General features: G+C 44.5%; 2 protein-coding genes across 2 annotated transcripts; both read right to left on the bottom strand.

Annotated features, from left to right (window-relative positions):
• Positions 1-45,229: 45,229 nt before the first annotated feature.
• LOC123124537 (exocyst complex component EXO70B1-like) lies at positions 45,230-47,660 on the bottom strand. Its single transcript, XM_044545129.1, has one exon. The coding sequence runs from the start codon at positions 47,503-47,505 to the stop codon at positions 45,517-45,519; it is 1,989 nt and encodes a 662-aa protein (XP_044401064.1). The 5' UTR covers positions 47,506-47,660; the 3' UTR covers positions 45,230-45,516.
• Positions 47,661-58,978: 11,318 nt separating this feature from the next.
• Positions 58,979-62,026, bottom strand: LOC123120093 (probable mediator of RNA polymerase II transcription subunit 26c). The gene is made up of 9 exons (XM_044540103.1): positions 61,427-62,026; positions 61,252-61,320; positions 61,051-61,133; positions 60,860-60,933; positions 60,723-60,775; positions 60,322-60,364; positions 60,089-60,225; positions 59,520-59,613; positions 58,979-59,379 (listed from the first exon to the last, which is right to left on the bottom strand). Exons 1-9 carry the CDS (start codon positions 61,781-61,783, stop codon positions 59,264-59,266), a joined length of 1,026 nt encoding a protein of 341 aa, XP_044396038.1. The 5' UTR covers positions 61,784-62,026; the 3' UTR covers positions 58,979-59,263.
• Positions 62,027-72,089: the final 10,063 nt, after the last annotated feature.

The following is a 72,089-nucleotide window of genomic DNA, read 5'->3' as shown; positions in this document are numbered from 1 at the left end:
AAAGTATATTGTCATGGATCATCCAACATGTTGAGCTTGCCTTTTTCCCTCATGCTAGCCAAATTCTTTGCACCAAGTAGAGATACTACTTGTGCTTCCAAATAACCTTAAACCCAGTTTTGCCATGAGAGTCCACCATATCTACCTATGGGTTGAGTAAGATCCTTCAAGTAAGTTGTCATCGGTGCAAGCAATAAAAATTGCTCTCTAAATATGCATGATCTATTAGTGTGAAGAAAATAATCTTTATATGATCTTGTGATGTGGAAGAAATAAAAGCGACAGACTGCATAATAAAGGTCCATATCACAAGTGGCAATATAAAGTGACGTTCTTTTGCATTAAGATTTCGTGCATCCAACCATGAAAGCGCATGACAACCTCTGCTTCCCTCTGCGAAGGGCCTATCTTTTACTTTTATCTCTTACCCTTATGCAAGAGTCATGGTGATCTTCACCTTTCCTTTTACATTTTATCCTTTGGCAAGCACCTTGTGTTGGAAAGATCCTGATATATATATATATATATATATATATATATATATCCAATTGGATGTAAGTTAGCATGAAATATTATTGTTGACATTACCCTTGAGGTAAAAGGTTGGGAGGCGAAACTATAAGCCCCTATCTTTCTCTGTGTCCAATTAAAACTCCGTAACCACAAGTATTGCGTGAGTGTTAGCAATTGTGAAAGACTAAATGATAGTTGAGATGTGGACTTGCTGAAAAGCTCTTACATAGACTCTTTCCGATGTTATGATAAATTGCAATTGCTTCAATGACTGAGATTATAGTTTGCTGGTTCTCAATGAAGTTTCTGATTCATACTTGACATTGTGAATAGATTATTACTTGAGCATAAGAAATCATATGACAATATCCATATAGGTTGTTGTTATAAGAATGATCATGATGCCCTCATGTCCGTATTTTATTTTATCGACACTTTTATCTCTAAACATGTGGACATATTTATCGTTATCGGCTTCCGCTTGAGGACAAGCGAGGTCTAAGCTTGGGGGAGTTGATACGTCCATTTTGCATCATGCTTTTATATTGATATTTATCGCATTATGTGCTGTTATTACACGTTATGTCACAATACTTATGCCTATTCTCTCTTATTTTACAAGGTTTACATGAAGAGGGAGAATGCCGACAGCTAGAATTCTGGGCTGGAAAAGGAGAAAATATTAGAGACCTATTCTGCACAACTCCAAAAGTCCTGAAACTCTACGGAAGTCATTTTTGGAAATAATGAAAATACTGAGCAAAGAAAATACCAGAGGGGGCCCACACCCTGGCCACGAGGGTGGGGGGCGCGCCCTACCCCCTGGGCGCGCCCCCCTGCCTCGTGGGCCCCCTGGTGGCCCTCCGGTGCCCATCTTCTGCTATATGAAGTCTTTCGTCTGAGAAAAAAATCATAAGCAAGCTTTCGGGAAGAAACTCCGCCGCCACGAGGCGGAACCTTGGCGGAACCAATCTAGGGCTCCGGCAGAGCTGTTCTGCCGGGGAAACTTCCCTCCGGGAGGGGGAAATCATCGCCATCGTCATCACCAACGCTCCTCTCATCGGGAGGGGGCCAATCTCCATCAACATCTTTACCAGCACCATCTCCTCTCAAACCCTAGTTCATCTCTTGTATCCAATCTTTGTCCAAAAGCCTCAGATTGGTACCTGTAGGTTGCTAGTAGTGTTGATTACTCCTTGTAGTTGATGCTAGTTGGTTTATTTGGTGGAAGATCATATGTTCAGATCCATTATGCATATTAATACCCCTCTGATTATGAACATGAATATGATTTGTGAGTAGTTACGTTTGTTCCTGAGGACATGGGAGAAGTCTTGCTATAAGTAGTCATGTGAATTTGGTATTCGTTCGATATTTTGATGAGATGTATGTTGTCTCTCCTCTAGTGGTGTGATGTGAACGTCGACTACATGACACTTCACCATTATTTGGGCCTAGAGGAAGGCATTGTGAAGTAATAAGTAGATGATGGGTTGCTAGAGTGACAGAAGCTTAAACCCTAGTTTATGCGTTGCTTCGTAAGGGGCTGATTTGGATCCATATGTTTCATGCTATGGTTAGGTTTACCTTAATACTTCTTTTGTAGTTGCGGATGCTTGCAATAGGAGTTAATCATAAGTGGGATGCTTGTCCAAGTAAGGACAGCACCCAAGCACCGGTCCACCCACATATCAAATTATCAAAGTACTGAACGCGAATCATATGAGCGTGATGAAAACTAGCTTGACGATAATTCCCATGTGTCCTCGGGAGCGCTTTTCTCTATATAAGAGTTTGTCCAGGCTTGTCCTTTGCTACAAAAAGGATTGGGCCACCTTGCTGCACTTTATTTACACTTGTTACTTGTTACCCGTTACAAATTACCTTATCACAAAACTATCTGTTACCGATAATTTCAGTGCTTGCAGAGAATACCTTGCTAAAAACCGCTTATCATTTCCTTCTGCTCCTCGTTGGGTTCAACACTCTTACTTATCAAAAGGACTACGATAGATCCCCTATACTTGTGGGCCATCAGAGACTATATCATGCATTAGATCTACTTGGGACCAAATAAATTTGACATGCAAGCTCAAGAACAGGGTCACCTCAGCAGCAAAAATTTGCAATGAATAAAGCACTAGAACAAGAACTAATTGGACCATTGGAGGAGTCACATACCGAAGAACAATCCCCCAAAGCAGTTTTGTGAGTGGAGCTTTGAGCAAGGAGATCGAAAATGGCAGCAAGATGAGCTAGAACTCGTGCTTGAGCTGGTTGGTGATTTTTTTGGGAGGAAGAAGAAGTGTGTGGTGCAAGAATAAGTGGAGGGGGGCCACCAAGGGCCCACGAGGCAGGAGGGCGCGCCCTGGACCCTCGTGGCCAGGTGCTTGCTCCCCTTGTTGTGTTCTCAATGCCAAATATTCTCAAATATTCTAGAAAAACTCATATTTCATTTTCAGGGCATTTGGAGAACTTTTATTTTTGGGGTATTTTTTTATTGCATGGATAATTCAGAAAACAGACAGAAAATACTATTTTGCTTTATTTAATCTAAATAACAGAAAGTAAAATAAGGGTATAGAAGGTTGTGCTTTCCAACTTCATCCATCTCATGCTCATAAAAAAGGAATCCACTAACAAGGTTGATCAAGTCTTGTTAACAAACTCTTTTCGAATAACATGGAACCGGAGAAATTTCGAATAACACTAGGTTACCTCAACGGGGATATGCACATCCCCAACAATAAGAATATCATATTTCTTCTTGACAGTAGGAAGAGGAAATTCAAAACCTCCAATAATAATTGATGGAATTTTTCCAATAGAATTGATACTGTGGACTTGAGGTTGTTTCCTCGGAAAGTGTACCATTTGCTCATTACCATTAACATGAAAAGTGACATTGCCTCTGTTGCAATCAATAACAGCCCCTACAGTATTCAAAAAGGCTCTACCAAGGATAATCGACATACTATCGTCCTCGGGAATATCAAGAATAACAAAGTCCATTAAAATAGTAAAGTTTGCAACCACAACAGGCACATCCTCACAAATACCGACAGGTATCGCAGTTGATTTATCGGCCATTTGCAAAGATATCTCAGTAGGTGTCAAATTATTCAAATCAAGTCTACGATATAAATAGAGAGGCATAACACTAACACCGGCTCCAAGATCACATAAAGCAGTTCTAACATAGTTTCTTTTAATGGAGCATGGTATAGTTGGTACTCTTGGATCTCCAAGTTTCTTTGGTATTCCACCCTTAAAAGTATAATTAGCAAGCATGGTGGAAATTTCAGCTTCCGGTATCTTTATTTTATTAGTAATTTCATATACTTAGCATAAGGATTCATTTTAAGCGTATCAGTCAAACGCATACGCAAGCAGATAGGTCTAATCATTTCAGCAAAGCGCTCAAAATCCTCATCATCCTTTTTCCTGGATGGTTTAGGAGGAAAAGGCCTGGGTTCCTGAACCCATGGTTCTCTTTCATTACCATGTTTCCTAGCAATGAAGTCTCTCTTATCATAACGTTGATTCTTTGATTGTTTGTTATCAAGATCAACAGTGATAACCCACAAGTATAGGGGATCGCAACAGTTTTCGAGGGAAGAGTATTCAACCCAAATATATTGATTCGACACAAGGGGAGCCAAAGAATATTCTCAAGTATTAGCAACTGAGTTGTCAATTCAGCCACACCTGGATAACTTAATATCTGCAGCAAAGTACTTAGTAGCAAAGTAATATGGAAATAACGGTAACGGCAACAAAAGTAACATTTTTGGGTTTTGTAGTGATTGTAACAGTAGCAACGGAAAAGTAAATAAGCGAAGAACAATATATGGAAAGCTCGTAGGCATTGGATCGGTGATGGAGAATTATGCCGGATGCGGTTCATCATGTAACAATCATAACATATGGTGACACAGAACTAGCTCCAATTCATCAATGTAATGTAGGCATGTAATTTCGAATATAGTCATACGTGCTTATGGAAAAGAACTTGCATGACATCTTTTGTCCTACCCTCCCGTGGCAGCGGGGTCCTAATGGAAACTAAGGGATATTAAGGCCTCCTTTTAATAAAGTACCGGAACAAAGCATTAACACATAGTGAATACATGAACTCCTCAAACTATGGTCATCACCTGGAGTGGTCCCGATTACTGTCACTTCGGGGTTGCCGGATCATAACACATAGTAGGTGACTATAGACTTGCAAGATAGGATCAAGAACTCACATATATTCATGAAAACATAATAGGTTCAGATCTGAAATCATGGCACTCGGGCCCTAGTGACAAGCATTAAGCATAACAAAGTCATAGCAACATCAATCTCAAAACATAGTGGATACTAGGGATCAAACCCTAACAAAACTAACTCGATTACATGATAGATCTCATCCAACCCATCACCGTCCAGCAAGCCTATGATGGAATTACTCACGCACGGCGGTGAGCATCATGAAATTGGTGATGAAGGATGGTTGATGATGACGACGGCGACGAATCCCCCTCTTCGGAGCCTCGAACGAACTCCAGATCAGCCCTCCCGAGAGGTTTTAGGGCTTGGCGGCAGCTCCGTATCATAAAACGTGATGAATCCTTCTCTCCGATTTTTCTCTCCCCAAAAGTGAATATATGGAGTTGGAGTTGAGGTCAGTGGAGCGTCAGGGGGGCCACGAGGCAGGGGGGCGCGCCCAGGGGGGCAGGCGCGCCCCTCACCCTCGTGGACAAGGTGTGGGCCCCCTGACTTGGATTTGTCTTCCAGTATTTTTAATATTTTCCAAATAGATGTTCCGTGGAGTTTCAGGTCATTCCGAGAACTTTTGTTTCTGCACATAAATAACACCATGGAAAGTCTGCTGAAAACAGCGTCAGTCCGGGTTAGTTCCATTCAAATCATGCAAGGTAGAGTCCAAAACAAGGGAAAAAGTGTTTGGAAAAGTAGATACGACAGAGACGTATCAACTCCCCCAAGCTTAAACCTTTGCTTGTCCTCAAGCAATTCAGTTGATAAACTGAAAGTGATAAAGAAAAACTTTACAAACTCTGTTTGCTCTTGTTGTTGTAAATATGTAAAGCCAGCATTCATGTTTTTAGCAAAGATTATGACTAACCACATTCACAATAACTCTTAGGTCTCATGTTACTCATGTCAATGGCATAATCAACTAGCGAGCAATAATAATAAATCTCAGATGACAACACTTTCTCAAAACAATCATAATATGATATAATAGGATGGTATCTCGCTAGCCCTTTCTGAGACTGCAAAATATAAATGCAGAGCACCTTTAAAGATCAAGAACTGACTAGACATTGTAATTCATGGTAAAAGAGATCCAGTCATAGTCATACCCAATATAAATTAATGGTAATGGATACAAATGACATCAGCGCTCTCCAGCTGGTGCTCTTTAATAAGAGGGTGATGACTCAACATAAAAGTAAATAGATAGGCCCTTCGTAGAGGGAAGCAGGGATTTGTAGAGGTGCCAGAGCTCGATTTTGAAATAAAGATAAATAATATTTTGAGCGGCATACTTTCATTGTCAACATAACAACCAAGAGATGGCGATATCTTCCATGCTACACACATTATAGGCGGTTCCCAAACAGAATGGTAAAGTTTATACTCCCCCTCCACCAACAAGCATCAATCCATGGCTTGCTCGAAACAACGAGTGCCTCCAACTAGCAACAGCCCCGGGGGAGTTTTGTTTGCAATTATTTTGATTTAGTTTGCATAAAGCATGGGACTGGGCATCCCGGTGACCAGCCATTTTCTCGTGAGTGAGGAGCGGAGTCCACTCCTCTTGAGAATAACCCGCCTAGCATGGAAGATACGGACAACCCTAGTTGATACATGAGCTATTCGAGCATACAAAACAGAATTTCATTTGAAGGTTTAGAGTTTGGCACATACAAATTTACTTGGAACGGCAGGTAGATACCGCATATAGGAAGGTATAGTGGACTCATATGGAATAACTTTGGGGTTTAAGGGATTGGATGCACAAGCAGTATTCCCGCTTAGTACAAGTGAAGGCTAGCAAAAGACTGGGAAGCAACCAACTAGAGAGCGACAACAGTCATGAACATGCATTAAAATTAATAGACATTGAGTACGAGCATGAGTAGGATATAATCCACCATGAACATAAATATCGTGAAGGCTATGTTGATTTGTTTCAACTACATGTGTGAACATGTGCCAAGTCGAGTCACTTAAATCATTCAAAGGAGGATACCACCCCACTATACCACATCACAACCATTTTAATAGCATGTTGGCACGCAAGGTAAACCATTATAACTCATAGCTAATCAAGCATGGCATAAGCAACTATAATCTCTAATTGTCATTGCAAACATGTTTATTCATAATAGGCTGAATTAGGAACGATGAACTAATCATATTTACAAAAACAAGAGAGGTCGAGTTCATACCAGCTTCTCTCATCTCAATCAGTCCATCATATATCGTCATAATTGCCTTTCACTTGCACGACCGAACGATGTGAAAATAATAAGAGTGCACGTGCATTGGACTAAGCTGGAATCTGCGAGCATTCAATAAACAGAAGAAGACAAGGCAATATGGGCTCTTTGTTAAATCAACAATAATGCATATAAGAGCCACTTCAATAATTTAATTATGGTCTTCTCCTATTGACCCACAAAGAAAAGAAAAGAAATAAAACTATTTACACGGGAAAGCTCCCAACAAGCAAACGAAGAACGGGAAATCTTTTTGGGTTTTCTTTTTAATTATTACTACTACAGCAAGAAAGGTAAACTAACTAAAAGCTACACTAATTTTGTTTTTGTTTTTCTTAAGGTTTATTAAACACACAAGAAGAAAGCAAGAAAAAGAAAATAAACTAGCATGGATATTACAGTGAAAGAGTATGAGCACCGACATCTAGCAATGAGTGTGTGAACATAAATGTAATGTCGGTGGGAAATACGTACTCCCCCAAGCTTAGGCTTTTGGCCTAAGTTGGTTTATTGCCATGGATGGCCTGGCGGATATCCATAGTTGTAGTCGGGGTCGTACTGAGATGCAGCAGCTATCCCCTCCTGAGCTGCAGCATGGCGGCGAGCTGCCTCCGCCCTCCTCTCGTACTCATCTGCCTCCTCTTTGGTAATAAAATGTCTTCCTTTTGCCTGATAATCAAAGAAGGCAGGAGCAGGGAGAGTAATACGGACAGCACGACGTCTGTCAAAGATTAAGCGATACCGGAGAGGTGATTCATTCCTCTCGACAAACTGGTGGTGAACCATAGCATTAAAGTCTAGGTAAGCAGGAGGCAACTCAATATCATCCTCACGTATGTCCACACCAAGAAAATTAGCTAAGCGGGTTGCATAAATTCCTCCAAAGAAATCTCCATTAAATCTATTGTGATGCAACCTATGCGCAACAATGGCTCCCAAATTATAAGATTTGTCTCCTAACGCAGCACTCCTAAGAATACTGAGGTCAGGGACACACATATGACATGCTTCATCTTTACCATTTATGCACCTACCTATGAAGAGAGCAAAATAATGTATAGCAGGAAAATGAATGCTCCCTATGGTAGCTTGTGCTATGTCTCTAGATTCCCCCACAGTTATACTAGCAAGAAAATTTCTAAATTCAGATTTGCACTACCCCATTGTGGAAGTTTGCAAGCAGTGGTAAAATCCTCTAAGTCCATAGTATAAGATTTTTCATAGAGATCAAACAGGACAGTTGGAGAATTACGTGGAGATGAAAATTCAAACCTCCTCACAAAGGAACTAGTGAGATAGTGGTACTGGCGGCACTTTTCTTCCTCGAAGCTCACAAGATCAGCGTTACGCAAATATGCGTTAAATTCTTCCTTGATTCCCGCTCGATCCATAAAGTTTTCTGAAGGCCATTCACAAGGCCGCACTGGAGCGTCCCTTGGTGGCTCATCGTTAGCATCACGCATTGCAAGGCTGGGTCCTTGCTTCCTTGAAGAACCACCTTGGAACATTTTCCTAAGCATATTTCTTCCTCTGAAAAATTTCTAAATTTTTTAGTAACTTCAAAATAAAACTGAACCAAGCTCAACAAGATTGATAGCAACTACTCCTACAAGTGCCTAGAGCCTATATCAAGCATTAGAACTACTTGGAACCATATAAATTTGACATGGAAGCTCAAGAACATGGTCACCTAGGCAGCACAAATTTGCAATGAATAAAGCACTAGAATAAAAACTAATTGGACCAATGGAGGAGTCACATACCAAGGGACAATCTCCCCAAGCAGTTTCGTGAGAGGTGCTTTGAGCAAGGAGATCAAAAATCACAGCAAAATGAGCTAGAACTCGTGCTTGAGCTGGATGGTGATTTTTTTGGGAGGAAGAAGAAGTGTGTGGGTGCATGAATGAGTGGAGGGGAGCCACCATGGGCAGGGGCGCGCCCTGTAGGGGTGGGCGCGCCCTGGACCCTCGTGGCCAGGTGCTTGCTCCCCCTGCTGTGTTCTCAGTGCCAGATATTCTCAAATATTCTAGAAAAAATCATATTCCATTTTCAGGGCATTTGGAGAACTTTTATTTTCGGGGTATTTTTATATTGCACGGATAATTCAGAAAACAGACAGAAAAATACTATTTTTGCTTTATTTCAACTAAATAACAGAAAGTAAAGAGAGGGTACAGAAGTTTGTGCTTCTAGTTTCATCCATCTCATGCTCATCAAAAGGAATCCACTAACAAGGTTGATCAAGTCTTGTTAACAAACTCATTCCGAATAACATGGAACCGGAGAAATTTCGAATAACACTATGTTACCTCAACGGGGATATGCACATCCCCAATAATAAGAATATCATATTTCTTCTTAACAGTAGGAAGAGGAAATTCAAAACCTCCAAAAATAATCGATGGAACTCTTCTAATAGAATTTATACTATGAACTTGAGGTTGTTTCCTCAGAAAGTGTACCGTATGCTCATTGCCATTAACATGAAAAGTGACATTGCCTTTGTTGCAATCAATAACAGCCCCTGCAGTATTCAAAAGGGTCTTCCAAGAATAATAGACATACTATCGTCCTCAGGAATATCAAGAATAACAAAGTCCGTTAAAATAGTAACGTTTGCAACCACAACAGGCACATCCTCACAAATACCGACAGGTATAGCAGTTGATTTATCAGCCATTTGCAAAGATATTTCAGTAGGTGTCAACTTATTCAAGTCAAGTCTACAATATAAAGAGAGAGGCATAACACTAACACCGCTCCAAGATCACACAAAGCAGTTTTAACATAGTTTCTTTTAATGGAGCATGGTATAGTTGGTACTCCTGGATCTCCTAGTTTCTTAGGTATTCCACCCTTAAAAGTATAATTAGCAAGCATGGTGGAAATTTCAGCTTCCGGTATCTTTCTCTTATTAGTAACAATTTCTTTCATATACTTAGCATAAGGATTCATTTTGAGCATATCAGTCAATCGCATACGCAAAAAGATAGGTCTAATCATTTCAGCAAAGCGCTCAAAATCCTCATCATCCTTTTTCTTGGATGGTTTGGGAGGAAAAGGCATGGGTTTCTGAACCCATGGTTCTCTTTCTTTACCATGTTTCCTAGCAACAAAGTCTCTCTTATCATAACGTTGATTCTTTGATTGTGGGTTATCAAGATCAACAGCAGGTTCAATTTCTACATCATTATCATTGCTAGGTTGAGCATCATCATGAACATCATCATTAATATTTTCACTAGTTCATGTTCATTACCAGATTGTGTTTCAGCATCAGAAATAGAAATATCATTTGGATTCTCAGGTGGTTCAGCAATAGGTTCACTAGAAGCATGCAAAGTCCTATCATTTTTCTTTTTCTTCTTTTTAGAAGGACTAGGTGCATCTATATTATTTCTCTGAGAATCTTGCTCAATTCTCTTAGGGTGGCCTTCAGGATACAAAGGTTCCTGAGTCATTTTACCAGTTCTAGTAGCCACTCTAACAGCATAATCATTATTCTTACTATTCAATTCATTGAGCAAATCATTTTGAGCTTTAAGTACTTGTTCTACTTGAGTGGTAACCATAGAAGCATGTTTACTAATGAGTTTAAGTTCACCTTTAACTCTAGACATATAATCACCCAAGTGTTCAATCATATAAGCATTTTGTTTTAATTGTCTACCAAAATAAGCATTGAAATCTTCTTGCTTAACCATAAAGTTATCAAACTCATCCAAGCATTGGCTAGCAATTTTAGTAGGAGGGATTTCAGCTTTATCATATCTATAGAGAGAATTTACCTTTACTACCTGTGTCGGGTTAAGACCATGAGTTCTTCAATAGGTATGGATTAGATCATATGTTTCTTCAACAGGCGGTAAATTAAGACCATGTATTTCTTCAATAGGAGGTAAATTCTTAACATCTTCAGCTTTAATACCTTTTTCTTTCATAGATTTCTTTGCCTCTTGCATATCTTCAGGACTGAGAAATAGAACACCTCTTTCTTCGGAGTTGGTTTAGGAATAGGCTCAGGAATTGGCTCAGGAAGTGTCCAATTATTTTCATTTGTCAACATATTATTCAATAAAATTTCAGCTTCATCCGGTGTTCTTTCCCTGAAAACAGAACCAGCACAACTATCCAGGTAATCTCTGGAAGCATCGGTTAGTCCATTATAAAAGATATCAAGTATTTCATTTTTCTTAAGAGGATGATCAGGCAAAGCATTAAGTAATTGGAGAAGCCTCCCCCAAGCTTGTGGGAGACTCTCTTCTTCAATTTGCACAAAATTATATATTCCCTTAAAGCAGCTTGTTTCTTATGAGCAGGGAAATATTTAGCAGAGAAGTAATAAATCATATCCTGGGGACTACGCACACAACCAGGATCAAGAGAATTAAACCATATCTTAGCATCACCCTTTATTGAGAACGGAAATATTTTAAGGATATAAAAGTAGCGAGTTCTCTCATCATTAGTGAACAGGGTGGCTATATCATTTAATTTAGTAAGATGTGCCACAACAGTTTCAGATTCATAACCATGAAAAGGATCAGATTCAACCAAAGTAATTATATCAGGATCAACAGAGAATTCATAATCCTTATCAGTAACACACATAGGTGAAGTAGCAAAAGTAGGGTCAGGTTTCATTCTAGCATTAAGAGATTGCTGCTTCCATTTAGCTAATAACCTCTTGAGCTCGTATCTATCTTTGCAAGCTAAAATAGCTAAAGCAGCTTCTTTTTCCAGAACATAACCCTCAGGAATAACAGGCGATTCATATTTATTAGGGGGAGAGTCTTCATCATCACTTTCATCAATGTTATCAGTTTCAATAATTTCATTCTCTCTAGCCCTAGCAAGTTGTTCATCAAGAAATTCACCAAGTGGCACAGTAGTATCAAGCATAGAATTAGTTTTATCATAAGTATCATGCATAGCAAAAGTGGCATCATCAATAACATGCGACATATCAGAACGAATAGCAGAAGCAGGTTTAGGTGTCGCAAGCTTACTCAAAACAGAAGGTGAATCAAGTGCAGAGCTAGATGGCAGTTCCTTACCTCCCCTCGTAGTTGAGGGATAAATTTTTGTCTTCTCGTCTTTCAAGTTCTTCATAGTGACCAGCAGATATAAATCCCAAGTGACTCAAAGAATAGAGCTATGCTCCCCGGCAACGGCGCCAGAAAATAGTCTTGATAACCCACAAGTATAGGGGATCGCAACAGTTTTCGAGGGTAGAGTATTCAACCCAAATTTATTGAGTCAACACAAGGGGAGCCAAAGAATATTCTCAAGTATTAGCAACTGAGTTGTCAATTCAGCCACACCTGGATAACTTAATATCTCCAGCAAAGTATTTAGTAGCAAAGTAATATGGAAATAACGGTAACGGCAGCAAAAGTAATATTTTTGGGTTTTGTAGTGATTGTAACAGTAGCAACGGAAAAGTAAATAAGCGAAGAACAATATATGGAAAGCTCGTAGGCATTGGATCGGTGATGGAGAATTATGCCAGATGCGGTTCATCATGTAACAATCATAACATAGGGTGACACAGAACTAGCTCCAATTCATCAATGTAATGTAGGCATGTATTCCGAATATAGTCATACGTGCTTATGGAAAAGAACTTGCATGACATCTTTTGTCCTACCCTCCCGTGGCAGCGGGGTCCTAATGGAAACAAAGGGATATTAAGGCCTCCTTTTAATAAAGTACCGGAACAAAGCATTAACACATAGTGAATACATGAACTCCTCAAACTATGGTCATCACCGGGAGTGGTCCCGATTATTGTCACTTCGGGGTTGCCGGATCATAACACATAGTAGGTGACTATAGACTTGCAAGATAGGATCAAGAACTCACATATATTCATGAAAACATAATAGGTTCAGATCTAAAATCATGGCACTCGGGCCCTAGTGACAAGCATTAAGCATAACAAAGTCATAGCAACATCAATCTCAGAACATAGTGGATACTAGGGATCAAACCCTAACAAAACTAACTCGATTACATGATAGATCTCATCCAACCCATCACCGTCCAGCAAGCCTACGATGGAATTACTCACGCACGGCGGTGAGCATCATGAAATTGGTGATGGAGGATGGTTGATGATGACGACGGCGACGAATCCCCCTCTGCGGAGCCCCGAACGGACTCCAGATCAGCCCTCCCGAGAGGTTTTAGGGCTTGGCGGCAGCTCCGTATCGTAAAACATGATGAATCCTTCTCTCCGTTTTTTTCTCCCCGAAAGTGAATATATGGATTTGGAGTTGAGGTCGGTGGAGCGTCAGGGGGCCCACGAGGCAGGGGGGCAGGCGCGTCCCCCACCCTTGTGGACAGGGTGTGGGCCCCCTGACGTGGATTTTTCTTCCAGTATTTTTAATATTTTCCAAATAGATGTTCCATGGAGTTTCGGGTCATTCCGAGAACTTTTGTTTCTGCACATAAATAACACCATGGAAAGTCTGCTGAAAACAGCGTCAGTCCGGGTTAGTTCCGTTCAAATCATGCAAGTTAGAGTCCAAAACAAGGGCAAAAGTGTTTGGAAAAGTAGATACGACGGAGACGTATCAAACAGCAGGTTCAATCTCTACATCATTGTTATTGCTAGGTTGAGCATCAACATGAACATTATCAATAACATTATCACTAGGTTCATGTTCATCACCAGATTGTGTTTCACCATCAAAAATAGAAATATCATTGGGATTCTCAGGTGTGTCAACAGCAGGTTCACTAGAAGCATGCAAAGTCCTATCATTTTTCTTTTTCTTCTTTTTAGAAGGACTAGGTGCATCAACATTAGTTCTTTGAGAATCTTGCTTAATTCTCTTGGGGTGGCCCTTAGGATACAAGGGTTCCTGAGTCATTTTACCCCCTCTAGTCACAACTCTAATAGTATTATCATTCTTCTTATTATTTAATTCATTGAGCAAATCATTTTGAGCTTTGAGCACTTGTTCTACTTGAGTGGTAACCATAGAAGCATGTTTACTAATGAGTTTAAGTTCTCCTTTACCTCTAGACATATAATCACCCAAGTGCTCAATCATATAAGCATTACGTGTCAATTGTCTACCAACATAAGCATTGAAGTTTTCTTGTTTAACAATAAAATTATCAAACTCATCTAAGCATTGGCTAGCAGACTTATAACGAGGAATATCACCTTCATCAAATCTATAGAGAGAATTTACCTTTACTACCTGTGTCGGGTTATCAAGACCATGTATTTCTTCAATAGGTGGTAAATTCTTAACATCTTCAGCTTTAATACCTTTTTCTTTCATAGATTTCTTTGCCTCTTGCATATCTTCAGGACTGAGAAATAGAATACCCCTTTTCTCTGGAGTTGGTTCAGAAAATGTCCAATTATTTTCATTAGTCAACATATTATTCAATAGCAATTCAGCTTGATCAACAGTTCTTTCCCTGAAAACACAACCAGCACAACTATCCAGGTGGTCTCTGGAAGCATCGGTTAGTCCATTATAAAAGATATCAAGTATTTCATTTTTCTTGAGAGGATGATCAGACAAACCATTAAGTAATCCGAGAAGCCTCCCCCAAGCTTGTGGGAGAGTCTCTTCTTCAATTTGCACAAAATTATATATTTCCCTTAAAGCAGCTTGTTTCTCATGAGCGGGGAAATATTTAGCAGAGAAGTAATAAATCATATCCTGGGGGCTACGCACACAACCAGGATCAAGAGAATTAAACCATGTTTTAGCATCACCCTTTAATGAGAACGGAAATATCTTAAGGATATAGTAGTAGCGAGTTTTCTCATCATTAGTGAATAGGGTGGCTATATCATTTAGTTTAGTAAGATGTGCCACAACAGTCTCAGATTCATAGCCATAAAAAGGATTAGATTCAACCAAAGTAATTATCTCAGGATCAACAGGGAAATCATAATCCGTATCAGTAACACAGATAGGTGAAGTAGCAAAAGCAGGGTCATATTTCATTCTAGCATTCAAAGATTTTTCTTTCAGCTTAGCTAATAATTTCTTAAGATCATATCTATCATTGCAAGCAAGAAAGTCTCTAGCAATTTCTTCATCCATAACAAAACCCTCAGGCACATCGGGCAGCTCATATCAAGGGGGAGAATCTTCATCATCACTTTCATCAATATTATCAGTTTCAATAATTTCATTCTCTCTAGCCCTGGCAAGTTGTTCATCAAGAAATTCACCTAATGGCACAGTAGTATCAAGCATAGAAATAGTTTCATCATAAGTATCATGCAAATCAGAAGTGGCATCATCAATAACATGCGACATATCAGAATTAATAGCAGAACCAGGTTTAGGTGTCGCAAGCTTACTCAAAACAGAAGGTGAATCAAGTGCAGAGCTAGATGGCAGTTCATTACCTCCCCTCGTAGTTGAGGGATAAACTTTGGTTTTCTCGTCTTTCAAGTTCCTCATAGTGATCAGCAGATATAAATGTTGGGGAACGTAGTAATTTCAAAAAAATTCCTACGCACACACATAGGATCATGGTGATGCATAGCAATGAGTGGGGAGAGTGTTGTCCACGTACCCTCGTAGACCGAAAGCGGAAGCGTTAGCACAACGCGGTTGTTGTAGTCGTACGTCTTCACGATCCGGCCGATCCAAGTACCGAACGTACGGCACCTCCGAGTTCAGCACACGTTCAGCTCGATGACGTCCCACGAACTTCGATCCAGCAGAGCTTCGAGGGAGAGTTCCGTCAGCACGACGGTGTGCTGACGGTGATGATGATGCTACTGACGCAGGGCTTCGCCTAAGCACCGCTACGATATGATCGAGGTGGATTATGGTGGAGGGGGGCACCGCACACGGTTGGGAGAGATCAACTGATCAACTTGTGTGTTCTAGGGTGCCCCCCTGCCCCGTATATAAAGGAGCAAGGGGGGAGGTCGGCCGGCCCTCCTAGGGCACACCAGGAGGAGGAGTCCTCCTCCTAGTAGGAGTAGGACTCCCCTTTCCTACTCCTACTAGGAGGTGGAAAGGAAGGAGGCGAAGGAGAAGGAAGGAGATGGAGGAAAAGGAGGAAAGGGGGGCTGGCCCCCTAGTCCAATTCGGTTTGGGCTAGGGGGCCGCGCGCCCTGCCTCCTCTCTTCCACCACTTGGCCCATGAGGCCCATTGCTTCTTCCTCGTATTCCCGTAACTCCCCGGTACCCCCGAAAATACCCGAATCACTCGGAACCTTTCCGATTTCCGAATATAGTCGTCCAATATATCGATCTTTACGTCTCGAACATTTTGAGACTCCTCGTCATGTCCCCGATCTCATCCGGGACTCCGAACTACCTTCAGTACATCAAATCACATAAACTCATAATACAATCGTCACCGAAACTTTAAGCGTGCGGACCCTACGGGTTCGAGAACTATGTAGACATGACCGAGACACGTCTCCGGCCAATAACCAATAGTGGAACCTGGATGCTCATATTGGCTCCCACATATTCTACGAAGATCTTTATCAGTCAAACCGCATAACAACATACGTTGTTCCCTTTGTCATCGGTATGTTACTTGCCCGAGATTCGATCGTCGGTATCTCAATACCTAGTTCAATCTCGTTACCGGCAAGTCTCTTTACTCGTTCCGTAATACATCATCCCACAGCTAACTCATTAGTTGCAATGCTTGCAAGGCTTAAGTGGTGTGCATTACCGAGTGGGCCCAGAGATACCTCTCCGACAATCGGAGTGACAAATCATAATCTCGAAATACGCCAACCCGACAAGTACATTCAGAGACACCTGTAGAGCACCTTTATAATCACCCAGTTACGTTGTGATGTTTGGTAGCACACAAAGTGTTCCTCCGGTAAACGGGAGTTGCATAATCTCATAGTCATAGGAACATGTATAAGTCATGAAGAAAGCAATAGCAGAATACTAAACGATCGAGTGCTAAACTAACGGAATGGGTCAAGTCAATCACATCATTCTCCTAATGATGTGATCTCATTAATCAAATGAAAACTCATGTAAATGGCTAGGAAACATAACCATCTTTGATCAACGAGCTAGTCAAGTAGAGGCATACTAGTGACACTCTGTTTGTCTATGTATTCACACAAGTATTATGTTTCCGGTTAATACAATTCTAGCATGAATAATAAACATTTATCATGATATAAGGAAATAAATAATAACTTTATTATTGCCTCTAGGGCATATTTCCTTCAGTCTCCCACTTGCACTAGAGTCAATAATCTAGTTCACATCGCCATGTGATTTAACATCAATAGTTCACATCTTTATGTGGTTAACACCCATAGTTCACATCAATATGTGACCAACACCCAAAGGGTTTACTAGAGTCGGTAATCTAGTTCACATCTCTATGTGATTAACACCCAAAGAGTATTAAGGTGTGATCATGTTTTGCTTGTGAGAGAAGTTCAGTGAACGGGTCTGTCACATTCAGATCCGTAAGTATTTTGCAAATTTCTATGTCTACAATGCTCTGCACGGAGCTACTCTAGCTAATAGCTCCCACTTTCAATATGTATCCAGATTGAGACTTAGAGTCATCTGGATCAGTGTCAAAAACTTGCATCGACGTAACCCTTTACGACGAACCTTTTGTCACCTCCATAATCGAGAAACATATCCTTATTCCACTAAGGATAATTTTGACCGTTGTCCAGTGATCTACTCCTAGATTACTATTGTACTCCCTTGCCAAACTCAGTGGTAGGGTATACAATAGATCTGGTACACAGCATGACATACTTTATAGAACCTATGGCTGAGGCATAGGGAATGACTTTCATTTTCTTTCTATCTTCTGTCGTGGTCGGGCTTTGAGTCTTACTCAATTTCACACCTTGTAACACAGGCAAGAACTCTTTCTTTGACTGTTCCATTTTGAACTATTTCAAAATCTTGTCAAGGTATGTACTCATTGAAAAACTGATCAAGCGTCTTGATCTATCTCAATAGATCTTGATGCTCAATATGTAAGCAGCTTCACCGAGGTCTTTCTTCGAAGAACTCCTTTCAAATACTCCTTTATGCTTTCCAGAAAATTCTACATTATTTTCGATCAACAATATGTCATTCACATATATTTATCAGAAATGTTGTAGTGCTCCCACTCACTTTCTTGTACATACAGGCTTCACCGCAAGTCTGTATAAAACTATATGCTTTGATCAACTCATCAAAGCGTATATTCCAACTCCGAGATGCTTGCACCAGTCCATAGTTGGATAGTTGGAGCTTGCACATTTTGTTAACACCTTTAGGATCGACAAAACCTTCTGGTTGCATCATATACAACTCTTCTTTAATAAATCCATGAAGGAATGCAGTTTTGTTTATCCATTTGCCAGATTTCATAAAATGCGACAATTGCTAACATGATTCGGGTAGACTTAAGCATAGATACGAGTGAGAAACTCTCATCGTAGTCAACACCTTGAACTTGTCAAAAACCTTTTTGTGACAATTCTAGCTTTGTAGATAGTAACACCACTATCAGCGTCCGTCTTCCTCTTGAAGACCCATTTAATCTCAATGGCTCGCCGATCATTGGGCAAGTCAATCAAAGTCCATACTTTGTTCTCATACATGGATCCCATCTCAGATTTCATGGCCTCAAACCATTTCGCGGAATCTGGGCTCATCATCGCTTCCTCATAGTTCGTAGGTTCGTCATGGTCAAGTAACATGACCTCCAGAACAGGATTACCGTACCACTCTGGTGCGGATCTCACTCTGGTTTACCTACGAGGTTTGGTAGTAACTTGATCTGAAGTTATATGATCATCATCATTAGCTTCCTCACTAGTTGGTGTAGTAGTCACACGAACAGATTTCTGTGATGAACTACTTTCCAATAAGGGAGCAGGTACAGTTACCTCATCAAGTTCTATTTTTCCTCCCACTCACTTCTTTCGAGAGAAACTCCTTCTCTAGAAAGGATCCATTCTCAGCAACGAATATCTTGCCTTCGGATCTGTGATAGAAGGTGTACCCAACAGTTTCTTTTTGGGTATCCTATGAAGATTTACTTCTCTGATTTGGGTTCGAGCTTATCATGTTGAAACTTTTTCACATAAGCATTGCAGTCCCAAACTTTAAGAAACGACAGCTTAGGTTTCTCGCCAAACCACAGTTCATACGGTGTCATCTCCACGGATTTAGATGGTGCCCTATTTAACGTGAATTAAGCTGTCTCTAATGCATAACCCCAAAACGATAGTGGTAGATCGGTAAGAGACATCATAGATCGCACCATATCTAATAAAGTATGGTTACGACATTCGGACACACCATTACACTATGGTGTTCCAGGTGGCGTGAGTAGTGAAACTATTTCACATTGTTTTAACTGAAGGCCAAACTCGTTAACTCAAATATTTTACCTCTGCGATCATATCGTAGAAACTTTTATTTTCTTGTTACGATGATTCTCCACTTCACCCTGAAATTCTTTGAACTTTTCAAATGTTTCAGACTTGTGTTTCGTCAAGTAGATATACCCATATCTTCTCAAATCATCTGTGAAGGTAAGAAAATAACGATACCCGCCGCGAGCCTCAACACTCATCGGACCGCATACATCAGTATGTATTATTTCCAATAAGTCGGTTACTCGCTCCATTGTTCCTGGAGAACGGAGTTTTAGTCATCTTGCCCATGAGGCATGGTTCGCAAGCATCAAGTGATTCATAATCACGTGATTCCAAAAGCCCATCAGCATGGAGTTTCTTCATGCGCTTTACACCAATATGACCTAAACGGCAGTGCCACAAATAAGTTTGCACTATCATTATTAACTTTGCATCTTTTGGCTTCAATATTATGAATATGTGTATCACTACGATCGAGATCCAACAAACCATTTTCATTGCGTGTATGACCATAGAAGGTTTTATTCATGTAAACAGAACAACAATTATTCTCTAATTTAAATGAATAATCGTATTGCAATAAACATGATCAAATCATATTCATGCTCAACGCAAACACCAAATAACATTTATTTAGGTTCAACACTAATCCCGAAAGTATAGGGAGTGTGCGATGATGATCATATCAATCTTGAAACTACTTCCAACACACATCGTCACTTCACCCTTAACTAGTTTCTGTTCATTCTGCAACTCCCGTTTCAAGTTACTACTCTTAGCAACTGAACGAGTATCAAATACCGAGGGGTTTCTATAAACACTAGTAAAGTACACATCAATCACATGTATATCAAATATACCTTTGTTCTCTTTGCCATCCTTCTTATCCGCCAAATACTTGGGGTAGTTCCGCTTCCAGTGACCAGTCCCTTTGCAGTAGAAGCACTTAGTCTCAGGCTTAGGTCCAGACTTGGGCTTCTTCACTTGAGCAGCAACTTGCTTGCCGTTCTTCTTGAAGTTCCTCTTCTTCCCTTTGCCCTTTTTCTTGAAACTAGTGATCTTGTCAACCATCAACACGTGATGTTTTTGTTTGATTTCTACCTTCGCCGATTTTAGCATCGCGAAGAGCTTGGGAATTGTTTTCACCATCTCTTGCATATTATAGTTCATCACGAAGTTCTAGTAACTTGGTGATAGTGACTAGAGAACTTTGTCAATTATTATCTTATCTGCAAGATTAACTCCCACTTGATTCAAGCAATTGTAGTACTCAGACAATCTGAGCACATGCTCACTGGTTGAGCTATTCTCCTCCATCTTGTAGGCAAAGTACTGTCAGAGGTCTCATACCTCTCGACACAGGCATGAGTATGAAATACCAATTTCAACTCTTGGAACATCTTATATGCTCCGTGGCATTCAAAACATTTTTGAAGTCCCGGTTCTAAGCCATAAAGCATGGTGCACTAAACTATCAAGTAGTCATCATACCGAGCTTTTGTCAAAAACGTTCATAACGTGTGTATCTGCTCCTGCAATAGTTCTGTCACCTAGCGGTGCATCAAGGACATAATACTTCTGTGCAGCAATGAGGATAATCCTCAGATCACGGAGTTGGTCCGCATCTTTGCTACTAACATTATACAACTTATTTTTCTCTAGGAACATATCAAAAAATAAACGGGGAACAACATCACGAGCTATTGATCTACAACATAGATATGCAAATACTATTAGGACTAAGTTCATGATAAATTTAAGTTCAATTAATCATATTACTTCAGAACTCCCACTTAGATAGACATCCCTCTAATCATCTAAGTGATCACGTGATCCAAATCAACTAAACCATGTCCGATCATCACGTGAGATGGAGTAGTTTTCAATGGTGAACATCACTATGTTGATCATATCTACTATATGATTCACGCTCGACCTTTCGGTCTCAGTGTTCCGAGGCCATATCTGCATATGCTAGGCGCGTCAAGTTTAACCTGACTATTCTGCATGTGCAAAACTGGCTTGCACCCATTGTAGATGGACGTAGAGCTTATCACACCCGATCATCACGTGGTGTCTGGGCACGACGAACTTTGGCAACGGTGCATACTCAGGGAGAACACTTTTATCTTGAAATTTAGTAAGGGATCATCTTATAAAGCTACCGCCGAACTAAGTAAAATAAGATGTATAAACGATAAACATCACATGTAATCAAAATATGTGACATGATATGGCCATCATCATCTTGTGCCTTTGATCTCCATCTCCAAAGCATCATCATGATCTCCATTGTCACCGGCATGACACTATGATCTCTATCATCTTGATCTATATCAATGTATCGTCATATGGTCGTCTCGCCAACTATTGCTCTTGCAACTATTGCTATCGCATAGCGATAAAGTAAAGCAATTATTTGGCGCTTGCATCTTATGCAATAAAGAGATAACCATAAGGCTTCAGCCAGTTGCCGATAACTTCAACAAAACATGATCATCTTATACAACAACTTATATCTCATCACATCTTGAGCATATCACATCACAACATGTCCTGCCAAAACAAGTTAGACGTCCTCTACTTTGTTGTCGCAAGTTTTACGTGGCTGCTACGGGCTGAGCAAGAACCGTTCTTACCTACGCATCAAAACCACAACGATAGTTTGTCAAGTTAGTGCTGTTTTAACCTTCTCAAGGACCGGGCTTAGCCACACTCGGTTCAACTAAAGTTGGAGAAACTGACACCCGCTAGTCACCTGTGTGCAAAGCACGGCGGTAAAACCAGTCTCGCGTAAGCGTACACGTAATTTCGGTCCGGGCCGCTTCATCCAACAATACCGCCGAACCAAAGTATGACATGCTGGTAAGCAGTATGACTTGTATCGCCCACAACTCACTTGTGTTCTACTCGTGCATATAATATCAAGGCATAAAACCTGGCTCTGATTCCACTGTTGGGGAACGTAGTAATTTCAAAAAAAATCCTACGCACACACAGGATCATGGTGATGCATAGCAACGAGTGGGGAGAGTGTTGTCCACGTACCCTCGTAGACCGAAAGCGGAAGCGTTAGCACAACGCGGTTGATGTAGTCGTACGTCTTCATGATCCGACCGATCCAAGTACCGAATGTACGGTACCTCCGAGTTCAGCACACGTTCAGCTCGATGACGTCCCACGAACTCTGATCCAGCAGAGCTTCGAGGGAGAGTTCCGTCAGCACGACGGTGTGATGACGGTGATGATGATGCTACCGACGCAGGGCTTCGCCTAAGCACCGCTACGATATGATCGAGGTGGATTATGGTGGAGGGGGGCACCGCACACGGTTGGGAGAGATCAACTGATCAACTTGTGTGTTCTAGGGTGGCCCCCCTGCCCCGTATATAAAGGAGCAAGGGGGAGGCCGGCCGGCCCTCCTAGGGCGCGCCAGGAGGAGGAGTCCTCCTCCTAGTAGGAGTAGGACTCCCCTTTCCTACTCCTACTAGGAGGTGGAAAGGAAGGAGGAGAAGGAGAAGGAAGGAGAGGGAGGAAAAGGAGGAAAGGGGGGTTGGCCCCCTAGTCCAATTCGGTTTGGGCTAGGGGGGCCGCGCGCCCCGCCTCCTCTCTTCCACCACTTGGCCCATGAGGCCCATTGCTTCTTCCTCGTATTCCCGTAACTCCCCGGTACCCCCGAAAATACCCGAATCACTCGGAACCTTTCCGATTTCCGAATATAGTCGTCCAATATATCGATCTTTACGTCTCGAACATTTTGAGACTCCTCGTCATGTCCCCGATCTCATCCGGGACTCCGAACTAACTTCAGTACATCAAATCACATAAACTCATAATACAATCGTCACCGAAACTTTAAGCGTGCGGACCCTACGGGTTCGAGAACTATGTAGACATGACCGAGACACGTCTCCGGCCAATAACCAATAGTGGAACCTGGATGCTCGTATTGGCTCCCACATATTCTACGAAGATCTTTATCAGTCAAACCGCATAACAACATACGTTGTTCCCTTTGTCATCGGTATGTTACTTGCCCGAGATTCGATCGTCGGTATCTCAATACCTAGTTCAATCTCGTTACCGGCAAGTCTCTTTACTCGTTCCGTAATACATCATCCCACAGCTAACTCATTAGTTGCAATGCTTGCAAGGCTTAAGTGGTGTGCATTACCGAGTGGGCCCAGAGATACCTCTCCGACAATCGGAGTGACAAATCATAATCTCGAAATACGCCAACCCAACAAGTACCTTTGGAGACACCTGTAGAGCACCTTTATAATCACCCAGTTACGTTGTGACGTTTGGTAGCACACAAGGTGTTCCTCCGGTAAACGGGAGTTGCATAATCTCATAGTCATAGGAACATGTATAAGTCATGAAGAAAGCAATAGTAGAATACTAAAAGATCGAGTGCTAAGCTAACGGAATGGGTCAAGTCAATCACATCATTCTCCTAATGATGTGATCCCATTAATCAAATGACAACTCATGTCAATGGCTAGGAAACATAACCATCTTTGATCAACGAGCTAGTCAAGTAGAGGCATACTAGTGACACTCTGTTAGTCTATGTATTCACACAAGTATTATGTTTCCGGTTAATACAATTCTAGCATGAATAATAAACATTTATCATGATATAAGGAAATAAATAATAACTTTATTATTGCCTCTAGGGCATATTTCCTTCAATAAATCCCAAGTGACTCAAAGAATAGAGCTATGCTCCCCGGCAATGGCGCAGAAAATAGTCTTGATAACCCACAAGTATAGGGATCGCAACAGTTTTCGAGGATAGAGTATTCAACCCAAATTTATTGATTCGACACAAAGGGATCCAAAGAATATTCTCAAGTATTAGCAGTTGAGTTGTCAATTCAAGCACACCTGGATAACTTAATATCTGCAACAAAGTATTTAGTAGCAAAGCAGTATGGAAGTAACGGTAACAGTGGCAAAAGTAACAGTAGCAGTTTTGTAGTAATTGTAACAGTGGCAACGGAAAAGTAACTAAGCGAAGAACAATATGTGAGAAGCTCGTAGGCATTGGATCAGTGATGGATAATTATGTCAGATGCGATTCCTCATGCAATAGTTATAACATAGGGTGACACAGAACTAGCTCCAATTCATCAATGTAATGTAGGCATGTATTCTGAATATAGTCATACGTGCTTATGGAAAAGAACTTACATGACATGTTTTGTCCTACCCTCCCGTGGCAGCGGAGTCCTATTGGAAACTAAGGGATATTAAGGCCTCCTTTTAATAGAGTACCGGACCAAAGCATTAACACTTAGTGAATACATGAACTCCTCAAACTACGGTCATCACCAGTAAGTATCGCGATTATTGTCACTTCGGGGTTAACGGATCATAACACATAATAGGTGACTATAGACTTGCAAGATAGGATCAAGAACTCACATATATTCATGAAAATATAATGGTTCAGATCTGAAATCATGGCACTCGGGCCCTAGAGACAAGCATTAAGCATAGCAAAGTCATAGCAACATCAATCTCAGAACATAATGGATACTAGGGATCAAACCCTAACAAAACTAACTCGATTACATGATAAATCTCATCCAACCCATCACCGTCCAGCAAGCCTACAATGGAATTACTCACGCAGGGCAGTGAGCATCATGAAATTGGTGATGGAGGAAGGTTGATGATGACGACGGCGACGGATTCCCCTCTCCGGAGCCCCGAACGGACTCCAGATCAGCCCTCCCGAGAGAGATTAGGGCTTGGCGGCGGCTCCGTATCGTAAAACGCGATGAATCCTTCTCTCTGATTTTTTTTCTCCCTGAACGTGAATATATGGAGTTGGAGTTGAGGTCGGTGGAGCACCAGGGGGCCCACGAGGCAGGGGAGCGCCCAGGGGGGTAGGCGCGCCTCCCACCCTCGTGGACAGGGTGTGGGCCCCTGGCCTTGATTCTTTCGCCAGTATTTTTATTAATTCCAAACATATTCTCCGTGAAGTTTCAAGTCATTCCGAGAACTTTTATTTCTGCACAAAAATAACACCATGGCAATTCTGCTGAGAACAGCGTCAGTCCGGGTTAGTTCCATTCAAATCATGCAAGTTAGAGTCCAAAACAAGGGCAAAAGTGTTTGGAAAAGTAGAGACGATGGAGATGTATCACACGGCACCTCCGCGGTCTGCACACGTTCAGCTCGGTGACGTCCCTCGAACTCTTGATCCAGTTGAGGCCGAGGGAGAGTTTCATCAGCACGACGGAGTGGTGACAGTGATGATGAAGTTACCGATGTAGGGCTTCGCCTAAGCACTACGACAATATGACCAAGGTGGAAAACTGTGTAGGGGGGCATCGCACACGGCTAAAGATCAGCTTGTGTGTTTATGGGGTGTCCCCCTCCCCCGTATATAAAGGAGGGGAGGAGGAGGAGGGCCGGCAACAAGGGGCGCGCCCAAGGGGGGATTCCTACTCCTAGTAGGAGTAGGTTTTCCCCTTTCCTAGTCCAAGTAGGAGAAGAAGGAAGGAGAGGAGAGGGAGAAGGAAAGAGGGGGGGGCGCCCCCTCCCTAGTCCAATTTGGACCAGCCCATGGGGGTGCGTGGCCTCCCCTTGTGGCCCTCTCTCCTTTCCACTAAGGCCCATGAAGGCCCAATACTTCCCCCGGCGAATTCTCGTAACTCTCCGGTACTCCGAAAAATACCCGAACCACTCAGAACCTTTCCGATGTTCGAATATAGCCTTCCAATATATCGATATTTATGTCTCGACCATTTCGAGACTCCTCGTCATGTCCGTGATCTCATCCGGGACTCTGAACTACCTTCGGTACATCAAAACACATAAACTCATAATACCGATCGTCATCGAACGTTAAGCGTGCGGACCCTACGGGTTCAAAAACTATGTCGACATGACCGAGACACATCTCCGGTCAATAACCAATAGCGGAACCTGGATGCTCATATTGGTTCCTACATATTCTACGAAGATCTTTATCGGTCAAACCGCATAACAACATACATTGTTCTCTTTGTCATCGGTATGTTACTTGCCCGAGATTCGGTCGTCGGTATCAACATACCTAGTTCAATCTCATTACCGGCAAGTCTATTTACTTGTTCCGTAATGCATCATCCCGCAACTAACTCATTAGTCACATTGCTTGCAAGGCTTATAGTGATGAGCATTACCGAGAGGGCCCAGAGATACCTCTCCGATACACGGAGTGACAAATCCTAATTTTGATCTATGCCAACCCAACAAACACCTTCGGAGACACCTGTAGAGCATCTTTATAATCATCCAGTTTCGTTGTGACGTTTGATAGCACAGAAGGTGTTCCTCCGGTATTTGGGAGTTGCATAATCTCATAGTCAGAGAAACATGTATAAATCATGATGAAAGAAATAGCAATAAAACTTAACGATCAGTATGCTAAGCTAACGGATGGGTCTTGTCCATCAGATCATTCTCTAATGATGTGATCCCGTTGATCAAATGACAACTCATGTCTATGGTCAGGAAACTTAACCATCTTTGATTAACGAGCTAGTCAAGTAGAGGCATACTAGGGACAATCTGTTTTGTCTATGTATTCACACATGTACTAAGTTTCTGGTTAATACAATTCTAGCATGAATAATAAACATTTATCATGATATAAGAAAATATAAATAACAACTTTATTATTGCCTCTAGGGCATATTTCCTTCAGTCTCGCACTTGCACTAGAGTCAATAATCTAGTTCACTGATAACCCACAAGTATAGGGGATCAATTGTAGCCTCTTTCGATAAGTAAGAGTGTCGAACGCAACGAGGAGCTAAAGGTAGAACAAATATTCCCTCAAGTTCTATCGACCATCGATACAACTCTACGCACGCTTGACGTTCGCTTTACCTAGAACAAGTATGAAACTAGAAGTACTTTGTAGGTGTTTTTGGATAGGTTTGCAAGATAATAAAGAGCGAGCAAATAAAAGCTAGGGGCTGTTTAGATGAAGACACAACTAAATTAGTTTTAGTAGAGAGCTTTTTGTCACGAGAAAGTTATTTGTCCCTAGGCAATCGATAACTAGACCGGTAATCATTATTGCAATTTTATTTGAGGGAGAGGCATAAGCTAACATACTTTCTCTACTTGGATCATATGCACTTATGATTGGAACTCTAGCAAGCATCCGCAACTACTAAAGATCATTAAGGTAAAACCCAACCATAGCATTAAAGCATCAAGTCCTCTTTATCCCATATGCAACAACCCCCTTACTCGGGTTTGTGTTTTAGTCACTCACGCAACCCACTATAAGCGAATCATGAACGTATTGCAACACCCTACAGCGGGGATCCCTCACGCTTGCGCGACACAGAGAGCACCATAGGACAGCACCAATAACAAAACATGCAACTCAAACCAATCTTGATCATCAAATAGCCCATAGGACAAAATGGATCTACTCAAACATCATAGGATAGCCATACATCATTGGGAAATAATATATAGCGTTGAGCACCATGTTTAAGTAGATATTACAGCCGGTAAGAGAGAGGTTACACCGCTGCATACAGGGGGGAAGAGTTGGTGATGATGGCGGTGAAGTTGTTGGTGAAGATCGCGGTGATGATGATGGCCACGGCAGCGTTCCGGCGCCACCGGAAGAGAAGGGGAGAGGGGGCCCCTTCGTCTTCTTCTTCCTTGACCTCCTCCCTAGATGGGAGAAGGTTTTCCCCTCTGGTCCTTGGCCTCCATGGCGTGGGAGGGGCGAGAGCCCCTCCGAGATTGGATTTGTCTCTCTGTTTCTCTCTGTTTCTGCGTTCTCGTCTGCTGCCCTTTCACCGTTTCTTTTATATCTGGAGATCCGTAACTCCGATTGGATTGTAACCTTCGCCCAGATATTTTTCCAAAAATTAGCTTTCTTGCGGCCAAAGTAGAGCATCAACCGCCTTACGAGGGGCCCATGAGGGTGGGGGGCGCGCCCACCTGGAGTGGGCGTGGGCCCCACCCTCGTGGCCACCTCGGGCACCGTCTCGCGTTGATTTTACTTCCCAAAAATCACAAATATTCGAAAATAATTCTCTGTCCATTTTTATCCCGTTTGGACTCCGTTTGATATGGGGTTTCTGTGAAACATAAAACATGCAACAAACAGGAACTGGCACTGGGCACTGGATCAATATGTTAGTCCCAAAAATAGTATAAAAAGTTGCCAAAAGTATATGAAAGTTGAATAATATTGGCATGGAACAATCAAAAATTATAGATACGACGGAGACGTATCATTCACATCATCATGTGATTTAACACCAATAGTTCACATCTTTATGTGATTAGTTCACATCTCCATGTGACTAATACCCAAAGGGTTTACTAGAGTCAATAATCTAGTTCACGTCGCTATGTGATTAACACCCAAAGAGTACTAAGGTGTGATCATGTTTTGCTTGTGAGAGAAGTTCAGTCAACGGGTCTGCCATATTCAGAGCCGTATGTATTTTGCAAATTCCTATGTCTACAATGCTCTGCACGGAGCTACTCTAGCTAATTGCTCCCACTTTCAATATGTATCTAGATCGAGACACAGAGTCATCCAGATCGGTGTCAAAGCTTGCATCGACGTAACTCTTTACGACGAACTCTTTATCACCTCCATAACCGAGAAATATCTCCTTAGTCTTCTAAGGATAATTTTGACCGTTGTCAAGTGATCCACTCCTGGATTAATATCGTACCCCCTTGCCAAAATCATGGCAAGGTACACAATAGGTTTGGTACACAGCATAGCATACTTTATAGAACCTATGGCTGAGGCATAGGGAATGACTTTCATTCTCTTTCTATTTTCTTCCGTGGTCGTGTTTTGAGTCTTACTCAACTTTACACCTTGCAATACAGGCAAGAACTCCTTCTTTGGCTGTTCCATTTTGAACTACTTCAAAATCTTGTCAAGGTATGTACTCATTGAAAAATCTTATCAAGCATCGTGATCTATCTCTATAGATCTTGACGCCCAATATGTAAGTAGTTTCACCGAGGTCTTTCTTTGAAAAACTCCTTTCAAACACTCCTTTATGCTTTATAGAAAATTCTACATCATTTCCGATGAACAATATGTCATTCACATATACTTATCAGAAAGGCTGTACTGCTCCCACTCACTTTCTTGTAAATACATGCTTCTCAAAAAGTCTGTATAAAACCATATGCTTTGATCACACTATCAAAGCGTATATTCCAACTCCGAGATGCTTGCACCAGTCCATAAATGGATCGCTGGAGCTTGCACACTTTGTTAGTGTTGGAAATATGCCCTAGAGGCAATAATAAATGGTTATTATTATATTTCTTTGTTCATGGTAATTGTCTATTATTCATGCTATAATTGTATTGTCCGGAAATCGTAATACATGTGTGAATACATAGACCACAACGTATCCCTAGTAAGCCTCTAGTTGACTAGCTCGTTGATCAACAGATAGTCATGGTTTCCTGACTATGGACATTGGATGTCATTGATAACGGGATCACATCATTAGGAGAATGATGTGATGGACAAGACCCAATCCTAAGCATAGCATAAAAGATCGTGTAGTTTCGTTTGCTAGAGCTTTTCCAATGTCAAGTATCTTTTCCTTAGACCATGAGATCGTGCAACTCCCGGATACCGTAGGAGTGCTTTGGGTGTGCCAAACGTCACAACGTAACTGGGTGACTATAAAGGTGCACTACGGGTATCTCCGAAAGTGTCTGTTGGGTTGGCACGGATCGAGACTGGGATTTGTCACTCCGTGTGACGGAGAGGTATCTCTGGGCCCACTCGGTAATGCATCATCATAATGAGCTCAATGTGACTAAGGCGTTAGTCACGGGATCATGCATTGCGGTACGAGTAAAGAGACTTGCCGGTAACGAGATTGAACAAGGTATTGGGATACCGACGATCGAATCTCGGGCAAGTAACATACCGATTGACAAAGGGAATTGCATACGGATTGATTGAATCCTCGACACCGTGGTTCATCCGATGAGATCATCGTGGAACATGTGGGAGCCAACATGGGTATCCAGATCCCGCTGTTGGTTATTGACCGGAGAGGCGTCTCGGTCATGTCTGCATGTCTCCCGAACCCGTAGGGTCTACACACTTAAGGTCCGGTGACGCTAGGGTTGTAGAGATATATGTATGCGGAAACCCGAAAGTTGTTCGGAGTCCCGGATGAGATCCCGGACGTCACGAGAGGTTCCGGAATGGTCCGGAGGTGAAGAATTATATATAGGAAGTCCAGTTTCGGCCACCGGGAAAGTTTCGGGGGTTACCGGTATGTACCGGGACCACCGGAAGGGTCCCGGGGGTCCACCGGGTGGGGCCACCTATCCCGGAGGGCCCCGTGGGCTGAAAGTGGAAGGGAACCAGCCCTTAGTGGGCTGGGGCGCCCCCCCTTGGGCCTCCCCCCATGCGCCTAGGGTTGGGAACCCTAGGGGGGAGCTTCCCCCTTGCCTTGGGGGGCAAGGCAACCCCTTCCCCCCTTGGCCGCCGCCCCCCCCCCCCTTGGAGATCCCATCTCCCAGGGCTGGCGCACCCCCCCAGGGGCCTATATAAAGGGGGGGAGGGAGGGCAGCAACCTACAGCCTTGGGCGCCTCCCTCCTCCCCTGCAACACCTCTCTCTCTCTCGCATAAGCTCGGCGAAGCCCTGCAGGAGACCCGCTACATCCACCACCACGCCGTCGTGCTGCTGGATCTCCATCAACCTCTCCTTCCCCCTTGCTGGATCAAGAAGGAGGAGACGTCGCTGCACCGTACGTGTGTTGAACGCGGAGGTGCCGTCCGTTCGGCACTCGGTCATCGGTGATTTGGATCACGGCGAGTACGACTCCGTCATCCACGTTCATTGGAACGCTTCCGCTCGCGATCTACAAGGGTATGTAGATGCACTCCCTTTCCCCTCGTTGCTAGTATACTCCATAGATGCATCTTGGTGAGCGTAGGAAAATTTTAAAATTATGCTACGATTCCCAACAGTGGCATCATGAGCCAGGCCTATGCGTAGTTACTATGCACGAGTAGAACACAAAGCAGTTGTGGGCGTTGAGTTTGCCAATTCTTCTTGCCGCTACTAGTCGTTTCTTGTTTCGGCGGCATTGTAGGATGAAGCGGCCCGGACCGACCTTACACGTACGCTTACGTGAGACAGGTTCCACCGACTGACATGCACTAGTTGCATAAGGTGGCTAGCGGGTGTCTGTCTCTCCTACTTTAGTCGGAACGGATTCGATGAAAAGGGTCCTTATGAAGGGTAAATAGAAATTGGCAAATCACGTTGTGGTCATACGTAGGTAAGAAAACGTTCTTGCTAGAAACCTACAAACCACGTAAAAACTTGCAACAACAATTAGAGGACGTCTAACTTGTTTTTGCAGCAAGTGCTATGTGATGTGATATGGCCAGAAGATGTGATGAATGATATATGTGATGTATGAGATTGATCATATTCTTGTAATAGGAATCACGACTTGCATGTCGATGAGTATGACAACCGGCAGGAGCCATAGGAGTTGTCTTTATTATTTTGCATGACCTGCGTGTCATTGAATAACGCCATGTAATTTACTTTACTTTGTTGCTAAACGCGTTAGCCATACAAGTAGAAGTAATCGTTGGCGTGACGACTTCATGAAGACACAATGATGGAGATCATGATGATGGAGATCATGGTGTCATGCCGGTGACGAAGATGATCATGGTGCCCCGAAGATGGAGATCAAAGGAGCATGATGATATTGGCCATATCATGTCACTATTTGATTGCATGTGATGTTTATCATGTTTTTGCATCTTATTTGCTTAGAACGACGGTAGTAAGTAAGATGATCCCTTATAATAATTTCAAGAAAGTGTTCACCCTAACTGTGCACCGTTGCGAAGGTTCGTTGTTTCGAAGCACCACGTGATGATCGGGTGTGATAGATTCTAACGTTCGAATACAACGGGTGTTGACGAGCCTAGCATGTACAGACATGGCCTCGGAACACACGCAATACACTTAGGTTGACTTGACGAGCCTAGCATGTACAGACATGGCCTCGGAACACGGAGGACCGAAAGGTCGAGCATGAGTCGTATAGAAGATACGATCAACATGGAGATGTTCACCGATCTTGACTAGTCCGTCTCACGTGATGATCGGACACGGCCTAGTTGAATTCGGATCATGTTTCACTTAGATGACTAGAGGGATGTCTATCTGAGTGGGAGTTCATTAAATAATTTGATTAGATGAACTTAATTATCATGAACTTAGTCTAAAATCTTTACACTATGTCTTGTAGATCAAATGGCCAACGTTGTCCTCAATTTCAACGCGTTCCTAGAGAAAACCAAGCTGAAAGATGATGGCAGCAACTATACGGACTGGGTCCGGAACCTGAGGATCATCCTCATAGTAGCCAAGAAAGATTATGTCTTAGAAGCACCGCTAGGTGAAGCACCAATCCCAGAGAACCAAGACGTTATGAACGCTTGGCAATCACGTGCTGATGATTACTCCCTCGTTCAGTGCGGCATGCTTTACAGCTTAGAACCGGGTCTCCAAAAGCGTTTTGAGAAACATGGAGCATATGAGATGTTCGAGGAGCTGAAACTGGTTTTTCAAGCTCATGCCCGGGTCGAGAGATATGATGTCTCCGACAAGTTCTTCAGCTGTAAAATGGAGGAGAACAGTTCTGTTAGTGAGCACATACTCAGAATGTCTGGGTTGCACAACCGCTTGTCTCAGCTGGGAGTTAATCTCCCGGATGACGCGGTCATTGACAGAATCCTCCAGTCGCTTCCACCAAGCTACAAGAGCTTTGTGATGAACTACAATATGCAGGGGATGGAAAAGACCATTCCCGAGGTATATTCAATGCTGAAATCAGCGGAAGGGGAGATCAGAAAAGAACATCAAGTGTTGATGGTGAATAAAACCACTAAGTTCAAGAAGGGCAAGGGTAAGAAGAACTTCAAGAAGGACGGCAAGGGAGTTGCCGCGCCCGGTAAACCAGTTACTGGGAAGAAGTCAAAGAATGGACCCAAGCCCGAGACTGAGTGCTTTTATTGCAAGGGAAGTGGTCACTGGAAGCGGAACTGCCCCAAATACTTAGCGGACAAGAAGAAGGCCGGCAACACCCAAGGTATATGTGATATACAAGTAATTGATGTGTACCTTACCAGTACTCGTAGTAGCTCCTGGGTATTTGATACCGGTGCGGTTGCTCATATTTGTAACTCAAAACAGGAACTACGGAATAAACGGAGACTGGCGAAAGGACGAGGTGACGATGCGCGTCGGGAATGGTTCCAAGGTCGATGTGATCGCCGTCGGCACGCTACCTCTGCATCTACCCACGGGATTAGTTTTAAACCTCAATAATTGTTATTTAGTGCCAGCTTTGAGCATGAACATTGTATCTGGATCTCGTTTAATTCGAGATGGCTACTCATTTAAATCCGAGAATAATGGTTGTTCTATTTATTTGAGAGATATGTTTTATGGTCATGCCCCGCTGGTCAATGGTTTATTTTTGATGAATCTCGAACGTGATGTTACACATGTTCATAGTGTGAATACCAAAAGATGTAAAGTTGATAACGATAGTCCCACATACTTGTGGCACTGCCGCCTTGGTCACATTGGTGTCAAGCGCATGAAGAAGCTCCATGCAGATGGACTTTTGGAGTCTCTTGATTACGAATCATTTGACACGTGCGAACCATGCCTCATGGGTAAGATGACCAAGACTCCGTTCTCCGGAACAATGGAGCGAGCAACCAACTTATTGGAAATCATACATACCGATGTGTGTGGTCCAATGAGTGTTGAGGCTCGCGGAGGATATCGTTATGTTCTCACTCTCACTGATGATTTAAGTAGATATGGGTATGTCTACCTAATGAAACACAAGTCTGAAACCTTTGAAAAGTTCAAGGAATTTCAGAGTGAAGTTGAGAATCAACGTGACAGGAAAATAAAATTCTTACGATCAGATCGTGGTGGAGAATATTTAAGTCACGAATTTGGTACACACTTAAGGAAATGTGGAATAGTTTCACAACTCACGCCGCCTGGAACACCTCAGAGAAATGGTGTGTCCGAACGTCGTAATCGCACTCTATTGGATATGGTGCGATCTATGATGTCTCTTACCGATTTACCGCTCTCATTTTGGGGCTATGCTTTAGAGACTGCCGCATTCACTTTAAATAGGGCTCCGTCGAAATCCGTTGAGACGACACCGTATGAATTATGGTTTGGGAAGAAACCTAAGCTGTCGTTTCTAAAAGTTTGGGGATGCGATGCTTATGTCAAGAAACTTCAACCTGAAAAGCTCGAACCCAAATCGGAAAAATGCGTCTTCATAGGATACCCTAAGGAAACTATTGGGTATACCTTCTACCTCAGATCCGAAGGCAAGATCTTCGTTGCCAAGAACGGGTCCTTTCTAGAGAAGGAGTTTCTCTCGAAAGAATTGAGTGGGAGGAAAGTGGAACTTGATGAGGTGATAGTCACCCCTTCCGAACCGGAAAGTAGCGCAGCGCGGGAAAATGTTCCTGTGGTGCCTACACCGACTGGGGAGGAAGTTAATGATGATGATCATGAAGCTTCGGATCAAGTTACTGAACTTCGTAGGTCCACAAGGACACGTTCCGCACCAGAGTGGTACGGCAACCCTGTCCTGGAAATCATGTTGTTAGACAACGGTGAACCTTCGAACTATGAAGAAGCGATGGCGGGCCCGGATTCCGACAAATGGCTAGAAGCCATGAAATCCGAGATAGAATCCATGTATGAAAACAAAGTATGGACTTTGACTGACTTGCCCGATGATCGGCGAGCCATAGAAAACAAATGGATCTTTAAGAAGAAGACGGACGCAGATGGTAATGTGACCATCTACAAAGCTCGACTTGTCGCTAAGGGTTATCGACAAGTTCAAGGGGTTGACTACGATGAGACTTTCTCACCCGTAGCGAAGCTGAAGTCCGTCCGAATCATGTTAGCAATTGCCGCATACTATGATTATGAGATATGGCAGATGGACGTCAAAACGGCATTCCTTAACGGCTTCCTTAAGGAAGAGTTGTATATGATGCAGCCGGAAGGTTTTGTCGATCCTAAGAATGCTAACAAAGTATGCAAGCTCCAGCGCTCAATCTATGGGCTGGTGCAAGCATCTCGGAGTTGGAACATTCGCTTTGATGAGATGATCAAAGCGTTTGGGTTTACACAGACTTATGGAGAAGCCTGTGTTTACAAGAAAGTGAGTGGGAGCTCTGTAGCATTTCTCATATTATATGTGGATGACATACTATTGATGGGAAATGATATAGAATTCTTGGAAAGTATAAAGGCCTATTTGAATAAGTGTTTTTCAATGAAGGACCTTGGAGAAGCTGCTTATATATTAGGCATCAAGATCTATAGAGATAGATCAAGACGCCTCATTGGTCTTTCACAGAGTACATACCTTGACAAGATATTGAAGAAGTTCAATATGGATCAGTCCAAGAAGGGGTTCTTGCCTGTATTGCAAGGTGTGCAGTTGAGCACGGCTCAATGCCCGACCACGGCAGAAGATATAGAAGAGATGAGTGTCATCCCCTATGCCTCGGCCATAGGGTCTATTATGTATGCCATGCTGTGTACCAGACCTGATGTAAACCTTGCCGTAAGTTTGGTAGGAAGGTACCAAAGTAATCCCGGCAAGGAACACTGGACAGCGGTCAAGAATATCCTGAAGTACCTGAAGAGGACTAAGGATATGTTTCTCGTTTATGGAGGTGACGAAGAGCTCGTCGTAAAGGGTTACGTCGACGCTAGCTTCGACACAGATCTGGATGACTCGAAGTCACAGACCGGATACGTGTATATTTTGAATGGAGGAGCAGTAAGCTGGTGCAGTTGCAAGCAAAGCGTCGTGGCGGGATCTACATGTGAAGCGGAGTACATGGCAGCCTCGGAGGCAGCACAGGAAGCAGTCTGGATGAAGGAGTTCATTACCGACCTAGGGGTGATTCCCAATGCGTCGGGCCCGATGACTCTCTTCTGTGACAACACTGGAGCTATTGCCCTTGCGAAGGAGCCCAGGTTTCACAGGAAGACCAGGCATATCAAGCGTCGCTTCAACTCCATTCGTGAAAGTGTTCAAAATGGAGACATAGATATTTGTAAAGTACATACGGACCTGAATGTAGCAGATCCGTTGACTAAACCTCTCCCTAGGGCAAAACATGATCAACACCAGGACGCAATGGGTGTTCGATTCATCACAATGTAACTAGATTATTGACTCTAGTGCAAGTGGGAGACTGTTGGAAATATGCCCTAGAGGCAATAATAAATGGTTATTATTATATTTCTTTGTTCATGGTAATTGTCTATTATTCATGCTATAATTGTATTGTCCGGAAATCGTAATACATGTGTGAATACATAGACCACAACGTGTCCCTAGTAAGCCTCTAGTTGACTAGCTCGTTGATCAACAGATAGTCATGGTTTCCTGACTATGGACATTGGATGTCATTGATAACGGGATCACATCATTAGGAGAATGATGTGATGGACAAGACCCAATCCTAAGCATAGCATAAAAGATCGTGTAGTTTCGTTTGCTAGAGCTTTTCCAATGTCAAGTATCTTTTCCTTAGACCATGAGATCGTGCAACTCCCGGATACCGTAGGAGTGCTTTGGGTGTGCCAAACGTCACAACGTAACTGGGTGACTATAAAGGTGCACTACGGGTATCTCCGAAAGTGTCTGTTGGGTTGGCACGGATCGAGACTGGGATTTGTCACTCCGTGTGACGGAGAGGTATCTCTGGGCCCACTCGGTAATGCATCATCATAATGAGCTCAATGTGACTAAGGCGTTAGTCACGGGATCATGCATTGCGGTACGAGTAAAGAGACTTGCCGGTAACGAGATTGAACAAGGTATTGGGATACCGACGATCGAATCTCGGGCAAGTAACATACCGATTGACAAAGGGAATTGCATACGGATTGATTGAATCCTCGACACCGTGGTTCATCCGATGAGATCATCGTGGAACATGTGGGAGCCAACATGGGTATCCAGATCCCGCTGTTGGTTATTGACCGGAGAGGCGTCTCGGTCATGTCTGCATGTCTCCCGAACCCGTAGGGTCTACACACTTAAGGTCCGGTGACGCTAGGGTTGTAGAGATATATGTATGCGGAAACCCGAAAGTTGTTCGGAGTCCCGGATGAGATCCCGGACGTCACGAGAGGTTCCGGAATGGTCCGGAGGTGAAGAATTATATATAGGAAGTCCAGTTTCGGCCACCGGGAAAGTTTCGGGGGTTACCGGTATTGTACCGGGACCACCGGAAGGGTCCCGGGGGTCCACCGGGTGGGGCCACCTATCCCGGAGGGCCCCGTGGGCTGAAAGTGGAAGGGAACCAGCCCTTAGTGGGCTGGGGCGCCCCCCCTTGGGCCTCCCCCCATGCGCCTAGGGTTGGGAACCCTAGGGGGGAGCTTCCCCCTTGCCTTGGGGGGCAAGGCAACCCCTTCCCCCCTTGGCCGCCGCCCCCCCCTTGGAGATCCCATCTCCCAGGGCCGGCGCCCCCCCCAGGGGCCTATATAAAGGGGGGAGGGAGGGCAGCAACTACAGCCTTGGGCGCCTCCCTCCTCCCCTGCAACACCTCTCTCTCTCTCGCAGAAGCTCGGCGAAGCCCTGCCGGAGACCGCTACATCCACCACCACGCCGTCGTGCTGCTGGATCTCCATCAACCTCTCCTTCCCCCTTGCTGGATCAAGAAGGAGGAGACGTCGCTGCACCGTACGTGTGTTGAATGCGGAGGTGTCGTCCGTTCGGCACTCGGTCATCGGTGATTTGGATCACGGCGAGTACGACTCCGTCATCCACGTTCATTGGAACGCTTCCGCTCGCGATCTACAAGGGTATGTAGATGCACTCCCTTCCCCTCGTTGCTAGTATACTCCATAGATGCATCTTGGTGAACGTAGGAAAATTTTAAAATTATGCTACGATTCCCAACAGTTAGCACCTTTAGGATTGACAAAACCTTCTTGTTGTATCATATACAACTCTTCTTTAAGAAATCCATTAAGGAATGCAGTTTTGACATCCATTTGCCAGATTTCATAAAATGTGGCAATTGCTAACATGATTTGGACAAACTTAAGCATCACTACGAGTGAGAATATCTCATCGTAGTCGACACCTTGAATTTGTCGAAAACTTTTTTTCCAAGAATTCGAGCTTTGTAGATAGTAACACTACTATCAGCGTCCGTCTTCGTCTTGAAGATCCATTTATTCTCAATGGCTTGCTGATCATCAGGCAAGTCCACCAAAGTCCACACTTTGTTCTCATACATGGATTCTATCTCAGATTTCATGGCCTCAAGCCATTTCGCGGAATCTGGGCTCATCATCGCTTCCTCATAGTTCGTAGGTTCGTCATGGTCAAGTAACATGACCTCCAGAACAGGATTACCATACCACTCTGGTGCGGATCTTACTCTGGTTGACCTACGAGGTTCGGTAGTAACTTGATCAGAACTTTTCATGATCATCATCATTAGCTTCCTCACTAATTGGTGTAGGAATCACTGGAACTGATTTCTATGATGAACTACTTTCCAATAAGGGAGCAGGTAAAATTACCTCATCAAGTTCTACTTTCCTCCCACTCACTTCTTTCGAGAGAAACTCCTTCTCTAAAAAGGATCCAATCTTAGCAGCAAAGATCTTGCCTTCGGATCTGTGATAGAAGGTGTAGCCAACAGTTTCTTTTGGGTATTCTATGAAGACACACTTCTCCGATTTGGGTTTGAGCTTATCAGGTTGAAACTTTTTCACATAAGCGTCGCAACCCCAAACTTTAAGAAACGACAACTTAGGTTTCTTGCTAAACCACAGTTTATACGGTGTCGTCTCAACGGATTTTTAGACGGTGCCCTATTAACGTGAATGCAGCTGTCTCTAATGCATAACCCCAAAACGATAGTGATAAGTCGGTAAGAGACATCATAGGTCGCACCATATCTAATAAAGTACGGTTATGACGTTCGGACACACCATTACGCTGTGGTGTTCCAGGTGGCATGAGTTGCGAAACTATTCCACATCGTCTCAAATGAAGACCAAACTCGTAACTCAAATATTTGTCTCCGCGATCAGATCGTAGAAACTTTATTTTCTTGTTACGATGATTTTCCACTTCACTCTGAAATTCTTTGAACTTTTCAAATGTTTCAGACTTATGTTTCATCAAGTAGATATACCCATATCTGCTCAAATCATCTGCGAAGGTCAGAAAATAACGATACCCGCCGCGAGCCTCAACACTCATCAGATCGCATACATTAGTATGTATTATTTCCAATAAGTCAGCTGCTCGCTCCATTGTTCCGGAGAACGGAGTCTTAGTCATCTTTCCCATGAGGAATGGTTCGCAAGCATCAAGTGATTCATAATCAAGTGATTCCAAAAGCCCATCACCATGGAGTTTCTTTATGCGCTTTACACCAATATGACCTAAACGGCAGTGCCACAAATATGCTGCACTATCATTATCAACTTTGCATCTTTTGGTATCAATATTATGAATATGTGTATCACTACGATTGAGATTCAATAAACCATTCACCTTGGGTGTATGACCACATAAGGTTTTATTCATGTAAATAGAATAACAATTATTCTTTGACTTAAATGAATAACTGTATTGCAATAAACATGATCCAATCATATTATGCTCAACGCAAACACCAAATAACATTTATTTTAGGTTCAGCACTAATCCCGAAGGTAAAGGGAGTGTGCGATGGTGATCTTATCAACCTTGGAATCACTTCCAACACACATCCTCACCTTGCCCTCAACTAGTCTTTGTTCATTTTGTAACTCCTGTTTTGAGTTACTAATCATAGCAACTGAACCAGTATCAAATACCCAGGGGCTACTATGAACACTAGTAAAGTACACGTCAATAACATGTATATCATATATACTTTTGTTCACTTTGCCATCCTTCTTATCCGCCAAGTATTTGGGGCAGTTCCGCTTCCAGTGACCATTTCCTTTGCAGTAGAAGCACTCAGTTTCAAGCTTGGATCTAGCTTTGGGCTTCTTCATGGGAGTGGCAGCTTGCTTGCCATTCTTCTTGAAGTTCCCTTTCTTTCCCTTGCCCTTTTACTTGAAACTAGTTGTCTTGTCAACCATCAACATTTGATGCTTTTCTTAATTTCTACCTTCGTCGATTTCAGCATCACGAAGAGCTCGGGAATCGTTTTCATCATCCCTTGCATATTATAGTTCATCACGAAGTTCCAGTAACTTGGTGATAGTGACTAGAGAACTCTGGCAATCACTATTTTATCTGGAAGATTAACTCCCACTTGATTCAAGCGAGTGTAGTACTCAGACAATCTGAGCACATGCTCACTGGTTGAGCTATTCTCCTCCATCTTGTAGGCAAAGTACTTGTCAGAGGTCTCATACCTCTCGACTCGGGCATGAGTCTGAAATATCAATTTCAACTCTTGGAACATCTCATATGCTCCATGGCGTTTCAAAACATTTTTGAAGTCCCGGTTCTAAGCCGTAAAGCATGGTGCACTAAACTATCAAGTAGTCATCATACCGAGCTTGTCAAATGTTCATAACGTCTGCATTTGCTCCTGCAATAATTCTGTCACCTAGCGGTGCATCAAGGACATAATTCTTCTGTGCAGCAATGAGGATAATCCTCAGATCATGGACCTAGTCCGCATCATTGCTACTATCATCTTTCAACATAGTTTTTCTCTAGGAACATATAAAAAATAAACGGGGAGCTACATCGCGAGCTATTGATCTACAACATAGTTATGCAAATACTATCAGGACTAAGTTCATGATAAATTAAAGTTCAATTAATCATATTACTTAAGAACTCCCACTTAGATAGACATCCCTCTAGTCATCTAAATGATCACGTGATCCATATCAACTAAACCATGTCCGATCATCACGTGATATGGAGAAGTTTTCAATGGTGAACATCACTATGTTGATCATATCTACTATATGATTCACGCTCGACCTTTCGGTCTCAATGTTCCGAGGCCATATTTGCATATGCTAGGCTCGTCAAGTTTAACCCGAGTATTTTGCGTGTGCAAAACTGGCTTGCACCCGTTGTATGTGAACGTAGAGCTTATCACACCCGATCATCACGTGGTGTCTCGGCACGACGAACTGTCGCAACGGTGCATACTCAGGGAGAACGCTTGTACCTTGAAATTTAGTGAGAGATCATCTTATAATGCTACTGTCGTACTAAGCAAAATAAGATGCATAAAGGATAAACATCACATGCAATCAATATAATTGATATGATATGGTCATCATCATCTTGTGCCTTTGATCTCCATCTCCAAAGCACCGTCATGATCACCATCGTCACCGGCATGACACCTTGATCTCCATCGAAGCATCGTTGTCATCTCGTCAACTATTGCTTCTACGACTATCGCTACCGCTTAGTGATAAAGTAAAGCAATTACATGGCGATTGCATTTCATACAATAAAGCGACAACCATATGGCTCCTACCAGTTGCCGATAACTGTTACAAAACATGATCATCTCATACAACAATTTATATATCATCACGTCTTGACCATATCACATCACAGCAAGCCCTACAAAAATAAGTTAGACGTCCTCTACTTTGTTGTTGCAAGTTTTACGTGGCTGCTACGGGCTTCTAGCAAGAACCATTCTTACCTACGCATCAAAACCACAATGATTTTTCATCAAGTGTGTTGTTTTAACCTTCAACAAGGATCGGGCGTAGTCACACTCGATTCAACTAAAGTTGGAGAAACAGACACCCACTAGCCACGTGTGTGCGAAGCACGGTGGTAGAACCAATCTCATGAACGTGGTCATGTAATGTCGGTCTGGGCCGCTTCATCCAACAATACCGCCGAATTAAAGTATGACATGCCGGTAACCAGTATGACTATTATCGCCCACAACTCTTTGTGTTCTACTCGTGCATATAACATCTACGCATAGACCTGGCTCTAATGCCACTGTTGGGGAACGTCGTATTTTAAAAAAATTGCCTACGATCACGCAAGATCTATCTAGGAGAAGCATAGCAACGAGCGGGGAGAGTGTGTCCACGTACCCTCGTAGACCGAAAGCGGAAGCGTTTAGTAACTCGGTTGATGTAGTCAAACTTCTTCGCGGTCCAACCGATCAAGTACCGAACGCACGGCACCTCCGCGATCTGCACACGTTCAGCTCGGTGACGTCCCTTGAACTCTTCATCCAGTTGAGGCCGAGGGAGAGTTTCATCAGCACGACGGCGTGATTACGGTGATGATGAAGTTACCGACGCAGGGCTTCACCTAAGCACTACGACAATATGACCGAGGTGAAAAACTGTGGAAGGGGGCACCGCACACGGCTAAAAATCAACTTGTGTGTTTATGGGGTATCCCCCTCCCCCGTATATAAAGGAGGGGAGGAGGAGGAGGGTCGGCCACAAGGGGCGCGCCCAAGGGGGGGATTCCTACTCCTATTGGAGTAGGTTTCCCCCTTTCCTAGTCCAAGTAGGAGAAGAAGGAAGGAGAGGAGAGGGAGAAGGAAAGAGGGGGGCGCCGCCCCCTCCCTAGTACAATTCGGACCAGCCCATGGGGGGCGCAGCCTCCCCTTGTGACCCTTCTCTCCTTTCCACTAAGGCCCATGAAGGCCCAATACTTCCCCCGGCGAATTCTCGTAACTCTCCGGTACTCCGAAAAATACCCGAACCACTCAGAACCTTTCCGATGTCCGAATATAGGCTTCCAATATATCGATCTTTATGTCTCGACCATTTCGAGACTCCCCGTCATGTCTGTGATCTCATTCGGGACTCCAAACTACCTTCGGTACATCAAAACACATAAACTCATAATACTGATCGTCATCGAACGTTAAGCGTGCGGACCCTACGGGTTCGAGAACTATGTAGACATGACCGAGACACATCTCCGGTCAATAACCAATAGCGGAACCTGGATGCTCATATTGGTTCCTACATATTCTACGAAGATCTTTATCGGTCAAACCGCATAACAACATACGTTGTTCCCTTTGTCATTGGTATGTTACTTGCCCGAGATTCGATCGTCGGTATCAACATACCTAGTTCAATATCGTTACCGGCAAGTCTTTTTACTCGTTCCGTAATGCATCATGCCGCAACTAACTCATTAGTCACATTGCTTGCAAGGCTTATAGTGATGAGCATTACCGAGAGGGCCCAGAGATACCTCTCCGATACACGGAGTGACAAATCCTAATCTTGATCTATGCCAACCCAACAAACACCTTCGGAGACACCTGTAGAGCATCTTTATAATCACTCAGTTATGTATGCTGTGACGTTTGATAGCACACAAGGTGTTCCTCCGGTATTCGGGAGTTGCATAATCTCATAGTCAGAGGAACATGTATAAGTCATGATGAAAGCAATAGCAATAAAACTAAATGATCATTATGCTAAGCTAACGGATGGGTCTTGTCCATCACATCATTCTTTAATGATGTGATCCCGTTGATCAAATGACAACTCATGTCTATGGTCAGGAAACTTAACCATCTTTGGTTAACGAGCTAGTCAAGTAGAGGCATACTAGGGACACTCTATTTTGTCTATGTATTCACACATGTACTAAGTTTCCGGTTAATACAATTCTAGCATGAATAATAAACATTTATCATGATATAAGGAAATATAAATAACAACTTTATTATTGCCTCTAGGGCATATTTCCTTCACAATCGCCCCTGAGGACGCCAGCACGCCCAATACCGGCGCGCCTGCTGTGTGGGGCAGCAGCGCCGATGAAGACGCTGGTGGCGGCGGGTAGGTGGACGGCGGCGGCGGGTGGGAAGAACTCGGTGGAGGGTTGGACATGATCGAACCTGGGAAAGCTGATACCAAATTGTTATGGCGGTGCTAGAAGGAGGGCGTGAGAGGGCCGGCCGGCGGCCTTTTTGCCCACGGCCAGGCAAGATGGAAGGGATTTCCTTCTTAATTCTTGCTTGATTAGATTGCTACATCTCCTCTCTTTATATAGAGAGGTTTACTTGACTCCCAGGCAAGGCTTACTTGACCCCCTAAGCAAGCGACCTTTATCTCTAATTAACCCTAAGACTAACGGGCTGTACCGCCAGCCCAGGCCCATTAGGCCCATTACGTACTCTAACATGCTACAACCATCAATAGCGGATGTTGCGACCGGTGAGGTCACGTGCTACGATTGACGATGGCAGATGTTGTGACCGGTGAGACGACATGCTGCAACTAGCAATGGTGGATGCTGCAACCAGTAGGAATATATATTGCAAACGGTGTGACAAAATGCTGCAACATCCATTGGACGGTGCTCAGTCTAGCACGCATCTCCATGCAAAATTTAACGGTTGAGCAGTGGACCGAGAGTGTTTGGGGGAGGGGGGAGGTGGTCATCTGCGGTGAAGTCGGAGTTGCTTGTTCAGGGAGAAGTGATGGTGATGGCGCTTGCTCAGGGAGGATGATGACGATGAATATTTACTTTCTCAGCAAACAAACATAGGAGCAAACTTCGACGCCGTCACTTTTTCTAAAACGGAGACAAAAGATTTGCCGATGAATTCTAAAACCTGCACGTTGTTGGAATGAATTTCTCTCATCTCGGGAAACAATGCAATAATGCCAATGAATTCCAGCATTTGTATTACTCCAGCAAACAGGCGATGAAAAATACATATGATTCACAAGTAAATGAAAAGATTTTAGTTTTAATTAATACATGGATTAATGGATACAGTACATACATATATCTATCTGCCCTGAGAAACGCAGTAAGTAAATACATCACCTCTTCGACCGATTTAGGGTAAATTCTTTTCTTTAATATAATCAGCAAAAAACAAGACAAAACGATAAACGATTAATTAATAATACATTTCTTAAACAGAGAATTAGCCCGATCGGTCAAATGCTCCTCCGATTCCCTTTTAAACACAATCGATCGATGAATTGCTCCTGCTGGGGTTTATTACGTATTTATCATGTCCTCCTCCTACTCATGGACGAGGGGTTACCGTCGAAGAGCTCGTCGATGATCCCCTCCAGGTCCTCCGCGCTCAGCTTCACGTACTTCTCCGCCTGCCTCCCGGCGCTGAATGTCTGCGCGAACCGCCCCAGGAACGACCGGTACGCCGGCACCACCACGGCGGCGATGGAAACCCGGAGCTCCGACTGCAGCTGCTCGTCGCTCACCACCCACGCCCCCTGCGTCTTCTGGATATCGTCCATGGCGGAGTTGAACTGCTTGAACCGTTCCTTGAGCAGCGTCTTCTGCACATGGCCCTTCACGGTGAGCACGCCGTCATCGCGGAGCAGGGTGAGCACCCGGTTCCACGTCTCCCGCTGGTAGTTCTTGTGGTACTGCCGCAGATTCGTGGACTGCTTCCGCGCCCACGTCTCGCCCAGCATCGCGTTCGTCTCCGGCGACCCCCGGATCTTCTGCAGCATGTACCGCCCGTTGTTCATCAGGAAGATGCTGCTCAGGGCCGGGTCCTTGTACAGCCGCGACTTCCCTTCCAGGTTCCCCTGGAGGAGCTCCATCACCTCCATCAGCTGCGCCGCGAACGGGTTGTTCTCCTCCCCGTCCACGGCGTCGTTCCGCCGGTGCTCCCGGAACACCTGCTCCAGCGTGCTGTTGTACTCGCACGTGTACTTGAGGTAGTTCATCACGTAGCGGGTCAGCGGGTGCACGGCGCCGCCGGGGACCGGCTGCTTGCCGGCGTCCGCGCGGATGGAGCTCTCCAGCTCGCAGAAGATGCTGGCCGCCGACTCGCCGATCCGGGAACGTGCGGCCGCGATCTCGGTCTTGAGGTCCGCCAGGGCGTTGCCGTTCGCGGATCCGTCATCGGCGGAGGCGGACAGGAAGGCGTCGATGACCGGGGATGAGTCGCGGACGGCCTCGTACATGTCGAGCACCTTGAAGAGCTTCTCGGCGGAGTGGCGTGTCATGGCCACGGCCTCCGTGAAGTTGAGCATGTGGAGCATGATGCAGCGGGCCAGGTCGGCGAAGACGCCTCTGCCGACGCTGGCGTGGCTGCTGCTGAAGACGCGGCCGCAGAGGTCGTGCTCCGTGGAGAGGCCCACGTTGATGGTGTGCCTGAACGCCTTGATCCACGTCACAATCTCGGTCTCCAGCGCCTCCCACGTCATCCGCACGACGACGTCGATGCTCGACTTCTCGTACCCGAGCGCGCGCACCGACGCGTCGAACGCGTTCCGGCGTGCCACCAGCAACATCTGCGTGCACTCCGTCACGTACCCGGCGTCCACCATGACGTCGGCGATGGACCGGAGCCGCTCCACGGTCTCCGGCGTGTACGGCGGTTTGGGCTCCCCCGCTGCAGGGGCGGTGTCGGGTGGCCGCAGGACGCACCGGTCGGCCTCGTGTCCGCCTTGCTCGAACGAAGGCGGCCGTCTTATCAACTTGCAGGTGTCCGACTTGGGCTCGAGCAGCGCGTGGAACTCGTCCTCGAGGAACGCCATGGCACGCTGCAGCACGGCGGTGACCCGGTGCGCGCCGGAGGCGTACTTGCTGCTGGCCTCCGGGTTCTTGGCGAGCGCGGACGCGAGGGCCGAAATGCGCGCGATAGCCGCAAGCACCGGCGGCTCGCCATTGGCCCACTTATCCCGCGAGTTCTCCGTGTGCGCGATCTGCAGCTCGACGGCCGCGGCGAACTTCTCGAGCGTCGCCTCCGGGAGGCTCAGCGGTGCTTGGCCGTTCAGGCCCGCGATAAACGCGTCGATCTCCCCCGACAACTCGGACACGCCCGGGTCGCCGCAGCCGTCCTCCTCGTCGTCCTCGCACTCCTCCTTGATCTGCTCCCAGGTGGCGCCGGCGGAGCCCATCCGGTCGTGGTCGCCATGCCGGAGGCTGCCGAGGGAGAGGTTGCGGTCGACCTCCCGGGCCTTGTTGCTGGAGGCCGAGGAGAAGCTGCTGGACTTCTGCGGCGCCTGATTCCGGCTGTCCATTTCTTGGGGGAAAGAGCCGAATCGCGGCAAGAGAATGGCGATCGGGGCGGGGCGCGTCGTAATGGTCAATAGTTGTTGGTGGTCCGCGCGCGTTGCTGGGTTGGCATGCAGAGGTGGAGAGAGAATGGAGGAGAGAGAGGCCGGAGGTTGAGGGCCGGGACGGTGCTCCACCATTTGAAAGGGTCTCTCTGACTCTGCTTATGGCAACTCCAACGCCCTGCATCAAGACACGCCTAAATGTCTCCACCGTGCGGTTTAAACAGGTTGTATCAACCAAAATGCCACACCTACATTATGATTCTGCTTAATAAACCTACGTAAATCCCTTTCCCATTACTTAAACTGCCCCCCTGAACTGAACTTCAAGGTGGGCCCGTGCCGCCAACTATCGATCAATATGGAACTGCCAAATAGGATGATACGTAAGAAACGTAACAAACGTAACGTCGTTGTAACTTTACTCGTGTATCAAATGTCCGTGGATTGATCCGCACGTTTAAAATCCCATAAACCGAAAGCAAACCGGTTGAAGGTTCGCGGGCGTTCCGTCATGTAGACGCCCGACTGAGCGGTTTCACCTAAAACCCTTACCGTGCATACGCTGCTGTTCAAGACTACTTACTTGCATTGATGTCGGTTAGGCTGACGTGACTGGTCACTGCGCCCGTGTTGAAGCGGCGCCGATCCGCCTGGCCAGGCTATTTAAGCAGGTTGGCCTCGTCGGCAAACCCCATCTCCACTGTGCCACCTTCGCCTCTCCTCCGCACACCGCAGAGATGGGCAAATCCGGTTGTGGCTCAAGGTGGTTCTCAGTGTCGGCAGGTGGTTCCCAGGGGTCGTCCGGGTCATGGCGCCGCCTCCATGATCTGCGGGCCCGTCGGCACCCACGCTCAATGAGAAGGTGGTGATTTCTGACGATGGCGAGGAGCAACAACAACACCCCTCCTAGTTGAGGCCACACGCACGGACAAGGAGTTTGTGTGGCAGCTTGAGCTGCTGCTCTAGCAATCGCTCTTCGACTGCGGTTCGGCAGCATCCTCGCCGCCATGAGACCGTTGCGTCAACTACGAGTCGGCATCCCCGCTGCGCCGCCATGTTAAGGAGGAGCCAGTGTCCCTGTCGCACACTCTGTAAGGGCGCTTCGTCGAGCCGGTGTCCCCGCCACGCTGCCGCGTCAAGGAGGAGTCGGTGTCTCTACCGCACAGCACGTACGGGCGCTTCGTCCAGCCTGTGTCCCTGTCGTGCTGTTTCGGGCACGACAAGGAGGTGGAACCGCCATCCCCGCTCCAGTGGCGTGCGGGCGCCATGAAGGAGGAGGAGGCGCCTTCCTCGTTGATCCCCGGCGCGCGCAGCCACCTCCTTCACTACCTCGTTAGTGTCGGCGGGCGCACCAGGAGGGCGGCTGACAAGGCGGATGCCGAGGAGAAGCGTCGGGAGCGGCACAACGCGATGTGTTCTTCGGCCTTCACGACATGTGGCCTGGCGCGCCGAACTGGGTGTGCGCCGACCAAGGCCTTGTGTTAGCCTGGGTCGAGGATCGTTCTAGGACCATTGCGCAGATGTCACCCACTGCCGACGCTGGATCAATGACCAGCTCTACAAGATCGAGTTGGCCAAGGCCGAGTGCGCCGCCCGTGCCCTCATGTGGCCGTCGTTGTGAGCCGACCGCGGACTATCGTACACGAGGTGAATGGATTGCACCGTGAGCGTGCAGCGTCCACTGATCAGGGTTTCTGCGACCCCTATGGAGGTCGTTCACCGCTAGAAGGACGACGATGATTACGGCAACGACGACAGACCAGACGGCTACGGAGGTGCCAGCGGCCTCGAAGACCATACCTATGAGGTCACCGTCCGATACCTCGTTTGATTTAGTTTAGATTTATTCTAAATTTTGTTCACTTTGGTTGAACTTTGTTAAATTTCATCCTTTTATTGCAAATATATCAAAATTTAGCAAATGTCATTGTTTTACACGAATTCCATCCATTTTCGTGAAGATCCATTTAAAATGGGGTGTATGTTTGGTGTGTCGGGTTGTATGGCCACCCTCATATCCGCTGTCCAGGACACGGCCACATATGCTTGGTGTGTCCGATTTGATTTGATGCATGGTGTTAGATATGCCCTAGTTTTAACTGGATGTGGAGAGGTGCTACAGCTAGACCTTGCTCCTCCTCTCCTTTGTAACTATACCCATGCGGTGACCTACATGATAACTTTAAAGGCAGAGCGTCTTTACCGAAATAGGCTTGCGCCCCGCCATATTAATATAGCAACCACCTAATACAGCCAGAAGATCGTCGCTGGGGCAAACAGCACAATCATGCCCAGAAAAAACAAGAGAAAAGCAAGAGAAAGAAATGCCGGCAGCACCGGATGAACGAAAGCTGAAGCATCCCGCAACCGCTGCGCCCACCGGAAACATCCACCACGCTCCAATGTCATCAAGTCGCCGCGAACCAAGCAACACCTTCAAGAAGGCAGAGCGTCTTTCACAGAGCTTAGTATTTGATTTCCTGTGTTCGCAAAAAGGAAAATCTATTTCCATTTTTCTTTTTGAAAACAGTTGAGGGGCATACAGACCTTCTCAGCCTCGTCTGTTGGAGCACAAAAATGGCGTACACTTTGGTGCGTATTCAATATAGAAGAAGAAAAAGTCCATGGAATTGGGATGGATGTAGGTTGTCCTATATGCCGAGTTTTGAGTTGGAAAACAAAACAAAATCATGAATGCAGAGGAGTACTATAGCTTGTGCGTCTGCACGTGGTTGCGACATGGTACACACGACGATGGGTGATGCGAGTGTCCGTCCCTTGGCGTGGGCTATTCATCAACTCACGCATGTCTTGGTTTGAGGCTAAAAAGAAAGAGTTTTCAGTCCCAAGGCCAAGGGCAGGAAATGGAGAGCACGACGTGGTTCGTCCTCATTTCATTCTCGCGCTCAACGTGCGCTCATTTGTTTTCGGCAACACATGGACTTCGACAGCTCAAGCCTTGTGAAATTCACCAAGGTGAGCGATAATCGGTTTGTATTGTATTTACACGAGCGATTCAACATTTGGACTAAAATCACGTCACTTATTTATGAACGGAGGTAGTGGATAGCAATGACGGATACATAAACGACCAATACAGGGATAATTGTAGAAGGGCTTCTTCAAACCAGCCACTGCATAAAGGATTATGGTTACTGTTAGAATAAAAGAGGCCCCACTACATAAGGGACTATGGTTACCGCTAGGATCAGAGGAGGCCCGACTTTGGGCGCTCGCCATTTGTGTAATGTAATGCCACAAGAGTAGGCTTTTTTTGAGTTAAAACGAAACTTTGTTCATTAGCAATAACTAGTACATCGTTTGTGAGAATCGTTACAATTTCAATAAAAGGTTCCTCAAACCAATTTAAAGTTAAAGAAAATCTAGCTAATCTAGTAAGTTCATGTGCTATTTTATTTGTCTCTCTATTACAATGTTCGAATCTAGTCATAATAAAATCACATGCATAGTGATAACAGTCATCGAAAATCGCCGCCCTGAGAGCAGGTAGGGCAAAAGGGCGAGGCATTCATGTGTTTATTAGTGAGTGTTGCCCGACATAGGAGAGTGCCATGTAGTGTCCGCCATAAAAAGATTTTGACTTTTGCCGGACAAGATAACTTCCATATCTAACACCATATAAGGTTAGGTGTGGTTCGCCCCGTCCCATTGGAATGTTTTAGTTTACTCTCATACTGATAATTCCACTCCAGAGAGTAAGCAGACCGTACCGAGAACATAACATTTTTTGTATAACTCCAGGCAATAAAATTTGTCATGTTATGTTGCGAAATTGGGATTGAAAGAATTCGTTGTGCGTCAATGGGCCACATAGTTTGTCTAATCAGATCTTCATCTCAATTATTGGAGGTCGGGTCAATCAAATCAACCACTTTGGATAACAAATGAACCTCCTTGGGGGTCACGATCTTCCTAGTGGCACAATTTGGGATTCAAGCATCTTTCCAAATATTGATGTTATGTCTATCCCCCACTCGCCAAATATAGCCACGCTTGAGAGTAGTAATACCTGTCATAATGCTTTGCCAGGTGAAAGAAGCATCATGCTTTGGCTTGGAGTTCAGCAAATCACCATCAGGATAGTACTTGACCCTTAGAATAGTAGCACACAAAGAGTCAGGATTATCAAGGAGACGCCATGCCTGTTTGGCAAGCAGAGCCAGGTTGAAACAGTGGATGCCATAGAATCCCATTCCTCCTTGGTTTTTTGGTACACACATTTTCCATCACGCCATCCAGTGCATTCTCCTCTCGTTCTCCTCGTCTCCCCACCAGAAATGCGCTATCGCGTCAATGATTCATTTACAAAAAAAATTAGGAATTTTAAAGACCGACATTGCATAGGTAGGTATGGCTTGGATCACTGCCTTTAATAGGATCTCCTTCCCCCTGACAGATAGTAATTTTTTCTTCCAACCACTAATTTCCTTAACAATACTTTCAATCAGAAATCTAAAGCAGTCTGTTTTATCAACGCCCACATTTGCTGGTAAGCCTAAGTATTTGTTATTCAGAGCCTCCGTCATTATATTTAGCGTTATACACAATTGTTCTCTGATTCTACCTTTGTATTAGGACTAAAGAAAATACTGGATTTTTTACGCTTACCAACTATCCCGACGCCCCACAATATAAATCTAGTGCTGATTTCAGGGCTTCCGCATTATGTTGGTTGGCTTTCATCAAGATCAATGAGTCATCCGCAAAGAGAAGATTTGTGACTGGCGGGGCGTCTCTATAGACTTTAACTCCCGATATGTTTACATTCTCCTCAGCATGCGTAAGCAAGGCATTCAATCCTTCTGTGCACAGTAGAAAGAGGGATGGTGATAGCGGGTCCCCCTGTCTCAACCTTCTCATAGGCTTAAATCTCTCACTTTCCTCTGCATTGATCCTTACTTTGTATTCTACAGTTAAGACGCATTGCATAATCAAATTAACCCACTCTCGACGAAAACCGAATTTCAACATAATCTCCTTCAAAAAAGGCCACTTAACTCTATCATAAGCTTTGTGCATATCAAGTTTTATAGCACACAAGCCCTCTCTACCCTCTCTTTTGTTCTTGGTTGTGTGAAAACATTCGTAGGCCACTAAAATATTATCCGTTATCAATCTACCCGGTACAAATGCACTCTATGTTGGACTAATAATTTCTGGTAAAAATGCCTTCAATTGAGAAGCCACCATTTTTGCAATTATTTTGTATACCACATTACATAAGTTGATCGGGCTAAATTGGGTTACCTTCTCTGGTGTATTAATCTAGGAATCATCACAATCGCCGTATCATTCCTACCCTTCGGGATAGTGCATGTGTTGATTGCTTTCAGAACCTCCTCAATTAAGTCTTCTCCTAGCATGGGCTAGAACCTTTTATAGAAGATAGCATGGAGTCCATCTGGCCCTGGAGCTTTCAAGTCCCCAATATCGAATAAAGCCTTGTGAACATCTTCCGCAGTATAAGGGGCAAGTAGAGCATTGTTCATTTCCTTTGACACTCTCCTACAGACAAGTGATAAAACATCTTGATTCGGCTGCTGCACTTCCGATATGAAAAGCTTTGTAAAATATCTAGTAATGTGATTCGTCAATTCCTTTTCTGTTTATATTATTTCTTTTTTTCCTCGCCGTGGCAGCGTTATGAAAGAACGACGTATTACGATCCCCGTGCATCAGCCAATTCACCCATCCTCTCTGTAACCAAAAACGTTCCTCTTGATCCAAGATATTTTCAATTACCACAATAACTTTCTTCTGACGAGATCAAGATTCCGTATTCAATGGGCCACGAGAGTAGACTCTCTTCTCCCTGCTTCGCAGGTCTTTGTTAAAACTCCCCTTTTATAATCAATAAAAATGGCAAATCTTTTGCCTTGTTAAAAAAAACTACACAAAGGACCTCTGGCCATCCTTGCTAGTTCATGGGCTGTTCTATTTCATTCTCTACATCAGTTGGAATATCACAAACATCAAACATTGCCGCTGCTACACAGGGGATCGTCCTCCACTGTTCATCACCTCTATTACCTTCCATGTTACTAGTAAGCTTGCACGTGCAAATGCACGTCTCGACTAATATTACAAAGATATGTCAGAATTAACATGCATACGAAGGTATTTTGATTGCATTAAAAAGTACTAAAAATCAAGAAAACACTTTAACATGGCAAGCTATGCACAAAGCCAAAAAAACATAAATACCTCATTATTTCTTAATACATGTAATTAATTCTCGTACAACAACGGAAATTTTGTGTGCAACTTCATTGTCGATGAAGCTAAGTATGGTGCACCATAAATTGCTTCCTTAACTGGCAAACATCGTGAATGAGAATAAAAGTCATTATCTTAGGAATTTTCGCTTAGTAGAAAAAAATCATGAAACAATGAATATTGACCCTGCAAATTGGTTGATTTAGTTCTTCCCCGTACCATGAGTGCATAAAACTAAAAGCAAAAGAATCAAGATTTTGGCAATGTGCTGATACACAATTATTCACTTCTTTAGCATATCTAACAATATGAGGACACCATTTTAAGATTCTCTAGCAATGTGCTAATAAACAATCTAATGACCTACATATGTATGACGTCTCTTATAAGAACAACTAATAAACAAAGTTAGGTAGGGTTCCTTCGATTCATTCGATTTTTCGAGGATACGAATCTTAAGGATCTTTTCCCTATGGAGATGGTTTGATATTTTCCCGAAGGATTCTTTGTACTCCATTTTGGAATGTCTCTCAAAAGAACAATATATGAATTACTACAGTTAGATATATACAGGGATCCTTCGGTTCTCAAGAGTTACATAGGATTTTCTATGGATATGAAGCCCGGGGATCTTTTCCTGAAGTATTCTTTGTACTCTATATTGGAGAAAAAAAATCCATCCTCTCAGACCTCTAGTTATGATTTCATCTGTTAAAATTGTTACATATGCCTAAAATGCGGGGGAAAGAGAACTAAAGAGAGACTATCCAATTTTTAGGCTTAACAAGGGATAGGTAAAACGCAATTATATGGTACCTAGGTTTTTCTTAATCCCATATTTTGATAATCAAATAATCATGTGAATCAAAGAGATCCTAAGAAGCTTTAGGGACTTCAGTTAAAAACATATGGCAGCATTCAGTCTCATCATGTGTACCACACAACTCTTTGCCTTCGAAACCCACACAAAGACACCACATAAAATGAATGGAATTGAAGGATATAATCTGTTTTTTTACTTATAAGTGCATCATCAAAATCATCGTATGGTTTTCCTAAAAGAGCAAAAAAGAAAGGTATAGAAGTTACAAGAAAATACACACATGCAGAATTAGCCAGCACATGCAACTTTATTTTTTCAAAACCACTATAAATTACAATGGCATGAAACAACTTCACCGCTAAACCAAAGTGTCCAGATTTTGTTTATGCCTACAAAAGTTACAAACCGGAACAACTTCATCAAGAAAATGTTTCTCTTCAGTGCACTTATCAAGCTTTGTGTGTAACGTTCGGAGGTATCATGCAGTAGCAGAAACTTATATTTAATTCCCTTTGATTTCTAGCAGAAGTGACTTATATCAGTACTACATTAGCACAAAACCAGAGTCACAATGAACTTATAAGCTGGTAATAAACGTCGACCAGATCAGTGTACTATCCAACAATCTAAAAGAAGAGAAGTAGCACATTTGTAAAAGAAAATACATAGAAACATACCATAGATTACAGCTTAACTGTCCTGTTCAATAGAGCTTCATCCATTACTGCACCACCATTACATATGAACACATACCATCTGCTTTGGACACAATACATGATGGACATAGTTGTCACGAGCATAATCCCAAACCTTTGGTGTTTCTAATTCAAGTGAAAAGTGGTGCTCAGTTTCTCTCCAATGTTCAATAACATGACTGTGGGGCTGGCATGGAGTGGAGCGGGGTGAGGCGCTGCAATTATCCAAAATTCCACATGCTATCAAGTTATAATAGTAAAGCTTGTAGGAATAAAGATGTGCAACAAATGACTTCTGTGCATCAACCCACATGTAAAACATACAATATTTATTCTGCCCCACAAAGATCAAATCAAATGTGATATGTGGAACACAAAAGACAGTACACTTATTTTTATGAAGAAAGAGGCAACTTAAATGAAAGTACGAAACACAAGCATTCAACAGGGAATCGGCTGAATCAGAATTCTTTAACGTGGAGTAGGGAGAGATCAAGCCTGCTTATTTTATCCTTTCTCAAAGTGCAACTTATGTGACTTGAAAATTATACTACTCCCTCCGTCCGGAAATTCTTGTCACTCGAACGGATGTATCTAGAACTGAAATATGTTTAGATACATCCATTTGAGCGATAAGTATTTCCGCACGAAGGTAGTACTAATTTTTTTTCTCAAATATGAGCTCAACGGTATAACTTTTATTAGGTATAACCCACATCGTGAGCGTGATCCCCCAGCTGAATGCTCTATCAATGATAGCTTCCCATCGGCAAGCAGCTAGCAATTCAGTATCAGTATAAATCTCTCACACATTGTCAGAATATCGGTCTTTCCATTCCACCATTTTGCACACTATCCGCGTCTATAACAACTTAGACAACTGAGAACACAATCCAAAAACTTACATGAATTGGAGGGTTGCAATTATGCGCGGTATCAACAGGCCATGAGGCTCTCGCCTCCACGCGCTTCACAGCTCACGCTAGTGGCCATCGCTGCAGCCGGTGAGCCTCCACCTGATCCCTTCTGAGAGAGGCACCCATTTGTCGGCACCCCATGTTTTTTTGTCCCAATCGTGTGTATGTTCTCCCTGAATCATGTAGTGTCATAAAATAATTTCTCTATATAAACTGAAAGTTGCTACGTAGGGACGACAATAATTTACCAAATGTACACAATTGTGAAAGATAGTTATTCACCTTTAAATAGCATGGACAATATAAATAAGATGTGAATAGTTTGATAAGAAACCTCTTGCCAAGTCAATAGACATTACTGTAAGTCATTGCATTCTACCTACAGCTCCATGATCCTCATTATAATCTGGAAGCTGGAATTGCACAATAACACTCATGGGTCCCCAGCTTCGAAGCAGGCTAATTGATTTCTTAAAACATTTGTAAGTGGAAAAGAATGAACCAATACATGACTACGTATTACACAACCATCCTTCTTTCTTGGAGCCTCTATACACAGAGACCACGTATGAATAGAAATTAGCACTAATTGTTCGCCTAATTGGTTCAAACTGAATATTGACAGAAGAAAATGATACAATACATGCTTCTCATGCACTAAATATTGATCTGCAAATAGAAATCCGACAACACCAAATTTGACAATTAAATTAACAAATCAGTCCACGTTCTTCAGTTTGTAATCACTGAAGCAAATGTCTAAATATCTGCATCTAATTATTAGAAATAAGAACAAAGCCTCGCTACTATCTCGGCACACATCTAAGAAATACAGATGAAGAAGCCAACTTCAGTTTGATGACTCATAGATACCCGATTATCGTTGTAGTGGCTAGGAAGATGGGAATATTAACTGAAGCCTCACCAACAATGGTTGTGATTTGATTACGACAGTGGACGGGAGCCCAAGACAGTCTGGCACGCTGCCGCAGCCCCATCTTTCCACTTCAATTGATGTTATGTTACCACCTAGCTGTTCACAATGCATTTGTATCAATCCCTTTGTTACCACCTAGCTGTTCACAATGCATTTGTATCAATTCCTTTGGTTGAAAGGCAACTCAATCCCTTTGGTTGAAACGCAAGGCAAATGTGAAACAGAGTCTAAGAGGGCCAAAATTCATCAGAACGCAAAAAGGTAGGTAGTTTGTATTCTGCAGATTAGGAACAGTTGAGCTTCAGTGTACAAGAAACTTACTTGCGGCCGACGGGAAGCAGAAGAGGAAAAGCGGGGCGGAGGCCAAGCTGAAGCTCAACTCCCGCGGCGAAGGGCGCGGCGGCTCCCGCGGCGGCTCTCTCCTCTGGCGAAGGAAGGAACGGCAGGGGGGGGGGGGGCTCTCTCCCGCGGCGAGAGGAGGAACGGCGGGGGCGGCTCTCTCCTGCAGGGAAGGGAGGAACTTTTGTCTAGCGCCCGACAGCTAGACCCTACTGTGCAGCGCCTGACAGGCGAGCACTACACACCTGACTAGCGTTACATCCTGAATTACCTAAAAATTACTAAATCAGTGTGAGCGCAGCGCCTGCGTAGCAATGGAGTCCCACAGTTTGCTCCCGCGGCGCACGCTGCACACTGACGGACGGACGGAGTATTAATTAGTCGATTCCAAAGATCTCCAAAATACGCACCAGTAGGACAGCGTGCACGCTCTAAATGACAAGAAACTAAACGACAAAAATTCCTTGCATACTGATGCCCGGGGTTAACTTGTGTGAGCTGTTGACATGCGGCGGACCATCGGAGGGAGTATGCGTGCGGAGTTCAAGGCGAGGCTGGACGGGCTTTCTGCCGCCATCGAGCAGCGATCGGAGGCGCGCAACTCGCAGCTTGTGCATTTGTACAGCGTGCGCCGCCGAAGCAAACTAAGGGAATCGATATGGTTGCTACATAGTGCAGCGCTTACGCGCTAGACGTTACACTAGACAGTATAGCGCCTAGCTCTTAGACATTGCACATTGACTTAGTAATTTTTAGACAGTTTGGGATGCGACGCTGGCTAGGCATGTAGCGCCCGCCAGTCAGGCGCTGCACAGTGTAGTGGGACGCCTACCTGTCGGGCGCTACACAAAAGGGTCAGTTGGATGAATTTTTTTTGTCAACGGTTTATTTTGTGAAATCTTTTTATCCATAAGTCAAATTTGTCGTTTTTCCAGGGGCGGCTCTCTCCCGCGGCGAGAGGTCGTGCAGCCTGCGGCTGTGCTGTGGCGTCAGTTGGGGGAGAGGTCGTGCGGCCGTGTTGTGGCGTCCATCGGGGGCGATAGGTCGTGTTTGCGGTGTTTTTTAGCGACGGTGAGGGTAAGGGTAAGCGATCGATGGGTTAGTGGCTTGTAGCGTTAAACATCAAAGGATTGATGGGTTAGTGGCTTGTAGTGTTAAACATCGAAGGATTAAGAGCCATTAGATTTTGACGATGAATGGATGTGATTGTTTGGATCTGCCCCTTTCTTTCTTTTATAGTGGTAGTAGATTCAAGTTTACAACCAGCTTGTTGCAAACCTACATTTTGTGCCGACTGGAGCCCAAACTTCAGAGCTTGAGCTTCCGCGGATAGAGCATCAACGCACAAGTCCGGTTTACAGTGCCTTGAGCGAGCGATTCAACATCAACCATGCACGACTTGCAATTTCTATAACTCCTCAAAAAAGACCGTAAAACATAGTATAACGAAAATCAGGGACGGCAGTACGCCTTTATAACGATAAAATGGATAAACGTCAACACAAACGCAGATTCTCAATTAAAAACTTCCAGGTACATTCAAGAGACCTCTTAAAAAAGAACAAGCTACAGCACAAATTCTCAGTATATAACCTTGGTCCTTTTATCAGTAGTACTAGTATATATAACCTTGGCTTTGTTGTGCTGGACAATATTTCAGCGGACCAAATAACCAGTGTAACTAAACAAAAGAACAAACATAAACCTTTCGTGCTTATTTTATTTTTCATTTTGAACCTTGCCGTGGCTAAGAATTTGCATGTTTGCCAGGTCACCGATGTCGGCCAGGGAGGCCACCTCCACCAGGCTTGCGGATGAAGGTGTTTTTATTTTTCGGCTTGGGTATGTCGTGGATATCCAGCACTTGCATCGTCCTCTGTTTTTTCGCTGCAAAAAGGCCGCAGAAATACCAAGAGGGGGAACATGTAAAAAACTTAAAAGACAATCAGAATGAAATTGATTTCATCCACTGTGTTCATGGCAAATTGAAGGGGAAATACAAGTAGGTATATAAATGAAATTAATACCATTTTGTGCTTCCTGGTAATTTTCTTGAAGCCTCTTTCTGGCTGAATCGAGCTTCTCGTCCAAATGATTATCCTTCTGCTCCCTCATTGCCCTCTGCAAACCATGTTTGCGAATATCAAACTGGGTGTATAGGACCGTGGGTACAGTTTAGCGAGAAATAAGCAGAGAAAAACCTTCCCTCGCTTTTTTGAACTGGAGAAAACCTCTAGTTTCATGTGTACCAGACGATTTGATTCACTACAAGTCAAAAACAAGTTCTTGTTCCCGACTACTTTGCATGATAAGGTCAATGATTAATGGATGATGCAGCTTTATTTTTAAGTTTTAACAAATGGCAACATCTTCGGCCCACGCTGGTTGACACGCTCCAGCAGTGGCAAATCTAGAAAGAAAATGGAGGATGTGTCGTGCGAACATGTGTGGCTAGGGGCCTTGAGATTAGTGGTAAAAGAATTGTGTACCTTCTTCCGCTACTACTGCTCTTCTGAACAAAAACAAGTGCATGACCTCTGTACAACGATGAATGAGCTGATTAAAATTATCGAGAGGATGATCTGGTTAGGCTTACAGCTGGAGCAGATGAAGAAGTAGTTGTATAGTTATTGACATTGTTCTGCTTCGTATGATACGTGGGAGCAGGGCTTGCTCTACGCCTCTCCAGTGTCGACTCGAACCCATTGTTATTCCTAGACCGCTCTGAACCACCTTAGGTCCAAACAATGAAACGAAGTTTCAGTTGCCACATTATTACATCTTGAAATAGCTTCACATATAAACTCTTAAGAACAGATGGGGACTCACTGTGCCTCTGTGGTGGGCTGGGCGTATACTTGAAGTCTGAAACCTGCAAACAAAGGTGTCCATCTTAGAATTTGTAGACAAAAGACATATTAAACCAAAACATGTCAATCAAATGAGCAATTTCATGTTATAGTTGGCCCATTTTTTCACCCTTTCCAAGGACCTAGGAAAGTGTGGTTACCATGTAGCAAAGTTGTGGTTTGTTTGGTAAACTAGCAGAAAAAAATGGGCTAGAAACATTTTTGGCATAATACTACCCACCAAATAGAAGGATCTGTCTCCGCATTACAGAAAAGCTAAGTTTGTCATGAGCTTAATTATCATCATTCCAAAGCAAGAACCAAAACACCAGTCTCCATTAGTGTGGAACGACATGTTTGGATTGTGGAAGAATAGGCTACCCGGGCATTTTGGTAGCTTTTGCCTTGAGTCTTCTCAGGAGAGTCACCATCAGCTGCCACCATGAATCATCAACCGAAATTATCACTGGAAAACAAAATAAATCGAAACAACTGTGGAACTGAGCACGATGCCTTACTTAGGATCGAGTTTCCACCATCACCGCCGGAGTTGTGAAGCCGCACCCAGCCGTCCACTATCTCCTTCCATTTCCTTCACAGAGGCGCATAGCACAAAATACACAAAAACCAAAACACAATTAGAAGGCACTTCTACCTTGGCATTTTATGACACAAAATTAGCAATATACTCTGGCTTGTTGTTCTTCACCTGACGAGCAGCTTCACTAACTGCCGGACGTCGCCCGAAGGGTGCTTGCGCAGGCCATTCACATGTCGACCGATGTCCGTCTCCTGCACAACCAGAAACACGAGGGGTTTCACTCCAAGCAAAAGCAACCAGCTAACTAATCCTTCCCTTCGTAAGGCAGACAAAACTTTTAAAAGAAAGGACAGAAAAAGTAAAGATCACCTGGAGAGCCTTGTAGGTGATGTCCATGTCTGCCAGGTTCTGCAGCAAGCTCACGAGCTCCTCCTCCGACTGTGACGAAACCATACAGAGGTACAGTTTGCAACAGAAGAAGTGAGCTTTCCCGAGCAAAATCGTACTGATTCCAAACCGGTAAAAACGGGATCTTTTCAAGGACCTGGTCGGGGTCCTCCAAGAAGTCCTTGATCGCCAGGATCTTGCTCTCCAAGCCGCCGCCCTCGTCGGTCTCCTCCTCCAGGCCGAGGTCATCCACGTCGGCCTCCTCCTCCTCCTCCCCCTCCTCCTGCCAGGCCGGAGAAGCCGCCTCAGCCGGCTGACGCGGCGGCTGCGGTGGACTCTCGGGGGCATCGCAATTGCGGCAGCGGCCCCCGGCGTAGAGCCGCTCCACGATGCCGTCACGGCGCGCGCGGAGGTCGGCTGGCGCGGCCGCGGCGAGCGCGGCATCGACGAGGTCCCACACGTCTCCGCCCCCGAAGGCGGAGAGCGCGCGCCGGAGGCGACCGTCGGCGTCCATCCGCTCGCCCTGGTAGTCAACACCCACGAACTCCGATAAGGCAACCCGGCGCGCACCACCGAAACACTAAGGTCCGATCGCTACGCAGACGGACTACGCGGCCCCGCCGCCGAGTGGAGCGCAGCCATGTGAGGGGACGGATTGGTGGTGGGAGGCGGCGATTTGGATTGGAGGAGGGAGAATGGGGCCGGGATTGGGGAAATTGGACGCGCGCCTGGTCTGGATCCGGTAAGCGAGCTCGCGGACCCGCTAAGGGCGTGATGGTGGTGGTTGGTTAAAGGTTGGCATATTGGTCGGGTAATTAGAAAAAAAATAATAGAAATATAAGGGCGTTTAGTAGAGCGTAGTTTACTAGTAGATCTAAACACTCTTATATTTCTTTACATTCTTTACAAAGGAAGTATTGCTGTATTTTTTTATGGGCATCATTTTTTCTTCAAGAATATTGACAAGGGAATGCCTTTTGCGGCACTTCCCTTGAGCTGTTGGACCTCTAGCTCGACTTGAGCAAGTCGGCTTTTGGTCTCCTCCGGTGGTTCCGACCATGTCGTCTTGAACGAGGTGCTCTGCATAAATCTACAGCTATTATTAAAAGAAGAAGCGTTTCTTATCATCGTAATTTCGTATGTTTTCGTCGCCTTTTTACGTTTTTCAAGTAGGCTCTTGCATGGACACCCAAGGCCCCGTAACAAAGCCGTTTATGTCCCCCGACTGAGTAGAAGACCGATTCAAACACATCCACCTTTGTTAATATAGATCGGGTGGACGCACACGTCCTTATCTCCTCCCCTACCCCGCCAAAAAAAAACAAGCCGACTTCCACGGATCCTCCAATGAAGCGCTCGGCGCCGTCGAGGTCCAGGTGCTGGTGTTGCGGTTCAGCGCCGGTGGGAGTTTGTGATGGTGTGGCGCCACCACCCGGTGGCGAAGAGTTTGCCTAACGTGCAGCGGCGGGGCGCCCCAAGCGGCCAACAGCCATTGACGCCGATCTCGCCGCCTCACCGCTGCCGCGCATCTACGAATCTATCGGCGGCGGCCGCGGCTTTACTTACGTCTTGGAGCTACTTGAGTATGGTAACGACCAACACCATGTCGGGGCGGACCCTGGCCTTCGAGTGGCCTCCTCTCCCCCGCAACCCTCCTGCTCATCGACGCATCGATGCTACCTGATTTCCGCCACCAGGCCCTGGCCCTCGAGTGGCCTCCTCTCCTTCGCAACCTTCCTGCTCATCGACGCATCGACGCTACCTGCTTTCCGCCGTCTCTCGGGTGTGGCCTGACGGTGTCCATGCCAAATCTCTGCTTGTCAGTGGTTGGATGTTTTGACCAGCCAGAAGACCATGCCAGGAACACATGTCCAGCTGTGAGTAGGAGCGCACGTCCAGTGCAGCCAGGGGCACGCATACAAGGTGAAGGATTTGGGATTAGATGCCTCCCTTTTTCCAAAGTTTTTTGAGTTTGAGCAGTTTTGTATTAGAGTTGTTGATACCTGTCCCTCAGTTAAGTTTCTGCCACTCACCTCTATATCTACCATGTTGATTTGCTGAAGATAGACGTGATGGTGAGGGTCGTCGTGTGACGTGGTCGTCGAGTGAGGAGAACGCATGCAACAAGATTGTCATGCTCAACAGGTAATGTCACACGTGACGCCCCCTTTTCAATCGTACACTAATCATACACGCAAATATTTCCGATCAAGATCAGGGACTCATTGGAAGATATCACAACACGACTCTAGACACCACTTTAAAATAATATAAGCTTCATATTACAAGCCAAGGGCCTCGAGGGATCGAATACATAAGCTCGAAAACACAAGTGTCAACGGAAGCAAAAATATCTGAGTACACACATAAGTTAAACAAGTTTGCCTTAAGAAGGCTAGCGCAAAAGCAACAACGATCGAAAAGGCAAGGCCTCCTGCCTGGGAGCCTCCTAACTACTCCTGGTCGTTGTCGGTCTCCACGTAGTAGTAGGCACCCTCGGGGTAGTAGTAGTCGTCGGTGGTGGCATCTCGCTCCTGGGCTCCGTCATCTGATCGCAACACTCGGATATGGGGGAAAAGAGGGTAGCAAAGCAACGGTGAGTACTCATCCAAAGTACTGGCAAGACTTACATCAGAACTATGCTAAGTATGCATCGGTATCAAAGGAATGGGGCTATATCTTTGGACTAGACTGCAGAAATGCCAGAATATAGGAAAGACCTAGCCTATCGAAGACTAGCACCTTCAAGAATCTTGCAGCATTTAGAAGACTAAAGAATAGCATATTATATTTAGCAAGTAAGTTGTAGTAAACACGCCCAGAGATCCTTCCTCGACTCCCTGCGAGAAAGCAATCCCGGAGCCATCATATCCGTTTCTCATGCCTCAGCATCCAGTTCTAGTTGTATCAATCGGGATACAACTTCGAGCATTCGTTACCGTGGACGCGGCTATTTGAATAGATATACTTCCCTGCAGGGGTGCACCAACTTACCCAACACGCTCGATCAACTCTGGCCGGACACACCATCAGGTCATGACCGGCCTCGGCCGATCAACACACCGCAATCCTACCTAGGCTCAACAGAGAGGCCAGCACGCTGGTCTACATCCTAAGTGCGCAGGGGTCTTGGGCTCATCGCCCATTGCACTAGGCTACCTCTATAACAAAGCAGGTGCTTACGCGGACCACCTGGGCGCGTGCCGCTCAACCGCTGATGTTCGAAGAGCTTTCGACTGATACATACGATGCAGAGTGCCCATACTTATTCCCACATGGTGGTCAGTGCGAAAAGGCCAGAGGCCTACTCAGATCACATATCCAAACCATTAGTGTATTGGGAGCGCACGGTAACGAGCAGAGACTCACGGTCATGTGACCCCATCGCCCCGTCTCATGGATTTACGGTAAGGGCCCGAAATGCCCGGCCGTGCCACGTAGAGATCTCGCGGGTACCCTCCAGGTCAACCCGACTACACATCAACTCGCGGGTACCCTCATGGTCAACTCGACTCGCAAGAGACTGTCGGGAACTCAAGTCCACCTCTACCGGGGTGGTACCGCATGTCCCTTCAGTCCTGCAGAAACATTAACTGATGTAGGGTGGAACCCTAGGGGCCAATCTTTCACAATTTGGAGGGGTTCCCACGAAGAACATGAAGAACACACGAGAGGGGAAACGAGAGGAAACACTCAAATCAACGAGAAACGATCACACATGTGCTAGATCCATGAACATAAAGAGTGATACAAGATTCAAACAAAACAAAGGGAGGATACAAGTAGCTAGTTCTTCTCCAAGAGTAGGTCTTGAATCCACTAGGGGATCTTCCCTTGCGGGGGCTTGAATCCACTTGGGATCTTCTCCGCGGAGGCCTCGGTCTCAAATGGAGTATGTATCAAGTGGATGAGCAAAGCTCTATATCTCAAATGAGCTAAACCAATGCTAACCCTAATAAGAGGGAGGAGGAGGAGTGTATATAGTCTAGGGGGTCGCATGGGCACATGGGCCTCGACCCCATACACTGTGCGCAGACAGGCGTCGGACGTCCGACGGGTTCCGGACGTCCGGAGGCTCGCGAAGGTCCGATCGTCCGAAGGGCGCCGGTCGTCCAGCGACTCTGCTCTAGTCAACCGTCATTGGGTGACACCGGACGTTCATGGTCAACGCGACTCGGAAACACTTTTCCACTGCCGCAACCTTTTGTACCCGTGAGATCCCATCTAGGGGCCTTTTCCGGCTTCCTGCCGGAGGGGGATTCGATCACGGAGGGCTTCTACATCAACACAATTGCCTCTTCGATGAAGCGTGAGTAGTTTACCTCAGACCTACGGGTCCATAGCTAGTAGCTAGATGACTTCTTCTCTCTCTTTGATTCTCAACACCATGTTCTCCTTGATGTTCTTGGAGATCTATCTGATGTAATACTCTTTTGCGGTGTGTTTGCCGAGATCCGGTGAATTGTGGATTTATGATCAGCTTATCTATGAATATTATTTGAATCTTCTCTGAATTCTTATATGCATGATTTTATATCTTTGCAAGTCTCTTCGAACTATCGATTTGGTTTGGACAACTAGATTGGTTTTTCATGCAATGGGGGAAGTGCTTAGCTTTGGGTTCAATCTTGCGGTGCTCGATCCTAGTGACAGAAGGGGAGCCAACACGTATTGTATTGTTGCCATCAAGGATAACAAGATGGCGTTTTCATCATATTGCTTGAGTTTATTCCGCTACATCATGACATCTTACTTAATGCGTTACTCTGTTCTTATGAAATTAATACTCTAGATGCAGGCAGGAGTCGGTCGATGTGTGGAGTAATAGTAGTAGATGCAGGCAGGAGTCGGTCTACTTGATACAGACGTGATGCCTATATTCATGATCATTGCCTTAGATATCGTCATAATTATGCGCTTTTCTATCAATTGCTCGGCAGTAATTGTTCACCCACCGTAATTTTTTCTATCTTGAGAGAAGCCTCTAGTGAAACCTATGGCCCCGGGGTCTATTTTCCATCATATAAGTTTCCGATCTACAATTGTAGTTTCCTTTTTACTTCCTTTGCAATCTTTTACTTTCCGTTCCATAAACCAAAAATACCAAAAATATTACTTTACCGTTTATCCATCTCTATGGGATCTCACTTTGCAAATAACCGTGAATGGATTGACAACCCCTTATCGCGTTGCGTGCAAGTTGGTGTTTGTTTGTGCAGGTATTCGATGACTTGTGCGTTGTCTCCTACTGGATTGATACCTTGGTTCTTAAAACTAAGGGAAATACTTACTCTACTCTGCTGCATCACCCTTTCCTCTTCAAGGAAAAAACGAACGCAAGCTCAAGAAGTAGCAGGTTCTCATTGGTGTTCTTTGCAATATTTCTTAGAGATAGGACTTCAAGTCGAAGTTGAGTTGCAGAATGCCTTTCTGCTAGAACTTGGGACTGAAGAAGTCGAACTAATTCAGACAACAAATTTTGTGAGCTTGTCTGACTGCTAGTCTCAAGTAACTTGAACACTGCATCAAGACAAGACTTTGGGCTTGTCTCGCTATCTTCGAGATATTTTGCCTTCTTTGCTGCAATATATGTTGGGTTTGTCTCACAGCCTTTAGCAGACTTGTGCATGCCATCAGGCATATCACCCTGAAACAAGCAGAGAGATGACAAGTTTTGTACATGTATAAACAAAGATGGTAACTGTGCTGTCAATTCCATCCAATTTCAAATTAGAAAATAAAAGAGTAAGTTCAAAATATCAATAGCATAATTTGGCATTGTTCATCATGCGGGGAGCTTCACCACACTACTGGATTACCATGTCAACAAAACAAGCATAGATGAAGGGGAAAGACAATCATTGCATCTATTTTGGTTAATGTGCATGGCATGTTGTTCATATCATCAGCCACATCAGTAAGATAAACCAGGAGATGTGGGATGCTCCACCACACACTGGATTATAGATCCACAAAAACAAGCATACATATAGGGAGTATTGAGTATTGTGCATGGTATGATTAAGGAATTTGGTTTTACAACTAAAACTAGGAACTTACAGTTGTTGCGAACATGCATTTTGATAGGAACGACAAACTAAACAACAGTTGACGATAGGGAGTATGAGCAAATTAAACAACAGTTGAGGATAAAGGCTTTAGAAGGACTGACTTACATGAACAGTTAACACTGGCTTTATAATGCCCTTCTCCATGTCAAGGGAAGGATAACTCAAGAATTTCAGCACATAATCTTCTTCATAAGCATTGCATGTACTCTACATTTTGTAAAGAGTAATTATAGATATGATAATACTGGAAGGGATAGAGGATAATGAAGATAAGATGCAGATTGATGCTACATAATCAACTACCAATCCCTGGAAGTACAACCGTGACAGGACAAAATGTACTGACAAGAGCAATGGGCTACACTTCTGCACTAGCATTGTCTGTGTATTCAACTTTTTGGTAAGATTAAATATAGATTTGATTTTTTTTAGTAAATGGTGGGCGAGGGAGATAAGATGCAGAATGCTACACAATGAACCAATCCCTCTTCCCACAATATAAGAGTGTTTTGAACACTTGTGTACTGTACAAAACACTCTTATATTATGGGACGGAGGGAGCAGCTGTTAATGTAAGTACAATGATAGACGATGTTCAGTCTTACAAGAGGACTGCAAAGCTAAACCTCATCAAAAGCATTGGGTTGATTCTAAATTTATGTAAGAGTCGATACAGATCTTATTATGTCCACCAAATGGAGGATAACGAGGCTAACATGTGCAGTGATGCTACATAATCAACGAGCTATGAAAGTAAGTATGGTCATATAGGGCAAGAGGTACTCACAAGAGCAATGCAGTATGCAGTATAGTTGCGAGATTCTGTAGTCCCTTGAGAATGAATGTTCTTCTGCAAACAGTTTTCGTACAAGTGAGACGTTAAGGCACATGCAGAAATGTAGTTCAAATTGTGATGTGATATCATAGATAGTACCTTATGCTGCAGACGAGACCATTGTGTAACAAGATTATTCCAGTCACTGTCTGATAAATGTAGCACCGAAGACATCACATAAATTTTGTTTAGAGGCTTGCCATTGAAGTGCGCTTGACTCGGGTAGGAAGGATACTTCTTCAACGATTGCTTGAAAAGTGCAACCAACACTTGCTCGTCTTGACTATCCAGTTTGGTCCTCGCCTATTTAAAAGAATGAAAATCTTGTGTCTTCTGTCAGTAGAAACATATGCAGTAATTACCATGAATAACATTAGTACGTTACTTACGCATAAGTTGCGGAGGAAGATTGGAAATTGTTCTTTGTCTGTGGTATAATCTTTCCATGAAGGAAAGATGCGCACAAAGTTCCTGACAACAATATAAGCTTCATCTTCTAAACTGGGAAGAAGTGGAACAAGAGTCCTATTTGCTGCAATTGGGGCTCTCTCTCGTTTGAAAAGGGGTTTGGCAATTGGATTTGGTGTGCTCTTTGCTGGAATGGGGTTTTTGCATCGTAGAGCCGGTGCTATTTCAACTGGCATCATCATACTATTTGCTGCAGTTGGGGTCTGCTGAGTTGGGGCATCAGAGATGGCCAGTGTAGTAGGGCTAGCGTCTGCTAGAGTTGTGGCCGTGTTTTCTGTTGGGGATGTAGTAATAATTCAAAATTTTCCTGCATGTCACCAAGATCAATCTAGGAGATGCTAGCAATGAGAGAGAGAGAGAGGGAGTGCATCTTCATACCCTTGAAGATCGCTAAGCGGAAGAGTTACAAGAATGCGGTTGATGGAGTCGTACTCGCGGCGATTCAAATCGCGGAAGATCCGATCAAGCGCCGAACGGACGACGCCTCCGCGTTCAACACACGTGAAGCCCGGGGACGTATCCTCCTTCTTGATCCAGCATGGGGAGAGGAGAAGTTGAGGGAGAACTCCGACAGTACGACGGCGTGGTGGTGGTGGAGCTCGTGGTTCTCCGGCAGGGCTTCACCAAGCACTACGGAGGAGGAGGAGGAGGAGGTGTTGGACAGGGGGAGGGCTGCGCTAGGGTTTTTTTTTTCTGCCCTCCCACCCCCTCACTATATATAAGGGAAGGGTAGAGGGGGAGGCGCCCTAGGGTTTCCCCTAGGGGGCGACGGCCAAGGCAGATTGGATCTCCCTAGGGAAATCCTAGGGAGACTTGCCCCCCAAGCCAAGCCAGGTGGAGGCGCCCCACCTCTCCAAGTTACGTGAGATGGGGTGGGAGGGGCGCATAGCCCCTTAGTGGGCTGGTGTGCCCCCTCCCCTTGGCCCATAAGGCCCCCCAACGCTTGCCTGGGCCTCCGAAACCCCTTTCGGTCACGCTGGTCGTCACCCGGTACTCCCAGAACAATTCCGGACTTCAATACCCTTCGTCCAATATATCGATCTTCACCTCCGGACCATTCCGGAGTTCCTCGTCACGTCCGGGATCTCATCCGGGACTCCGAACAACCTTCGGTAACCACATACTATTTCCCATAACAACTCTAGCGTCACCGAACCTTAAGTGTGTAGACCCTACGGGTTCGGGAACCATGCAGACATGACCGAGACATCTCTCCGGCCAATAACCAACAGCGGGATTTGGATACCCATGTTTGCTCCCACATGTTCCACGATGATCTCATCGGATGAACCACGATGTCGGGGATTCAATCAATCCCGTATACAATTCCCTTTGTCTATCGGTATGTTACTTGCCCGAGATTCCATCATCGGTATCCCATACCTCATTCAATCTCGTTACCGGCAAGTCTCTTTACTCTTTCCGCAACGCATGATCTCATGGCTAACTCATTAGTCACATTGAGCTCATTATGATGATGCATTGCCGAGTGGGCCCAGAGATACCTCTCTGTCATACGGAGTGACAAACCCAGTCTCGATTTGTGCCAACCCAACAGACACTTTCGGAGATACCTGTAGTGCACCTTTATAGTCACCCAGTTACGTTGTGACGTTTGATGCACCCAAAGCACTCCTACAGTATCCGGGAGTTGCACAGTTTCATGGTCTAAGGAAACGATACTTGACATTAGAAAAGCTCTAGCAAACGAACTACATGATCTTGTGCTATGCTTAGGATTGGGTCTTGTCCATCACATCATTCTCCTAATGATGTGATCCCATTATCAACAACATCCAATGTCCATGGTCAGGAAACCATGACCATCTATTGATCAACGAGCTAGTCAACTAGAGGCTTACTAGGGACATATTACGATCTATGTATTCACACATGTATTACGGTTTTCGGTTAATACAATTATAGCATGAACAATAGACGATTATCATGAACAAGGAAATATAATAATAACCACTTTATTATTGCCTCTAGGGCATATTTCCAACAGTCTCCCACTTGCACTAGAGTCAATAATCTAGTTACATTGTGATGAATCGAACACCCATAGAGTTCTGGTGTTGATCATGTTTTGCTCGTGGTAGAGGTTTAGTCAACGGATCTGCGACATTCAGATCCGTATCCACTTTACAAATATCTATGTCTCCATCTTGAAAATATTCACGAATGGAGTTGAAGCGACGCTTGATATGCCTGGTCTTCTTGTGAAACCTGGGCTCCTTGGCAAGGGCAATAGCTCCAGTGTTGTCACAGAAGAGAGTCATCGGGCCCGACGCATTGGGATAACTCCTAGGTCGGTGATGAACTCCTTCTTCCAGACTGCTTCCTGTGCTGCCTCCGAGGCTGCTATGTACTCCGCTTCACATGTAGATCCCGCCACGACGCTTTGCTTGCAACTTCACCAGCTGACTGCCCCACCATTCAAAATGTACACGTATCCGGTTTGTGACTTAGAGTCATCCAGATCTATGTCGAAGCTAGCATCGACGTAACCCTTTACGACAAGCTCTTCGTCACCTCCATAAACGAGAAACATATCCTTAGTCCTTTTCAGGTACTTTAGGATATTCTTGACCGCTGTCCAGTGTTCCATACCGGGATTACTTTGGTACCTCCCTACCAAACTTACGGCAAGGTTCACATCAGGTCTGGTACACAGCATGGCATACATAATAGACCCTATGGCTGAGGCATAGGGGATGACACTCATCTTTTCTTTATCTTCTGCCGAGGTTGGGCATTGAGCTGTGCTCAATCTCACACCTTGCAATACAGGCAAGAACCCCTTCTTGGGCTGATCCATATTGAACTTCTTCAATATCTTGTCAAGGTATGTGCTTTGCGAAAGACCAATGAGGTGTCTCGATCTATCTCTATAGATCTTGATGCCTAATATGTAAGCAGCTTCTCGAAGGTCCTAAAACACTTATTCAAGTAGGCCTTTATGCTTTCCAAAAGGTCTATATCATTTCCCATCAATAGTATGTCATCTACATATAATATGAGAAATGCTACAGAGATCCCACTCACTTTCTTGTAAACACATGCTTCTCCATAAGTCTGCATAAACCCAAATGCTTTGATCATTTCATCAAAATGAATGTTCCAACTCCGAGATGCTTGCACCAACCCATAAATAGAGCGCTGAAGCTTGCATACCTTGTCAGCATTCTTAGGATCGACAAAACCTTCCGGCTGCATCATATACAATTCTTCCTTAAGGAAACCATTAATGTTGGGGATATTACTACTGAGTATAAACCGGCCATGAGGGGCCGGATTATATCCATAATGATTTATCTATATTTGAAGCCCATGAAGACAAGGAGTAAGGCGCCTTACGGAGGAGATCTAACACGGAGGCCCAGGGCCCAAGGGCGGATTAGGGCCTGTAGACATAAACCGCCATATGTTATGTAACTTGTATT

Source organism: Triticum aestivum, chromosome 5D (genome assembly GCF_018294505.1).
Source record: "Triticum aestivum cultivar Chinese Spring chromosome 5D, IWGSC CS RefSeq v2.1, whole genome shotgun sequence".
NCBI lineage: Eukaryota > Viridiplantae > Streptophyta > Magnoliopsida > Poales > Poaceae > Triticum > Triticum aestivum.
Note: the sequence above shows the minus strand (reverse complement) of the source record. Positions and strands in the feature narration are given on the sequence as shown.

What these genes read in the sequence shown, in the direction of transcription:
- LOC123120093 (XM_044540103.1), bottom strand. Translation starts at nt 61,783, where the DNA reads ATGGACGCCGACGGTCGCCTCCGGCGCGCGCTCTCCGCCTTCGGGGGC. An exon ending in AAAGCTACCAAAATGCCCGG is followed by an intron (nt 60,365 to 60,722) that starts GTAGCCTATTCT and finishes CTTTGTTTGCAG; the next exon opens with GTTTCAGACTTCAAGTATAC. An exon ending in TTACCAGGAAGCACAAAATG is followed by an intron (nt 59,380 to 59,519) that starts GTATTAATTTCA and finishes GCCTTTTTGCAG; the next exon opens with CGAAAAAACAGAGGACGATG.
- LOC123124537 (XM_044545129.1), bottom strand. Translation starts at nt 47,505, where the DNA reads ATGGACAGCCGGAATCAGGCGCCGCAGAAGTCCAGCAGCTTCTCCTCG.